Genomic DNA, 71,821 nt, shown 5'->3' on the forward strand with positions numbered 1-71,821 from the left:
CACCATGCAGCTAAGCCTTTGTGCTTTGTAACCCCTAAAAGATTTTGAGGTGATATAGGTATCACTAAATCAGAGTAAGAAAACTGAGTCCTGGAAGAGTCAGAGACTGTGTTCTGGGTGGAAAGCACATGCTGTGGGTGAGGCTGAGTTAATAGATCTCAATGTAGTAATTTAAAAACACATTCACTTCGTGCCATTTTTATTCTTATTACATCAGTGAGTTATTAAAATCTTAATTATATATAATTAGATTTTTTTTAGATTTTATGTGTATGAATGTTTTGCCTGCATGTCTGTATGTGCTCCACCTGTATGCCTGATGCCCTCAGAGGTTAGAAGAGGGCACTGGATCCCCTGGAACTGGAGTTGCAGATGGGTTTGAGCTGCCATGTGGGCTCTGGGAACTGAACCCAGGATATACTCTTAACCACTAAGCCATCTCTTCATCCCTTAGTTGTATAGGATTTAAAAGCACAGGCTCAGAGCAGAGACAAGGTTATTCTCTTATTTTCTGAAGTATTGAGGCTAGAACTTGGAGCCTTCTGTGCATGTACATTTTAGACAAGTATTCCATAACTGGGTCACATATCCAATCCTCTATTAAGTTATTTAAATTAAGAGCCTTTTCTAAAACTCAGCATTTCTGAGCCCTAACCTATTGTACTTCTGAAAGTGGGGTTTTGACATGTAATATTTGACAGCAAGAGAAAACATAGGGAGTAAGAATGCAGCTCTAAGATAGCTAATGCCCAACCCTACAGACCAGCTTGCAGCAAAACACCATGTCACCAAGGCAACTAGCAGTGACTCACAGACCTTAAGTGTCCAACAAGGAGGAGCTTGCTCCCACTGACTAGCTGGGGAATCCTTTGTATAATGAAATCAACAGCTGCCCAGTAAGGCTGACACTATTTCCTGGACCTTGAATCTAATAAAAGGAGTGATCTGACACATTTCCTGAAATCCTATCTTTGTCTTGCAGAAGAAAACCCTGGGCTTCCATATTAGGGCTTAACCTGTGGCCTACTAGCTGAACTGAAGTGCTCCTGTACTGTCTATAAGGGTTCAACTTAATCATTGCCAGGCATCGCCGGGCACCTGTGTTTTCTGACTATACTGGTCTTCTTGTGTGTATGTATTCCTATGGGTAGTCATCTCTAAACTAAATGAGCCCTGTCTCTCACTGTGTCATAAGAAGCTTTCTGTGCCCAGTTCAGTTCACAGAGCCAAGGCCCTCATGTTCATTGACATTCTGGGCTGTATATGGTGGCCACAGTTGGCAGAAAAATTTTCAGTCATTATTATATAAGAAATTATGATAATAATAATAATAGTTGTTGTTACAAAACAAACTATATAAACTCACAAGTAAATATGAAAACAAATGTTTTTGCATTTATGAATTCTTGATGGTTTTACTTGATTTTATAATACATGCTTCTGGGTTCTTTTATGTCTATGATATCTGTATGATGGAAATATTACAGGATGGCAGGTGATCCTATATGGTTTGGGTCCACACTCCAGAAGTATATAGTCCTGAACATCATAATTATAAGGTATCAGATGTCCCTGTCTTCTGTGCCACATGCAAATCTATGACTTCCTCCTCTCTTGTGTGTCCTCATGCCTGCCACAGGACAGATGGGCACAGTCTTAGTGGAGGACACCAGAAGTGTTTTTTAAGTGGTGTCTTACCCTACCAAGCACACAATCATCCAAGCAGCCAGTGGCTTCCCTGGCTTCTCCAGGTAGATGTGGCTTTAGTTCCTTAGATGCTCTTGTGATACCACCAGCTGCAAGAGACGCATCAGTGCAGAAAGCGATGCATTTCTGAATGGGAAATTGTGCTGTTTTCAGGACTCCCCCTCCATAGGACTTGAGGTTTGTTGAATTTCAGAATTTAGAATTTCAACATGTAGGATTCTAATGTTTTAGAACTACGGTTTTGGAGATGTCAGGGATTTTTTAAAATTCATTCATTCATTTATTTTTTTATTGTAGGGAATTTGCTCTGTGCTTAGTAATCAGCTATGTCCTTGCTAGGCCTTCAGATGCCAGGGACTTGGATAGGAGGCATTCCTCCAATAAGCTCCAATGAGTTGCTCCTCATCTTTTTCATTGCAGAAGAACTTGGGCACCAGAGTCAACTTTGCCAAGATGCCTGCTTGGAACCAAGCATTATGGGTACCATCTTGTCTTATTTCCCAGCCTCCGAACATCTGTCCTAAGGGGCTAGACTTTTTGCTTCAAGAGTCACACATTAAGCACTGGAGCAGAGTCAAGGGCTTGGATTTCAAATCACACCAGGCCATGACCTTGACCCAGGAAAGTTTGTACATACGTCAGCACCTCATTTTTGAGTAGGATTTATCTAACCACTGGGTCCCCCTCCCATGGTTGTTACGAATGTTTGAAAACAAGAGGTTGATAATGAAATTAGTCATTGCTAGGCTTACTGCTATTCTGGGTTGAATCTCTGATTTTCGTCATAAGTACTTCCTTACTCTTCTGAGTGGGTCTCACTAGTTTCCCAGGGAAAGAGAAACAATGTTGAAGGTGAGGACGCTGGGGCGGGGGTGGGTGTCTAGGCACAGGGTACAGGACCTTGGCAGGCCTGTTGAACACCAGAGGGGAAAACTGCAGCAGGTTCAGAAAACTGGAAGAAGTATCGGCCAAACTACCCCAGGGACATTGCTGATGTCCATCACCGGCCAACAAGGCCAGCCTTCTTCCCTCAGTGACTGTTGAGCAAACCCAATAGAGCTTCTTTATTCCTTCCCTGCCCAACCCAGGGAACCCGACTTTCCCTAACAGAAGCTCATCCCTGTCTCTGACAGTTTGTGCTCACTGGGAACTGACAAGCTATCAACATGATAACCAGCGCCAGTGCTAGGCTCGTATGGCCAAACAACTTTTCCAAAACACTTCTTTGCTTCAACGTAAACTCCCTCCATCCTGAAGTGAGATTTTACAAAGATGTGCTGGTGTTCCATGGGCTGCTGTGAAAGTCACAGGGCTGAGGGAAGAGGCCCCTGTCAGTCTGAGGAGGGTATGTTTTATGGCCATGGCCATAACTCTGTCACTCCTTATCTCATGTCATGAACGTGCCCCAGTCTATTTGGCTGCACAAGACTTTTCTCTCACAGCAAATTCGATTTTGCCACCAATGCCCGTTTACAGAAGTTTTCATGGGCTCTTAAAGGGCATTACTACTTAGAGTCTAGACAATTAGGACATGAGTTTGTCAGCTTTTACTTTTCTTTTCTTTTCAGTTGAAAAATTTATTGTGGATTTTTATTATAGTGATCTCTGTGTACCCATAGACATGTGTCAATTAGCTTATTATATAAACAACCTCATTTCACCTGTGTCCAAACAAGATAATAATTCATCTGCAAAAGTTTTAGAAAATTTCTGGGAAATAACAAATTTTTATTCTTAGTTTTCAATTTGAGTGTGTGTGTGTGTGTGTGTGTGTGTTTGCGTCCATGTGTGTACAAGTGCATGTGCACAATTATGAATTACAGAATTCAATGGCAGATAGTTTCCTCAATTGCTTTCTATCTTAGTTGTTACAACAAGATCTCTCACTTAACCTGGAACTTTCCAATTTGGCTAGATTCACTGGACAGCAAGCCCCAGTTAGTCTCTGCCTCCACAGGGCTAGATTACAGGTATTCCAACATGTGAAGATTGAAGTCAAGTCCTCATCTTTCCTTGATATTTTACTGACTGAGTCATCTCCTCAGCTTCAATAATTTAAAAAATATGTACAGTGCAACAAGCGTTAATATACCTGGAAAGTCTTTGCCATTGTAAAGATGCCAGAGCAGGTTTGAGGGAGAAGTCTCAGATTCTCCATGCTCCCCATTGAATGGGGCTGATAGGGGCAGACAGTATGACAAGAGCTAGTCCTGAACCTCCACTCATACCTGGTCTCCCTGTTCTTGCTACCTATTTTTGTCTTGCTCTTCCAGGGATTTCATTCACACAAATGAACATGCCAATTCTGTCTACCAGTACTCACAGAGGGCTGTCTCCTTTCTGGGTTCATAATACAACCTAATGGCTGTACTACCCATAGAAGAGTACCCCAACTAGAGAAGAACTCACCCAGTCTGCAAGTAGCCTGCTGAGCAGAGATTCAAGAACTTCAGATATTGCATAGAAATGGGCACATCTGTAGCTGCCTTGAGGGGGTGGGGATGCATAGAAAAAAATAGGGCATTTAAATTTGGAAGCAGGGCACTTAACAACTTTGATTCCAACAAGGGGATTTAGAAAACAGATTTCTACCCAGCTCTGTCATGAAACGTGGTTGTAACTGTTCGCCTTGCAGTTAGAAGAGACTCTTTCATCAAAGCTTCAACAGACCTCCAAGAGAACAGGGAAGTGGTCCTGGAGTTTCCTCTTTGCAGTGGTGATTCATTTTCAGGATCTTCCCACATCACTAAACTAGAGGAATCACATCCCTTTGTTATTCAGATTAAAAAAAAAAGAATGAAATCTGTGGCATATTTTGGTAAGTCTTGGTCTGTTTGGGACATTCAACTTTGTGACTTGGAATGTTCCCACCTGCAAGGGCTTTCTGGATAAGAGGACCCTCTTTGATTGAGGTGAATGTTCTGAGGGAGGTGGCTGCAAGCCATCAACTGTCCTACTCATTATAGCTGGCAGAGGGTAACTTGACATGGGACACTCTGATAACAGCAGCTATTATTAAGTCAAAGAGTAAGGTACACCATGGTTTTCACAGAGGTTAACAAAGCGTTTCATAAAACTGAACTCATTTCAAATTGAAAAATTCAGCTGAGTGCAGTGACCAGCATCTACGTCCCAGGACCTAGGGAAGCCAAGGCAGGAAAATACCTGGAGTTTGAGGACTGCCTCAAAAACAAACAAACAAACCAGAAGCAAACATGCAAGCCATTAGTTAAATTAGAAGAAATATATTTGCTTCCTCAATATGATACAACTATTTTATGTTTTTTTTAAAAAACAAAGACAAGCCTAACAGCAAGACCTGGAACAGTCTCACTATAGCCTGGAGCAAAGTTGCAAAGGAATGGCATGTCACACCATTCCAAAGTGGTGCAGAAATGTGAAGCTTAAGGATTTCAAAGCAGAGGAAGTGCTAGGGTTGGAATAGACTGAAAACACATAAGATGTTATGTACTACACAGCCAGGTCCTTGATTACAAGGCCAGTATGCAAAACTCCAATTAACTTTGGTCCATAAATGTCTGGAGACACGGACAAGTGGTTAAGAGTCTGTTTTTGTAGAGGGCTCGAGTTCGGTTCCCAGCGCCCATGTCAGGTGGCTCACAGCCTCCTGTATTTCTAGCTCCAGAGGATCTGCCGTCCTCTTCTGAAATCCTCAGGCCCCTGCACTCACGTGTGCACATCCACACACTCAAAGGAGCAGCTGAAAAGAAAAGCAAATCTTTAAAAGCCACAAAAACGTACACTTCTGGTCCACAAATTCTGAAACCAATCAGAAAATACAATAGAAAAAGGTCCTGCCAATGGCAGTAAGTTAAGGAAGAGTTTTAAAAAGTTGAAATAACAACAGCAAAGAAAGCATATGTGTTCTTTATGACAGAAATCTTAAAACACAATAGAACTATGTTGATTGGGGCTTGAAAATCCAGCACTGCAGCATTTGAATATCTTCACAAACAACACATATATTTATGGTTGTCTAAAACTGGGCTTTCAAGTTTTTGACTTTGCAGGGGTGTGAACGTAATGCACACTCAGTGGAAAACACCACCCACAGAGGCCTGACCTTGTCCCTTTCCCTGGGTTAGTCCTAGGCAATCTAATCAACACTCTCTTGGGATGTTGATCAATACAAGGAGTCCTGTCCCCAGTCAGCTGTGAGCTGCAGCACTCCATTGCTGAGCTATGAGGTTGGGTGCCTCGCACCTTGACCTATTTGCTACTTTTGGGGGAGATGTAACCCCCATTGAAAACTGAACATCTTTAGATATGTTAATTTTTATGTATGGAAATTTTTAATGGAGGAATCACAATGGAAAAACAAGGTTAAAAGATATTAGAAATTAGATAAAGAGGCTATTCAGATACATAGAGAAGTCTAACCAATTTGGTGCTTTGGTATATAAAAGTAAGACAGATTGATTAAAAAGTCCCAGCCTGGTGGTGGTGGCACACACCTTTAGTCCCAGCGCTCAGGAGGCAGAGGCAGGTTGATCTCTGTGAATTTGAGGTCAGCCTGGTCTACAAGAGCTAGTTCCAGGAGGACAGCCGCCAAAGCCACAGAGAAACTCTGTCACAAAAAACCAAAAAAAAAAAAAAAAAAAAAAAAAAAAAAAAGCCCAAACAACAGAGCTAACATACACTCATAATTTTATAAAGATAGTACTTTAAATCAATAGAGCAGGAGTCATTATTTCTTTGCTTAGGCAATTAAATAGTCATCAAGAATAAAATTAAGTTATCTGTAATCTACTCCCATCAATCAAAGTAGACTCTGACATAATAACGACAAAAACAATTTAAGAAAAATAATATTGTAGAAATACTAAAGGAAAAGATGGACCTTTCTCTATCCTCTTATTATTGTTATTTGTATGTGTGGCTGAGAAAGAAAATTCTTTTCTATGCAAAATACAAACATGAAGCCAAAAGGCACATGGATAATGCATTTAATTAGATAAAAATTAGAATGCTCTGGAAATAAAAACATACCATAAATGAAGTCAAAAGATAAATGACAAATTGAGAAAAAAAAAAAAAGAGTTCACAGTGGGGAGCATGCCGACACATTTCACAGACAGTTGCCTTTACAAACATGCATCACATTTCCACAAGAATAATACCAAATCCCAAAGGAAAATAAACACTTTACCCAACTCCTCTAAAGAAAGCAGTTCTAGGGAATAGCCAAAATATGCACAAAAAAGACGAGGTCACTGCATACAGGCTTAGAAAAAAAATTGCGCTGCTGTGGGGGCTGATAAGGGACACCCTCCAAGACATTTCCAAGTGACAAAGTAGGCCAGCGCAGGGCTGCACATATATGGACATGTTTGTGTTGGAAGAGAAACTTGTGGGAAGACTCAGCAGGAACTCTCCCCACAAGAAGTGAGCCTGAACTCGAGGAGAGGAGGCTGTTGTATTTGTATCTTCTAAGCCGCCTAGGTTTCCAGTCAAGTGTATGTCACTATCCACTGTGTAAAGCTAGGTAATCTTTTAGAGAATGTTTATAAAATAGCTGCTTCTTACCAGCTGCCACATCCAGAGGGCTTTTCTCTGTGATAATTATGGGCTGTGGGCCTGTAGGGAGGACCCCAGATGGAGCACAGTGCATGGAGGCAGTGGCTCTGAAGTCATCCCCTTCAGAGTTCTTTGTCCTCTAAGCCAAAAAAACCATTTCTGGGTTTCTCTGGAGGAACATTCCATGCTAGAAAAGCAGTGAGCTGTGCTGGGAGCTGGAGGCTGGCTAGAGTAGGACACAAAGTCACTATCCTTGTCTGTGTGGTTAGCATACCGGCCAAACACTCAATACATTCTTACCTGGGAGGCAAAGAGGCTTAGCATGCGAATGATAACAGAAATGAGTCTATGAGATTTTTACACTCCCCAGGTAGGAGTGAGACCTAGGACTGTATCTCTCACCCTGCCTGGTATATTTCCAGGAACACTGCTTTTAACTGTGTGACTCTACGAACCCATGTAAGTTATAGAAGCTCTTCTTCCAACACTTGTCCAAAACTGGTTTAATGGCTTTAAGCCATTCATCTACTACTTGAGAATATAGCTATTTTATCACAAATCTTTGTGGCTGAGAGTTGAAGGGAGAAGAGCAAGGAGGCCTCTGGGGGTATTTTAAAGACACAGTGACTCTGGATGCAGAGCTGGATTTGTGTAGGAGAACAGAGGAGCTGAATGCAGTGTTCCTTACCTTCCTGCCTGCTTTCTACTGGGGAAAAACATCTGTGATATACAGGGTGTCTAGGAGCTAACATCACATGTGTCTTCTCTGTAGGAGGTTCCTCCTGGCTGGAGGGAGCAGGAAGGGGTGTGATGCTCACTAATCAATACCCCCTGCTTCTTGCAATGCAGTTCAGGAAATTCAGTTGGGAGACTGAATTTAGGGGGCTGGAGGATTCTGTCTCACTAAACAGAATGCTTCAAAATCCACTGTCCAAACCTCATCACAGCAAAGTGGATTTTATTCACAGAGTGGAATATTCAGCAAGGAGAGGAGGTAGGCTACCTTTAACCATATCCAGCTGTGTGGCTGGATCTCACAGATGCAGTAGTACTCTAAAGATACCAGACACAAGAGTTAACTGTGACCCATTTGATGTGAACATCAAAGAGGCTGGCACAGACAACAGAGGAATACCATTTTCATTTGATAACAGGGATTGGGGACAGGACACCTGTTCTGGGAGTTAGTTACCTAAGTGAATTCAGTTAGTACAAATTTACCAGGCATGAAGGAGTCCATAAAGGCTTGGCCTTGTAGACAACTCCCATTTCAATAAAAGACACTACGGGTGGGCAAAGGGTAGTATTTAACCTATTTTATTACTTGTCCTCTGAGTGGGGGTTGGCATCACTAATAGGAAAATCCCTGGTGCTGATGTCACATGTCTTCCTGGCCATGTTAGTCTGCTTTTCATTAGTTTTTGTTCTTATTTTAAATGGGCTCCTTTCTTTTTCTTTCTTTCTTTTTTTTTTTAAGCTTCCTTCCTGGCATTTGAGTCATTTCCCATGTCTTTGTCTGCTGCAGCTAAGGAACTTGGTCCTGAATGTGTTCTTCAAGCCCTACTCTGGTCTCTCCAGGGGTTTTCTACCAGATATAGCCATGGGGCTGGGAGGGTGGGGGCAGAAGACTCAGGAAGGAATGAGGTTTGAAAAAAAATGGCTGGGTTTGACCTCGTGGCAAGACTCTCCCAATCACCTTGACTAAAATCCTTGAAGGTAGGCAAGCATTCTCTCCTGTGGAGCTGAAGTTAAGCTGCTTTGCAGAGGGCCCCTGAGGGACTGAGGGAGAGCTTTCACTAGCCCTCTGATCTTATGCTGTGGGGAGGCAAGAGCCATATTCTGTTGATTGTTTTCCTTTTAGATCCACACCTGGAACATCAAGAAGCAATTCAGATCTGATTACCCCAAGAGTATAAAGAAGGATAAAGACTCTGGCATCCTTCATATCAAGACCACATTCGCCTAAGCTTTTCTAAGGGGCCAGTGTAACCTGTCCAAGCTGGTTTCCAGATTCTGGGATTCTGTGTGGTCCTCACCTAAATAGGTGCTCCCCTTAACCTGCCAATAGTTATTACCCAGACCCTTGGGATATAGAGATATAGACATGATGTACAAACTGCAATAAAGAGAAGTCAGAGTTGCAAAGTATAGCCTATGGTGCAAATCTAGCTCAGTGCCTGAGTGTGTAAATAAAGTTTTATTGGAACCCAGCCATGAGTATTTCTTTACATATGATTTATGGCTACTTTTAAGTTGTTGGAAAAAAAACAGTTGCAATAGGGACCAAAAGGCCACAAAGCAGATGTTTACTGGTCAACTCTTACAGAAAATATTTCTATCCCTGATGCGATGGTGATAGTTGAGTCATATCTGCAGTGTGATCCTGTTTGAGCAGGATTTTTGGGAGGTGATGCCTGTTGAACAGCAGCCATTGTGCTGACAGGTAAGCATTTTCTCACAGTGGCAGAGATGACTTGGGCCTGTTTCCCCTCAGTGGTTCATGGAGCTACATATGATGAGCTACATATGCCCAAAGCTGGTCACCCATCTGTTTTCCTTACTTTTCCTATTGCTGTTATACAATCCTCTCCTGACAAAGGCAGCTAAAACTGATTTACAGTTCTGGAATACAGGATATCATAGTGGGGAAGTCAAGGTTGAAGCAGCTGGTCACATCACACCCACAATCAGGAAGCAGAGAGCAAATGAACATAGGCACACTCATGTTAAGTTTTCCTTCCCCTCTTTATACAGCCAGTATCTCCTACCTAGGAAATGGTCCTACCCACAGTTAAGATGGGTCTTCCCACACCAATTAGTGTTATCCATCTCCCCTCCAAGCATCTCCCAGTGATGTCATTGTTGCCATTTCAATCATACCAGGTTGCTTCCTTTCCTCGCACCCTTCTGACACCCCTTGGCAACCACTGATATGTTTCCCATTGCTATAATTTCATCATTGCAAGATAATTGTGTAAATGGACATAACCTTTGGGATTGTTTCACTCAGCATGGCTCCCTGTGTCAGTAGCTCATTCTACTGTATTAATGAATAGGATTTCATGATATGAGTGGGCTGTAGCTTATTTTATCATACATTTGTTGAAGTTTATTAGGTTGTTTCTAGTTTGGGCTATTAGGAATAAAGTAGCTAAGACGTGCAGGGTTTTACTTGAACATAGGATTAATACACAAGAATAGGACCCTAGGGAACAAAAGACTGGCTATAGATTTCCTTTCTTTGACAGGCTCCATGGCAAGTGATTCTTCAGGTTAAAAAATAATAATACATAGTAAGATGCCCTTGGTAAATTCTCATCCAGGTGCCATTCTATTTTCAGATTCCCAGGTCTAATTTACAAGCCCATCTTTCCTATTACTCCCAGCTATTCTATCTGTTATGACTGTACCACACATGGCTCCAATGCCACCATCCCTGGCTCCTCCTTTAGCCTGGCTCAGCTATCACTCGTGGCTTCATCTTTATCACTTGATCCCTTCAACATTCTTGTCTCCTCCATCACTCACGGCTCCATCTTCACTTCCTGGCTCCATAATCACTCACAGTTCTATCACCATCCTCAATTCTTTCATCCCCTGTGGCTCCCCTTTCACTTATGAGTCCATCATCACCTCTGGCACCTTAACAATGCCTGGCTCCTCCGCTATCACCTTTAGTTTCTTTGTAACTCCTGCCCCCCCCCCCGTTTCCATCAGCAGCAACCCTTTCAGGAAAGGTGTTGGAAAACCTGCCTAGCTAGAAAAGTCCTGCTTGTACTCACCTCAGCATACCAGTGTGGGAGTACCTACTGTGCAGGTTGGTAGAAAGAATGGGAAAGTGAGCTCCTGTAGGCTTGTGCTTTGCTCAGTGTAGGGAGTGAGTGAAGTCCTCAATGAATGTGTGTTGTTGACATGGTGATGGTCATGCCAAGGACCAATGCCTCAGACACACAGGTGTGACAAAGCCTACCCAAAGGTGAGGGTCAAAAGGATGATAAAGCCTTCCTCTGTCATAGTGAAACTGTTGACACTGTGTGTAGAAAACAGCCACTGTAGCTTTCTCCTCCTGGATGTTTATGGCTTAAAGCCTGCTCTCCTACAGAGCTGGTCCTATTGAGATTAGTTAAACCCACCTCCTTGTCCAGGCATATACCATAAATCCTGCTTCCTTGATTCAGCTGTCTGTAATAGCTCCACCTTCCTGTTCAACTGTATTTCAAACATGCTGCACTTTTAGGGTGCTGCAGTCTCTGCATCAGAGGGCTGAGACCACCCAAGTCCAGATGTTCTTTGTACATGTGTCTGTGTGTCCATCTTTTCTTCATTCCCTTGCCGCCCCAGTTAGGTCAGTCCTTGGAGCCATGCAGAGGATGGCAGCTCAAAGTACTAGTTACCTTTGTGCTGCTGTGATAAAAGTACCCAGCAGAAACAATTCAGGGAAGGCAAGGTTTATTCTGTCTCACAGTTTCAGGAATTTTAATCCCTCATAGTAGGGATAGGGCACGTTGGAGTAGTTCATGGCAGCCAGAGTGTGTCCAGAGCTGTTGACATCATTTCAGACCAAAGACACACACACACACACACACACACACACACACACACACACACACACACACACACGGTGGGGGGGTATAAAGGGAGGGAGAGAAAGAGTGAGTGAGGAAGGGAGGGAGGGAGGGAGAGAGAGAGAGAACCAGAGCTATCTCCTCCAAAAGCCTGCTCTTAGGGATTTACTTACCAGGCTCCACTAGGAGAGAAGATTCCACAGCCTCCCAAAACAGTGCCACAAGTCAAGGAGGAAGAACAATTCTTCAAAATCTTCAAAACATGAGTCTTGGACACTTCCAATGTAAAGCACAGCATCCAGGAAGTCCTGGCTTCAGCCCCAGGGCTCTGCCTCCCATAAGGTATACAGGCATCCAGAAGAACACACAGTAGGAATGTATTCTTTTCAGTGTCTGTGGGAGGCAACATCAGGTTTCGCTAAGGGAGCTGCTTGAATGTATACCGAGAAGTCAAAATGTTCCAGGAACTACGTTTGTGCTGGGGACATAATCGAGGGAGTGAGGTGAAAGTGTGGTGCAAAAGACTGTTCTGGTCTGCATGGTGGATAGAGCCTGGGAGGCTGGGGGAAGTGGGAGGACAGGGCATCTCCTACACTTAGTATGTCACTGGGAGGAGGGTGGGATTGGGAGAACACCAGTGTGGTTTTAGTCTCTGCTGCAGTAGCAACACCAGAGGGGGAGGAGCAGGCAGCTTGGAGTTCTGATTTGGAGCTGAAAAGAGTGTGGCACGAATATGAGAAGCCACTGGATATATGAGGTTTGGGGAGTGGGCGAAATTGTATAGAACAAATGTGTTATGAGGGAGACAGGCCCACCATCAGGAAAGGGAGAAGAAACCTAGGGCATGTCACTCACCAGGTACCCACAAATAAGAGAATTCAGAAGGCATGTATGAAGATCAAGTAGTAACTGTATATTGCAATGGTCTGTGGGAGTCAGGAGCCTTTACGAAAGTGACTTTAGGATCCTAAAGACCTAGAAGAGAGAGTGTGTATTTGGAAGAGAGCAAGAAGACCGTAGTGGTAAGCACACGATTGGAGAACAGGGCTGAGGTGGAGGAGGTGAAGCTTGGAAATTTTAGTCAAATGCTTCCTCCTCCTTCTTCATTGTTAAGAATCATAATATCTGCTTTACTGTGTTCATTGCTGCACTGCTCATAATAGGCAGGTTGTGGAATCATACTTGATGCCTCCCAGTGGGAGAATAGATAAAATGAGGTAAATATACACAATGAAGTTCTATTCAACTGTAACAAATGAATTACGTCATTTGTAGGAAAACAAGTGGAATCAGATATCATCAGAATGAGAAAAACCACAGTCAGGAAAACAAATAGCGTTTGCTTTCTCTCACATGGAGAATAGTTAGGGATGTAGAAGAGAAGAAAGCAGCTAAGAAAGGGTAAACAAGGGGTAAGTATGATGAATGTACATCTATGCATGTGTAGGAATGTCATTATGAAACTCCTTATTTGTACAATCAAATATACCTTACTTTGTACAAATATACATGCATATATAAAGTGTGTTTTCATCTATGTATATGTGTGTGTATGTATGTATGTATGTAGTATATGTAATCTTGGGCTGCATAATACAGAAAAAAGAATTCAACAGTAAGCCACAACCACAGCAGGACTATTCATATATATATATATATATATGTGTGTGTGTGTGTGTGTGTGTGTGTGTGTGTGTGTGTGTGTATGTATATATATGTATGTATGTATATGTGTATGTATAATTTTTTCTTATTTTACATATTGATTCCAGTCCCTCTCCCTCCCATGTCCCCTGACCCCACTCCCATTCCATCCCCACCCCACACTCCACAGTGAGGGATCATCAAAATCTGTCAAGTCATTTGGAGTAGGGTCTAGGCTCTACCAGCAGAACTATTCTTGAACTGCCACTTACATCCTTTAAATTTTTTTTTTATTTTTACACATTGAGTAATATTTTCTTAGCCTGACTGCATTTCCCCATGGGCATTTAGTTATCTCAGCCTCAACTTGAAACTTAGAGTTAAGTAGAAATACATTTGTTTTACTCAATAGGGTAGAACTGGCTGGTTTGGCAATGGGCAACCCCACTCCTATAAATTGGTCATCATTTAAGATTAGTTTAAGATTATAACATTTTCTTTGAATTCAGAGATGACTTATTAGCACACCCAAATCACCCTGCTTTAAAACAAAAGCTGTAAGAAACTCCTCACATTCTCACTGAATCATGGAGGTGCAGCATTGGGAGCCCCAGGTATTCTGGCTTTGCCCATCTTAGGGAACCTTGTGAAACGCCTTGGATGATGTGCCAATACTGTGTTTCATCCTGAGCAGGCAGAGGATGCAGGATGCTCTCAATAAGTTTACAACAGCTATGGCGTGTTGAGACCTGGAGAGGCTGAGTATCTCATTTGGCTGCCTACCGCCCTTGTCGTTCCCGTGGGAAAAAGGAAGATGATGGCTGCATATGAATGGATTATACACACCAGATCCAGATCAGCCACATCTGCCCACGATCTTGTTTGTGCTTTCCACTGTCATTACCCCAAGCTGTAGATCATGAACACACCAGCAAAAATCCAGACTTCTCGAGGTGTGCTTTTTATATTTCAAGGCATCACTTGTACTGACTGATTACATAAGTAGCTACTTCCCTCTTCTTGGTTTGTGCCTGGAAGGGAGATTACTCTTTTGCCAGAAGCAACTACCTGGAAGTCTTTATACTGCTGGCAATAGGGGATTGCAGGACAGTTTGACCCCCCCTAGAACTATGTGGATATTTGACTCTATAAACTGGCCACCTACCTATAGGCCTGGGAAGTTCTTCAAATGCCTCTGAGACACTTCTTATTCCACAAAATGGAATTTTTAGAATGTACAAGTCTAGAGATTGAGGGTATAAATAACAACCTAAGCATAAACTGCTTGAGCAGTAAAATTAGGCTCATTTCACCGAAGATGTCTCAGGAACACTGATTACACGTCTGGGTCATTCTACAGGTCCGGGAAGTCTTTGAAAACCCAGGTGCCTTCTCTCCTTTTGCACTGTATTTCCAGACAGCTCATCTAAACTCAACATCTTTACAAAGCAGCCTCCAGAAGACCTCCTTGGTGGACAAGCTGAACACCCCCCCCTGTCTAGTCTCAGGGCCAGGGAACCTTGTCAGAAGCACAGAGTGTTTCCTCTAACCATATGAACAGCCTGTGCAACACGTTCCTCCTGAATCGGGTTGGCCAGAGGATGAACATGCCATCATGAGCTGTCAAGGTTTTTCACCAGGATAGAAGAATCCACTAACAGCTGTTGAAACTCATTGGCAAGTGGTACAAACTGAGCTTCTCATACAAAGTGTAAAGAGGAAATTCATCCAAAAGACATAAAAATTCATAAGAGCTTGTATTTAGGATTCTCCAATACCCAGTTTACAGCCTGAGAAATTAATCCAGATCCTAGATGGACCCCAGGCAATTCTAGCTGTGTGTCTATCCTGGTGGGAATATGGGCTATTGGTTTGCTGTTTGGTGAGGTCAAGGGCTACATGGGGCCTTTGTTGCACCATTGACGCTGCTAGTTGTCGTGAGTACATGCTGACATGGCTAGATGATGATTTTTCCAAAAGATACAGAAATCTTGATTTTTATTTAAAAATTCACATTGAAATGTGAACAACTGGCTCAAACGTTAAAGAACACACTAAATGATAAAGAGCTGGACCAACTTGGAAAGCCAACAGTTGCTTCATCCAGAAGAAACAGGCCACGATCAGAAGTTACTATTAAAAGTGGGGACCATGGGTCTCATCTTGGAGGCATGGATTTGAGATGGTCATGTATAAAGGGGAGGCACCTGGGGTTGGACACTTGTGTTACAAGGGAGACCTCAGAGTATTGTTATGTTCTCCCAGGTCCAGGTAACTTTCCAACTTTCACTGGAAAGGAGAGTGAGATGTGTCAGGGTGTTCAAAAGAATACATTAATGCTGCTGTAGTGGGCAGGCACTCATGCCATGGCAGAGGAAGGTGGGGCATGACAGCATGATTCAAAGGTTCAGACTGAAACCAGTTATAATCTAGAGCCGTTATGGGAAGGGAAGCTGGATGATGAAATGTAGCCACTGATGAAATAATATTGAGGAAATGTGCCCAGCAATGAGACACGCACATGGCAGGTAAGTTAGCTGAGTCAGCTGGAGAGCAAGTGCTGTGACCATTTCACACCCCGGACCGTGTGTGCAAAGTTCCTCTGACACCTCAGCTTAGTCTTTGCACTGTATCTGGCAGAGTTTCCAGTCTTGGAGAGTCCCATCATGTTGCAGATATTTAATTTTGGTAAGGGCCGTTCTCCATCATTGCATGCAGGAGTAGACACTGTGCCACCTCTCCCCACTACCACATCCCAAGTCCCCACCATTAGTGTACATAGACCTCACCCTGGCTGCCAACATCTCAGGGATGTGTCACCTGTGGGCTTTCTCCATCTACTGGGGTGCAGAATAGCTATGTATCTGACCTTTCCATTTGTCCCTCCCCCTGAACCCTTTCCAGATTTCATTTTTTCCAAGAGACTGAAATACCAGAAAAATGAATCCATGGGCTATTTCAAGAAAAGAGGTATCAAAAAACCAGACTCATTTTGAAATGAACAGAACCAAGTTTAGTCAGCTTGTTCTTCAAGTCACATTTGTTCTTCATTGATTTGTATGGTAAGGACACAGTGGAGTCTATGCTCTAAAGCTGCCCTGCTTACCCTGCTCTAACTTCTCTCAGATGTGTAAATGAGGTTGGGGTCTCTCACCAGCCTATCAGAAAAAAATCTAAAGGCACAGGAGAGTCAACATACTCCCCTGAAGTCACAGAGCATGGGCAAGCCAGGAATAGAATTTACTGGTGTCTCTGTCTGTATCCCAGGGCTCTGTCCTTCACACTTCAGAAGTCCAGTTACTGGGAAATGGCCAGGGGAACTCAGCAAGACTGGACTCTTGGGAATGGGGTGTGACTGAGTCTTGCCACCAGGGTATACAGAGAGATCCATAAACAGCCTTTGCAAAACTCATTTGCCTTGCCAACAGCTCAGAGCACTTCCAGCTGGCTCTAGGGAGAAATCCAACTCTGACTTGGCCTGCATCCAAAGAATAGGTAGCACATTTGGGCTCCAAAGGCCAGAGAAAGTGCTTCCCAGTGGGCCTGAGAGTTACAAATGCAACATGCCTACAACTTCTTTCCACCCCAGCAAGAAAGGTCTGTGCCTTAAAGCTGTGAAGAACCTCCCTATAAAGAAAAGTGACAATCCATTGTGTGACTAAGACAAAATACCCGATTCTAGGTATTTATAAAGAAAGGAGGTCGGTCTATTTGGGCCGTGGTTTCAGTGCTTGAAAAGCGCAAACAGTGCATTTCTAGTGTCTGGTGAGGGACCATGGCTGTCTCACATTGCAGATAGTCACAGTGAAAGAAAGAGAGATACTGCATTGCCTAAGACTAATAGAACACTGAAGAGGTGCCAGGATCCTTCTACGATAACAAGCCATTGTCCTAAGACTAATCTACTCTGGCAATAATTCCCTCACAATGGTGATCATGACCTAATCACCACTTCTAAAAACATTACATGGATGACCAAGCTTCCAGGATGTGAATATTTGGAGACAAACCATATCTAAACTACAGCAGCACAATTCCTGAGTGACTTTTGACACGAGCAGAGCATCATATGGCTCCAGGAGCCCAACAATGTCATTATGGTACCTCTCTATAAAGACACCACATGGTATCAAAGCTGTCATATCACACCTGGCTCCTTGGGCATAGTCTAAGATCCCAGGCAGACTGGGTGTGAACATGTGTATGTGTGCGTGCCTGCACACACACACACACACACACACACACACACACACACACTCTTATGCTCTATACACACTCTCCAGGAACTTTTGCTGTGCACTGGGTCCTTTCAGACACATCTTGCCTACTCTCTGTGCACACAGGCTGTTATCTGGCATTGTTGTTTCATTCCTGGACCTGTGAGAGTGTATCATTACTTGGCAATGCTAGGCTTCTCTGCTTCCTCCTTTTCCTTTTCTGCCTCCATTTCCCCTTCTCTTTCATTTTCTTTCCTTTATCTGTTACTAATATTACACTTAGGGCCTCATGCATTTCATGTAAGTGCTATGCCACTGAACAACTTCACCTGCCCTTAACATTCTAAGACACAGTCATATTATGTAGCCCTGGTTGGCCTTGAATTTGTGATTCTTCCATCTTAGGCTCGTAAATGCTGTGGTTATGGGAAGGTACCACCACTCCCATCCATTTCCTTCTAGACTAGGGCAGAAATAGTCATGGTTGTTAGACTTATGAGTGGCAGGTTATATTTATATTTCTGGTCATGGCAACCATTAACTAAGTACTCCTTATGCCAAGAGTTTATGAAGCAATCTCATTAATCCTTGCACCTCTGTTTTTCTCTTGGGCAGGGCATCACTTCCAAATAAGGAAACCAAAGCACATAGAGGAAAGACTCTTGCCCAAGGGCACATGGCTATTAAGTGTCACATTTTGACTAGTGATCAGAATTACAGAAGACAGGAGTCACTCTTCCTACTTTGTACTGTTGCTGAGGCCAGGAAAGGCAAAGGCAGCATCCTGCCCATGGATACTTGGTTGAGCCCCATCTTACCTACAGACTCTGCAGCAGCCTGTGCAGTCCTAACCTCACTTCAAGGATTCCAGGGTGTAGACCTGGATGCTTCCTGCTTTTGGGTGCACCCACCTTCTGGGAGATTCCCTATGGATACTTGTCATGTCTGCCCATCTATAGCTAATGTACACTTCTCTGGGAATCTACAAGATTCCTGTCAGCTTTCTTTCCTCCAAAGGAAATAATATTTTCTCTGCAAAGCAGATCTGTCTGGTGAGCTCAACAGTTGCTTTTCAAATAATTGTTGCATCGTTCTTCTTTCCATGGAGAACTGAATCTTGAAATGTGGGGCTACATAGACTATAATCAGTTCAGTGACATTGTATTGTTCCAAAAGGGCTGAATTGTCAGGGTGGCCGACTGGAACCTGAATGTCATCCACACCAGCTACAAATGCAAGCCTAGAGCTGTTGTTCGAGGCTCTGTGTAAAAAGCTCTTGCCAAAGCTCTTTTCTCCTTCATGATATATCTCTTTCCAAGAGCTGATGATGGCCTTTGCTTATCAAAGCAGGTTGTCAGCAGAGAATACAAGTTAACCCTTGTATTCTCTGTAACGTTCAGCCCTACCAGGCTTTTCACAAATACTATGCATGAGAAAATTGGGTTAGGAGGCTATTTACTAATTGTGGAAATATCAATAATACTCCAAGAAGAATGCTTACTTAATCAAGGATCCAAACAAGGGTTCCCAACTAGAAGACTTTGAAAAACAGAACCTCTTAGGTTCATCAAAAGTAGTGTGGTTTTGTTCCTTGTGTGTGGGCAGGGGTGGTGATGAAGATGAGGCCTAGAGGTACAGTAGTCACCTCTCTGCTGCAGTCAGAGGTTCAGACCCAATTGTGCACCCAGTGGTGGCTTCCACGTGCTGTGCTGTAAGGAAGCAGTTGAGACTGATAGCTATCTTCATTTAATCCTTTCCACAGCAAAAAGCCATGCTGGCTTTTATTCTCCCCATTTGGTAAGCTGGGAGGCCAAGGTCTAGAAGAGGTTCATCTTAAGTTCAGGGCCAGCAGAAGAGGCCCAGGTTTGAAGAGGCAGAGCCTAGCAGGCTCTTGGTAGCAAGGTGATCTAAGTGTTTCCCAGGATGGACAAAGGCAGATCATCAACAGTCAGTGTGTCAAACTGAACCATAAGAGAAGGTGTGCAGTGGCTCAGTAGCTTGCCAAGGTCACAAAGCCAGGGACACAGTGACATTTGAACTAAATACAGATGTCTTTTATATCTTCAATGTAGAGCAAGGGTCAGTCCCTGACACTCAACTCTAATGTGAGAAACACATCCTTGAGTTTTTGGGATCTTTGTGCCCAAGCTTGGCTATTGCAGTAGTGAAACATCTCCATGTAACAGAATACTTTGGAAAATAATACTGCTGTAACTAATATGAATTCTTTAATTTATTCTTTATTTCTAAAGCAAAAGATAAAAGTGGAGAAGTTTCAATTTTAAGAAAACGTTATTCATGCCAAATTTTCACATCTGCAATTCCAGCACTTGTGGAGTTGATATGGGAGGGTTACAGTGAATTCAAGGCCAGCCTGGGTGGGCTATAGAGTAAGATCATGTCTCAAAACAAACAAATCCTATTCAGATTTAATCAAGTACTTCATGTAGTTGCACTTATACACAAAAATATTGGCTCTTACATCCTCTACTCTGAGTTCTTGTTTTAAATTGTGAACATGAAACTTTGAAGCCCAATATTTGCTATTGGCAATGAGAGACAAACACCCCCAGGATATGGCATTTTGAAACACTGGGCATTTTAAATAAAACTCCCCTGATTATGAGTGTGCTGTTGGAGGCTTTTCACCAGTCCCCTATCTGAATTACGCACACTCCAACAGCCTAAGCTTCTCCCAGATCCTCCCCCAAATTCTCCATCTATAGCAAGAGAAAGAAATGGCAACAGCTCTTGCTGTCTAACTTGGTATCTGTCCCTGGAGCTTGTTGAGATCCCAAAGGCAAGCTCACCTTTGCCACAGAGTCCATTCACCTCCCTCAGATCATTCTTTTTTTTTAAATTTATTATTTTACATGTTGATCCCAGTTCCCTCTCCCTCCCTCCGTCTCTTGCTTTTACCCTCTCTGCCCTCTCACATGCATCCTAACCTCCCTCCCCTCCCCCACCCCAATTCCATTTGTAGAGGAATGCCATCCAGTTGGGGTCATGTAGATCTGACAGGTCCTGTGAAGTAGGGACTAGGGCTTCTCTCCTGTCTCTAGACTAAGGCAGTTATCCCTCCATTGGGGATGTGTTCGCAAGGTCCTTTTGTGCACCAGGGATACATCCTTGCTCCACTGTCTGAGGTCCCTTAGACTGCTCAGTCCTTCTGGCTGAAACCCATATTCAGAGGGGCCTGAGACAGTCCCATGCTGGCTTCCCAGTCTGGGGGCCCGTTAGCTCCTCCTTGTTCAGGTAAGCTGTCTCTCTGTGTTTCTGCAGCCTGGTCTTGTCCTCTCCATCTGCATCTGGGTTCTAGTTCTACTCAGTGTTTATGTATGGGTGTTTGCTCCTATTTCCAACAGGTATTAGATGAGGGCTCCATAGATAAGTTAGTTGTTGATCTCACTATCTGGGAAGATCATTCTTTAGATTAGTGTTTCTCAATCTTCCTAATGCTGTGATCCTTAAATGCAGTTCCTCATGCTGTGGTGATCTGCCAACCATAAAACCGTTTTTGTTACTATTTCATAACTAATTTGGCTACTGTTGTGAATTGTAACATAACTGATTTGTGACCCCTGTGAAAATTTCACTCAACCCCCCAAAGAGGTTGCAACGCACAGGTTGAGAACTCTGCTGTAGAGTGTCTGTGCTCCATACCCATGGATAGGGCATTATGTTGAGAATGGTGGTATATGATTGTGATCTCAGCACTCCACAGATTAAAGCAGGAGGATAGAAAGTTAGGGGCAAGCTTGGGATATCGAGTGAGGTAAGTAAAGCAGCAAGAATTAAGTCTCACACAGCCTTTCTTCAAGTTCATTATTTTACCTGGCTGCTGAGCATGTGTGTGTGTAAATTCTATTGTGGCTTTTGTTCTATTAGTCTATTGTTAGTCTGTTTCCCCAGACTGGATTTATACTTGTAGATGGAAAGTATGAGCCTCCCTGAGTCACATGGAATGATAGAGTCTTTTTCTTTTCTATTAAAGTTATTTTTATTCATTAATTTTGTGATTTGACAAGTTCACGTATGTGGAATTTGACAATTCCATGTACGTGATACATTCTGCTTACTTTTTCCTCCGACTTTCCCTTATCTCCATCTCCTTCCCATTCCCCTCTATTCTGTCTCATCCCTTCTTTCACAGAATCACGACTTTGGGTTTTGTTTTGTGACTCATTTAGTTTAACCTGGGACATCTGTGTCATTGTATTGGCGCTATCACAGGAGCCTCCTGGGTTTCCTGAGTGCATCAATAGTAAATAGTTCAGCAGTGAAAAGTCTTCCTGAGCCCCTCCTGCATCCATACCTGCTGTAAAAGACATATTCTTATGCAGGTTTGGCATAGGTATTCTCAGCTGCTGTGAATTCTTCATTGCAAAGGTTGTATCTTACCCAAAAGATGACTCTCCTAGCCATGCTCAGAATCATGGAATCTTAAATGACTCAGTTCTGTTCAGTCTCTTACACTCTGCTATTACCATACCCTGTGAATCCACTATAGAATGGCAATCATATAGCTTGGCTACCTACCTGCTGAGTAACCCCCACCTACCTTCCAACTATGAGAGCTTACTCTCTGTGGACCAAGGATAGACCTCAGATAGTTTTGAAACTGGCTCCAAGACAGGAGACACCAAGACACAAATTCTTTATTTAACAAAGGCATCTAGAGCCCACTCAAGGACAGTTGGAACCAGCTTTTTAAGAAGGACACTCTCAGAAGAAGCCAGTGTGTCTAGCCTCTGACCTTTTGAGATCACAGGCTCAACATTCCTCTCCTAGAACAGGATGCTCTCCTGAAAAGAAACACTTAGTTTGGAGGACAGTGTGTATCCTGTCCTTTCCTTCTCCTGTCTAGCCAAATTCCCCACAACTGATTAGGGGGGTGACTGAAGTTTGTGACAACAGGGTTCCTTGCTGGTCCACTGCTGGATGGAGGTTTTATAAATTAATATTTATTTATATATTTATTTATTTAGTGTGTGTGTGTGTGTGTGTGTGTGTGTGTGTGTATTGTGTGTGAACCAGAGGACAACATAATGGGAGACAGTTTTTCCTTCTACCATATGACTCTTTGGCCTCAAACTCAGATTATCAGGCTTGTCAAAAAGTGCCTTTGCCCACTGAATTATATTGCTGGCCCTCCGTTACAGGAATTCTATCACCGGTCCAGTGCAGTTTGGTCCAAAGGATGGAATTTTGATTGGGAGGTATGTGACCCAAAAGATAAGGTGGAGCCAAGGGATGCACAGGCCCTTTTGGAACAAGGAAGGTAAGTGGAGGCTGTGGTGGAACACCTGGTGATCTGTTTCAGATTCATCATTCTTCCTTGTGATTACTGTGATTTTGCTTGATAATAAGTGGTAAAGTAATCCTTTGTCTTTCTTCATTTGGTAACCAATGTGGGGCACCAGGTGAAGTGATAACCTACTAAGTCTGCTCTGTAATTTTATTAAGGGATACAATGAAAAAACAGACTCATGAATACAGAACAAGACACCACTGTTGATCCAGCTGCCACTGTCCTGCCCAAGGGTGATGAGGATCTATCAGAAAGCTCCTGCTCAGACAGAGAGAGAGAGAGAGAGAGAGAGAGAGAGAGAGAGAGAAAGAGAGAGACCAAATTCATAGGGCTAGTCACCTCAAATGTCATTGGTTAAACAGATTGAGCTCACACAACAGCCCTCAATGAAGTTTTTGTATTTTTGCAAAATCCTGGTTCTATGTAGTACTGGTTTTTCTGCGTAGATTAGGGAGCTAAGCCCTCACTCATTAACAGTGTGGTTCACACAGGCAGACACCTGCTCTGTAACTGTGTATTCTCTAAATTAATCTCTGCTTATTAAAGAATAAGTAATGAAAAGGGACTCACACGTGGCTTACATGTGCATTGTTAACACAATGGTTGATCACAGCGTTAAAGATTAGGCCAGCCAAAGCTTTCCTGTGTGGGGAAGGGGTTTATCAAAGACCCTGCTTGGATTTAATGCTGAGATACAACAGAAATAAAAAGATAATTTTTAAAAACTACTGAGCATATTGGCACATGCCTGTAATCCTAGTCCTTGGGAGGTAGAGGCAGGAAGAATAGGAGTTTAAGGCCAGCCTTGGCTATAAGGTGAGTTCAAGACCTGACCTTGCTGCATGAGACCCTGTCTCTAAACACCAAAGAAAATCTGGGAGACAGATCAATTGGAAAGTACTTGCCATTCAAGCATAAGAACCTGAGTCACATGCCTGGAAGACAAACAAAGATAGACATGGCAATGTGCATCTGTAATCCTAGCTCTAAAGGCAGAGGGAGATGAATTCTTGGGACCTTCTAGTTAACCAGCTTGGCTTATCCAGCAAGTTCCAGTTCTCAGAGGAACAAGGTGAGGGCACCTCACCCCATGTGGAGATAATGTTGCCAAGGGCATTCATGTACGAACAAGTACGCTGAGGAGAGTGGACATGCATGGGGAGGCACGATGGGGGACTGGAGGGAACAACTGCTGACAGGAATGTAGGCTGTTTCTAAACCTTGCATAAAAAGAGAGAAGACAGATAGGTGCCTGAATGACCACCAACCAACTAATCTGCTACCAAATGAGATTGAACTATCCCCAGATTAGAGACCAGAACATTCCATTCCCAGCGTGATGTGAAAAAGCCTTTTAAAATCAATTCAGAAAGGAAGCTCAGAGCACTCAGCATGACTACAGAGTGGAAACAGATAACTTGAGACCAAAGCTCTGAGCACCCACCAGACTTGGGATAGTTCTAGGACAGTGGAAATGATTTTTATCTAAGGATCTGGCAAAGAAAGTTCTTTTGGACTTTGAGCTGTTGATTCCTGCCATTTAAGGATAAGGCCTTGGAGAAGTTTGATAAATGTGCATTGTGGCCAGTCAGTATCCATGGGGGAATTTAGCATGTGAGGTACCACACAGTTCCTCAAGGTTTTCGTTCAATCTATTATAAGCACTTGAGAAATGGCAGCGAGATCCCATCCAAAGACTGCAAACTGCTACTACATCCTCCTGAGCTCTCAGGCATAACCTGAGCAGGATCTCTGTGACTTCTGCTACCTCTGCAGTAGATCAGCCTAACGAAGCCAAGCAGGTTTCCTTGACCAAGGGGGTTGGCCATCTGTGCTAGTGCACACCTATAATCCCAGCACTTTGGAGGCAGAGGATTGGGAGTGCAGGGTCACCCTCTGCTACATGACTACTTAGAGGGAATCTGGGCTCCAGTAGACCCTGTCTTAAAAGGATGGGGGGGGAGGTGCTAGTAAAACTGAGATGTGAATAATCAGGAGAATTCCTTTCTACTTTGTGTGAACAAATTCATACGTGTACTTCAGAGAGGGGAGCTTTGTAAAGTATGTGGTCACACCTACTGTGTGAGCACTGGACTAGCCTATGCTATTCTTTCCTAGCTTTCTTCCTTATTTTAAAAGGGAGAACAAGGCCTATTTCTATCTCTAGTCACAAAAGAGAGATGTAAGAATTGAGGCCCAGTCAGCCAGATAACTGGGAAATCAGGAAGTGGTATCTTGGCCTTTTTCATAGCGCGTGTTACAGAAATATCTTTCCATGCTAACAGGTAAACAAGCAAATCATACTTCCTCCTAGATGAATGCCCTCTTTATGATATTGGCACATGGCAAAGTAAAGTTGGAAGTTCCTTTGTGGAAACCAGAAAATGTCACCTAAGAAATACAGGCACAAATCTGTGGGCCAGAATAGTTAACAAGCTGTCAGCTACTCATTCAGCCTGTCTCTTTATTTTTTATTCATCTATTTATTTTACAGCTTCCCCCTTCCAGTCCCTCTTCCCCATTCCTCCTCCCAGCCTCAATCCCCTCCTCTTCTGTCTCCATCAAGAAAAGAGCAGGTTTCCTATGAGTATCAATAAAACATGGCATAATAAGTTGCAGTAAGACTAAGCACCTCCCTGTGTAATAAGTCAGCCTGTGTCTTCAAGCAGCAACAATAGGACATGCTGGAAAACTCCTGTAGGGTGCTAAGTTAATGAAAGAACTGGTCTTGGACTGAACAGTCACAGATATAGACCAGAAGAAGGTTATGAATCAATGCTAGCCCATGTTGCTACCCAAACCCAAAGATGCTGAATCAAGGTTATAAATATTAAGAAGTGACCTGCTTTAGAAACCTAGATTCTCTGGGAGGTAGAAGGTGAGTACTGACCTCCATCAAACCCAAAACCATAGCCCTGGAGCCAAGGACACTGACTTCCTAGTTTCTCTCAAATCTGGGGGTAGCTTAAGAGTCCTAAGTAGGTCCTCATTAAGAAAGAGGACCTGGGAGAGGCTGACAATGAAGAAGTATGTCTCTACTGTTCTCTGTCCCAGACCTCATATCCTCATTTCCAAGGGACTCAGCTTCCTAGGACCCTAGCTGTTAATAAGAACCATAGAGGCAGCCTGCACACCACAGCACCAACAAAAGCTGGCTTTGTATTTTCAATATTTCTCAAATCCATTGCCCCAAGGGGTCATCACATTGGGAATATTGAAAACCATTGCTTAAGTCTAACTACATTGTATCCCCTTCCATAATGCCTACCTCCTACTACCAGGTTATTACCCTGATGATGGTCATTTCTGTCACCCTGACTTTGCCTTATGTTGCCTTCAGTGAAGTGGCTTAACTCTGAATTGTTCAAATCGGTCTATATTTGAAATCATGAAGGCAAGAATGCCTCTTGGAATTCAGTGTTTGTCCTAGCATACAATACGAAAAGTTGTTAGACTGATAGATGCATAAGTAGATAGATGGATAGATTGGTGGTAGGTAAGTAGAGGATTTGTTTGAATTAGGTGAATAGATTGATATGGTGGATGGAATTCTATGGACACCTGAAAAAAAAAGGTGTGAGTGAATCTTTGGGAATGATGCCTATTTGTTCTGAACCCCAGATGGCACTGTCTAAAAAAACCTGCCACGACAACATCCTGAGCCCCTCTAAAGGCTTTGACACTCCCTCCCTCTCTCCTCCTTCCCTCCTCCTCCTCTTCTCTCTATCCCTTCCCTCTCCCTTTCAGTGTCTCCTTAGCTCCCAACTTCCCCCTGGTTTTGGGATCTGTGGTAACACACATGTTATTTCATGTGTTTTGTTGGGTTGCTTCCTTACTATGTCGTTACTACACTCCCAGTCAGATAGTGGGAGGAAGAAACTTCATCTAAGGTCATGGAATAATCATCAGAACATTTATTTGCCTGTTCACCTTTGCCTGTGGAGGGGGCATGTGGTCTGGTAGTTCAAGTCTGGAATTTACAAAGAAACCTGAAGACCAAAGAAGATAACAGTGTAACCAGCCGCTGGCCCTAGAGGGGAGCTCAGGAACTGCCCAGTGTCCTGCCTGTGCTGGGAGGACTCTGATTGGCTTTTACCATGTCTTGGACTCATTAGATTACCTGACAGTGCTTCACTCAAAGTCTTCATCATTCCAAAGCTTGGTCTCTGAGTCTCGCTGGGGCAGGGTAGAGCACAGTGTGTGGGGGGAGTGAGGTGGGGTGCGGGAACAATTAGACATAGTTTCCACCATCTCGTGACTGGCTTGAGTAAAGAACCTTCGATTCAGGAGTGTTGGCCCAGGTGTTTGTGATGTGTATGGCCTGTCCTGGCACTGCTTTTGAACTCCCTGTAAGTTCTGGGGTCAGAGACATGTATCCCCTTCGACAAGGGAGGTCGGGTTCATTTTCCTGTCCTCTGATCTTTCTTGTGACCCCAGCACTTCACAATGCTCTAGGAAACCCTGGAAACAGCCTTTTTTTCACCCAATTTGGCTTAATGTTCTAAGGGAGCTTGGCATTGTTAAAAATCCAGAAATTCCCACGGCCCAAATCCTATTTAAAAACTGTCTATCTATTTAAAGTTCATGATTGGAAGAATACAAGAAGAAGGAAAAAAAAAAAGACCCACAAACAAGGGGGGGGCGGCACAAGATAGGAAAAAAGGCAGATCCAGTTTGCTTCTAAAAAAGGCTGAAAACTCTATCGTCCATGGCCTTGTGTCTCTAGCCTCACATATTTTTCTTTCTCTTTTGGTGGTTTGCAATCTGAAGTGGAATTTTATTATGGGTTACTTGGATGATCCTTTGTAGTCCCTGGCCCCCAAAGCCTCTGTTCACTAGATAGCATGCCACTGGGGCTCTTCATGCTATGGGAAAAGTGAACGGACCCAAAATAAAGCAGCCATATCTCCTGGCTCCTGTTCTCCCCATCGGGTTTCCACAGCTCTGAGCCAGAGACCGACAATGCTGTCCTGTGAACAACAAAACCGTGATGAAGGCAACAGGAGTCAGACCGCTATTCACGGCAGGAAGCCCCAGCATCCGGTGAGAAATAAGAAGTACTAGAGCACAGGATGCGCCCCGGGTCAGGGGGACGGGGATGTGAAAAGCCTGGAGTCTGTAACCTTCTCTGCGCCAGAGCTGCGGTGGCTTGGCAGCAGAGGCACAGTCCTCAGCTCCCCTCAGAGCACAGCCGGGTGCCAAACTCCAAGATCCAGTGGCAGCTGCTGTCTTTGTGGAGGAGTCTAGCCTCTCCCAGAAGACACAGCAAAATGCCCACCTCAACAGGTTTGCTGCTGCTGCTGCTTCTGCTCCTGGGCCAGTCCTGGGCAGGGGCTGCTGTTGATTCAGGGGCTGTCGTGTGCCAGGGGACTGCCTGTTATACTGCCCACTGGGGCAAGCTGAGCGCCGCTGAAGCCCAGAATTGCTGCCATAAGAATGGAGGCAATTTAGCCACAGTGAAGAGCGAGGAGGAAGCCCGGTATGTCCAGCAAGCTCTGGCTCAGCTCTTGAAGACCAAGGAACCCTTGGAAACCAAGATGGGTAAATTCTGGATCGGGCTCCAGCGAGAGAAGGGCAAGTGTACGTACAACGATTTGCCAATGAAAGGTTTCAGCTGGGTGGGTGGTGGAGAGGACACAGCTTATTCAAACTGGTACAAAGAGAGCAAGAGATCCTGTACCTCTAAGCGCTGTGTGTCCCTCATACTGGACATATCCTTGACACCTCACCCCAGCCAACTCCCCAAGTGGTATGAGAGCCCCTGTGGGACTCCTGATGCTCCAGGTAACAACATTGAAGGTTTCCTGTGCAAATTCAACTTCAAAGGCATGTGCAGTCCCCTTGCCCTGGGTGGTCCAGGGCAGGTGACCTATACCACCCCTTTTCAGACCACGACCTCCTCCCTGGACGCTGTGCCGTTTGCTTCTGCAGCCAATGTAGTCTGTGGGGAGGAGGCTGAGAGTAAGACCCACTATTTCCTATGCAAGGAAAAGACTCCAGGTGTATTCCATTGGGGCAGCTCAGGCCCTGTCTGTGTAAGTCCCAAGTTGGGCTGCAGTTTCAACAATGGGGGCTGCCAGCAGGACTGCTTCGAAGGTGGGGATGGCTCCTTCCGCTGTGGCTGCCGGCCTGGATTCCGGCTGCTGGATGACCTAGTAACTTGTGCTTCTCGGAACCCCTGTAGCTCCAACCCATGCACAGGAGGGGGCACATGCCATCCTGTACCCCTCAGCGAGAACTACACGTGCCAGTGTCCCAATGGCTACCAGCTGGACTCTAGCCAAGTACACTGTGTAGATATAGATGAGTGCCAGGACTCCCCCTGTGCCCAGGAATGTATCAACACCCCTGGGGGCTTCCAATGTGAATGTTGGCTGGGCTACCAATCCAGTGGCCCCAAAGAGGAGGCCTGTGAGGATGTGGATGAATGCTCTGCTGCCCACGCACCCTGTGCCCATCACTGCATCAATACTGATGGTTCTTTCTATTGCACCTGTAAAGAAGGCTATGCCTTGTCTGGGAAAGACAGTACCCAATGTGAGGATATAGATGAGTGTTTGGATTCCAGGGGCAGTCCATGTGACACCCTGTGTTTCAACTCAGAGGGTTCCTTTAGCTGTGGCTGCCAGCCAGGCTGGGAGCTGGCTCCCAATGGGGTCTCTTGTATCAAGGGCACCATGTCTTTAGAACCACCAACCAAGGCTCCCCAAAAGGAAGGCAAAGGTGACAGAAAGGGGAGTACTGTGCCTCCTACTGAAATGCCCAGTTCTTACAGCGGCTCTGAGAATGTTTCCAAGGGAGGACATCCCACAGGGCAACCCTCCCTGGGATCGGATACCCCCTCTGCCTCTGTTCCACCAGAAATACCAGTCCCTAGTGAGGCATCTGGTGTCTGGATGGAGTTGGATACACATCTCCCCATGACCACTGGCTACAGCAAGCCCACACATGAAGATTCTGTGGCAGCGCACAGTGACAGTGACACTGATGGGCAGAAGCTGCTTTTGTTCTATATCCTGGGCACTGTGGTGGCCATCTCACTCTTGCTGGCTCTGGCCTTGGGGCTTCTCATTTATCGTAAAAGGAGAGCCAAGAAGGAGGAGATAAAAGAGAAGAAGCCTCAGAATGCAGCTGACAGCTATTCCTGGGTTCCAGAGCGAGCCGAGAGCCGAGCCCTGGAGAACCAGTACAGGTAAAAAAGCTGTAGGTTACTTGGGTACCTGGGTGGGCAGATGTGGGGTGGGAGGCACAGACCACAATACTGGGAGGCAGACACAGCAGGAACAGTCAGCTGGCAATTTGATGTTAAGCCCAACCTCTGCAGTCCAGTCCAAAGGGAGCCTATCTGTCCTGGGAGTGCATGTAGAGTGGAGTCAAAGAACCCAAATGTGGATTCGAATGTGACAGAATTCCACGGCTTCCAACACTGGAATCTTTTGTTTCCCACAGCCCGACACCTGGGACGGACTGCTGAAGACAATGTGGCCATAGAGACACAGGCAGCTGCCACTACTTTCAGAGCTTCCAACTCCCGCATGAGGGGAGGTCCACATCATTTTGAAAGACTGGACTGGACTCTCAGCAAACAATATGCACCTTCCCCTTAAGAGCCTGGTTGGTGACTTAGGATGGGCAGGTATTTTCCAGCTGTATTTGATATGCCTGGGGGGGGGGAGTGAAAGCTGTATGTGGTTTGCCATTGTGGGGAGTTTTGTGGATAATGACAGGCCTCACATACCCTTTTCAAATCTGTAATCGACTGATTTAATGTGTTTCTCTGGTTCGTGATCAGGGCATGAGGAGTCACGGGGTGGGAGTAGGGGGTAATGGGGAGGGGGAGTGCTTCAAAGACTTTTCTTATCTCTTCATTCATCAGAGAAGAAAAGGAGCTACTGGTGCTAACTAGGATGGAAATGATCCCTTTCCTCATAGGCTGGAGGACAAATGCACTTAATTATTTAACTCTGTGAGAAGAAGGTTCTACCCTTCCTATGGGGAATTTTTCAGGATGGCTGCCTTTGTGTACATTTGACTTCTGGCATTTCCCCTCAATCCCCCTTAGTATTGTTGAAACCATCAGAATGGGAGGAAGTTCAACTAACTGCTTAGGGAGCAAGCAGGCAGGATGTTTAGACATCCTAGCCCCTCATTTTAACCTTCTGATAGTCTTGAGCCTATGGGCAAGTAAAGATGGGAACTGGAAAGTTACTTCAAGTGACTGAGAGGTCTTGGTAAAAGCATAAGCCAGAGGGAAGCAGCAGGGATTGAGTTAATAGATACTTGAACTAAATCGTCTGAATGGACTGATGTTAACACACACTTGGCTACTGAGAAACAATAACAAAACCCCAAGAACAATTTGTCTTTGAGGCAGCACAGGGCCCCAGCTACCCGCAGGGCACCCTGTCTCCCCTTAACACCACCCCTAACTGGGTAGCTGGAATAAGAGGCTTTCATTCTATTCTGACTACAAGGAAAAGATGTGTGAAACTTTGCTTTGAATGCTGTCACATGAATGTAGTTTAAGCCCAGTTCACAGCTGAGAGCACATCTGGAGCACTTCAGGTCTGTCTTGTGGGTGTGGCATGGCATGCATCAAATCAAGGACTAGTCACACAGAAGGTTCTCTCTGTTTGCTTAAGAAAGGAGAAAGAGAGAAAAGGGAAAGGGGAAGAGAGAACAGAAAGGCCGTTTTCCAACCGTTAAAACTGCTTAGAGCCATTTTATGATTGACAGGCTTATTTCAAAGTGTACAGTTGCAAAACTGTCCCTTAAGCTTGCTGTCGGTGATGGTGTTCCAGCTTCTCAATTCTGTCTGGGTACTAGAAGACAGCCCTGGTGAGTCAGTATCTCTAGGAGGCCTTCCATCTCATGGAAGGCTTTTACTGCCTCTGCATTTGGGAAGCGTCTTCATCACGGGATCCATAGTCTTTGTTCTCAGACCAGGGTGCCCTTTCATATCTGCCTTCAAATGCACTCATCCCTCAAGCTGACATCTGAGGAGTGAAGATGAATAACAACCAGATTCAAAGCCTGAGGAGTTAAGGAAGTATCTTAAAACAAAACAGGAACCTCCCTACCACAAGGAAAAAAAAAGTTGGAAGAGGATGGAGAAATATGGAGCTCAACAGGGTGCCTGAAATTTGTGCATTTAAAAATCAGTTCACCATCTGTCTTTCAGTTAGAATGTAGGTATTTGGAACATAAAGGAGACCAAAGCTGTGTCTAATTGGCAAGAAACTTCACTGGCCACAGAACCCCTGGCAATATTTGAGATTGGCAGCCAGTCTATCACAGAGACCAGCACCTACCAGATGATTTTAGATAGATGGCAGTATCTGTATGGACTGACATGAACCCATGTACAACACCATTACCTCCAGGCCTCCCACTGCTCATTCTTATGGCTTGAGGTGAGGAAGACAAACTGAGTCTAAGTTCCCCATAGCCTTACTTGGTCTATGCTCAGGCTGCTGTGTGGGACTTAAGACCACTTGGGGTGTAGACATAGAACCCCATCCCCAACACTCTCAGGGGCACTGGGTCCTCTCTGTAAGTCCCACCGCAAGGAAAGGATTGATGAACATATTTCCTCAAAGTGTGCTTTTAGCATCAGCCCCTCCCATGGAGGCAGAGCTCTTTCATCTCTGACCTGCCAAAGCCTGTGCAGAACCGTACATACCTCATGTGTCGAGGACAAGGAAGCCATTCAATGTTCCTAAACAGGTGCTTTACTCTCCCATCTGTTCTTGCTAGCCTAATGTTTGAGACGGGAAAATTTGGGGTTTGATAATCTAAGAGGCCAAGCAGTATATAAGTGAACTTCCATTGTCCAAAGGGGGCGAAGGTTGTTAGGTTATGCCCCCACCACCGAAGAAATCAGTGAGCAGAGACAGGACAATCCCTGCCTGTGAAAAGGAGAGAAAGTTCTGGTTGGCAACAGAATTTTCCTAAGTCCATACCTGGAAAAACTGTATTTAGAACCAACTCATCTCCTCCTACTCTTCATTTTCCAGAGAGTTTGGCGGGGGTAGGGGGTGGGGTTGGGGGGGGGATACCTTCAAGCCTTCAGCTCTCTCACTCTCATCCCTTAGTTTCAGGTGACCATAATTACTTTTTGTCTTTTATGTGGTGCTGGTGATGGGAGGCAGCATTGTAAGTATGCTAGACACATGCTTCCAGGAGCTATAACACTAGCCCCCTCCATTTTTTTTTTTTGTTGTTGTTGTTCATTATTGAAGATGGATGATGCAATACCTCCTCCTGCCCCACAGTAATTTGAAGAGTTTAGAAAATGAACTTCTCAAAAAGAAATGCCTTGGGAGGGACTCCTGAATGCTGTTGGTAAAGGAGATCTAGCCCTAATTTTCCCCGGTAGCTAGCTATTGTGGCATTGATGCAAGCCTAGATGTATCCATCTTCAGGCTTCGGTGTTCCACTCATCATTATCATCACTACCACTATCACCATCATCATGACCAGTTCATAGTACTGTGCATCCTCATGGCAGTTTCTCGGTGACAGTAACTGGGTGAATTCCACCTGGCTCTGACTGAGAGCACAAAGGCCAGTAAGAAAGGAGGCAGGGGGGCACTTAATGTTTTCTTTCAGCCTCTTACACAGGGACAAACTAGCTTTGGGAAGGTCTATCTTGATACTTTCCCCAGAGCAGTGGAAAATGTGGAATGAAATTCAAGTATTTCTGAATGTGCATTATGTTCACTGTTCAGGGCACACCACTTAAGAAATGAATTCATTTTCTCCTTATGAAGTTCTCAACCTCGTTGAGTTACTAACCATGAGCCCTTTTGTGAGCTGTTCTTACCAACCATACTTTCAATAGTTGGATGGGATCATTAGGTCTTTTTGTTCCAATCCTCTTTTCCCATAAATATTTCTGGCAAAACTAAAGGAACAGAGATGAGATTTGACCAAAAAAGGAGGGGGGGGGGTTACTCAATTCAAAATAACATAAATTTTTAAAGCAAATATAGAAAAGCCTTTTCCTATTATTTTTCTTCTTAGCTTCCCCCATTGTCTGAATCAGGAAAACAGGAAAGCATTGCTTTCTAGCACCTGCAAAATGGCTTAATGCCCCTGCATATTTCCATGTCCTTCAACAATAGATTTAGCATGGGAATCTGAGATAGGCTCCCTCAAAACATCTCTCCCTTCCCTGGCTCTCAAACCCAGGTCTTCACCGTGTGGTTTGTGAAACCTGTCAACCAAAACAGGGGGACATACACCCCTCAATCCTTCATGTATTCAACAACCAGACACTCTGATGACCCCCTCACTCAAGGGCTGGTTGAAAACAGCATCATGTGACCTGTTCCTGACAGTCCCCATCTGTTTCAGCTGGGAACTCTGGACTTCCAATCCTTCCCATCTTATCTGAAATGTGGCAAGTGGCTCCTCTCTGCAGTTTTAACCTGTTCTCCCCAAGTTGAAATTCCTTGACAGATCATGTTAAGCTTGAGGTATGTGGTGGACAGTCCTGTTCTCTGTTGTCAGTGGGCTATTGTAAATGTTAGTAATCACACCCTGATCTCTCAGTGAAAATGTAAATATTTTAAAGTACATGCATCAAATCAATTTCATGGATTCTGAAACTATTGGATGTTCAGATAGAAGGGACTTTAGTGCCTTAATGAGTGTTTCCCAGGCTGTGGGGAGGGAAGGTTCACAGGGTACAGCCCTTCTCAGAGCTATAACATGACATTCTGAAGTGGGGCTCAGGGTCCCCTTCACAAAGTTGTGGCTTTGTCAACCTTTGAGCTTTCTGTTATGCACCTGTCCTAATAAACTCTGAAAAAATATTTGTTTTGAATTTGTTTCATGTCATTTGTGGCAATTTAAAGAATGTGGCAGAACTTCCTTTGTGATTACTAAATCTGTTACCCTTTACTGAGAGTTACCTTGATGGCATGTCTCTCCCTGAAAGGAATGCTGCCAGGGGTCTCTGTTGGTGCTGTCTCTCAGGAAAGTGCCCTTGGTGGACATGGAATACAGAGAGAGACTACACTGCTGGGGGACAGAGTCCATGGCAGCTGAGAGCAAGTTCTACTCCTCCTTGCAGATTTAACATTCTCATCCTTGTCACCATGGCCACTTTAATTCTGAGTGACGTCTGGTAGAGGGTTAAATGCAGCCAATTGGTGTGATCTGAAAACACCCCCTACAATTATCTCAGAGCATTATCACCGCTTCGTCAGCTAAGCTTTGTCAGTGTATTTAACTAATTGGACAGAATCACATTGCCTATTTGGCTACAAAGATCTCACTGAAATTCTGGGTTGTTGGAAGCAGGTGATAACTGGTGATTTTCAGATGGTCTGCTTGGTAAAGAGAGAGCTTAAGTGAGATAAAGGGTTCCATTCTATAATGCTAATGGCATAGGACACTTCTAATAAACATCCATGAAAATTAAATAAATCTGACTCTCCAATTCTCCAACAGTTTAGGCACTAACAAATTACATTGGGAAATCTAACCTTATTCTGAGACTCTCTCTCTACCTCTCTCTCTCTCTCTCTCTCTCTCTCTCTCTCTCTTCATACACACACACAATTTATAAATGCAGATACATGCTGACAACACAACACACACAACATGCTTCAATAAACACACACCTATAGACATAGACACAGCATACAGAAACCCACAAACACACAAATCTAACACCTGTTTCATGCTGAATCACCTGGAGACAATCCCTGCCCCCCCCCCCCCCGGTTTAGGGAAAGTTCATGAACAAACATATCACATTTTAATAGTGGCATCTCTGGGTGACTATAAAGTACTCAGATGTCGGGTAAATCCGTCAGAAGTGATTCATTTACAAAAGCCCTCAGTTTACAGAGTTACTTGCATTCACTATCCATCTTCATTGTCATCAGGCCCCTAGGTTGAGATTGAAGAGTCATGAGTATATTGTGTACATTCTGTGGTGTTTGTTGTGAGTTGAGTGAACATGCCAAGCTCTCAGCCTATTCTTACATGTATTTGGTAAGAAGAGAAGGTAGTATCAGATGAAATGCACCCCCAGACCAAAGCAGTCTCAGCCTAGATTCCTTCTGAATTATATTTTAGTGTGACAAGGAAAGGCTTTAAAAGAGACTGTGAGCTTGTTCTCCACAACATCTTGATGTTCTCAAGGAGATCCTTTTCATAGGAAATAATGGGCAGGTCAACAGTGAAAAAGAGAAGAAAGAGCTAGGGCTGGTGGTGTGTGACTGAGCACTTGAGAGGGGGGAGTGTTTTTTGAAAATAGAAAAAAAAATGAAAGAAATATAGAAAGGCAAGAGAGAGATAGAGGGAGAGAGAGAGAGAGAGAGAGAGAGAGAGAGAGAGAGAGAGAGAGAGAGAGAGAGAGAAGAAAATGAAGGAACTGACCCTTTTCAGTCTGGTTATTATTCAAAGTAGGCTTTGGAAAAAGACTTTCACAGGGCTGCTTAGCCCAATGACAGCATTCTCCTCCCTCCAGGAAGCATGAAGCTAGAGCTGGCCACAGCCCCTTTCTCTTGATTAATTCTATTGGTTGGGTTTTATTGAAATGTATCCACATTCTCTTGGTGTTGATCTGATCGCCTATGTTTCATTCTGGTTCACGGGTTAAAATTAGTGGAAAGAAGCAGTAGAAGGAAGGAAGAAGAGAGGAGAAAAGAGGAGAGGGAAAGAGGAAAAAGGAGAAATGGAGGAGGATAGGAGGGAAGAAGAGAAGAAAAGAGAGAAGAGGAAAAAAAAAGAAGAAAGAGAGCACAAAGGGTCAGAGGTAGACTCTGCTGTGGTGGTGATCACTGGGCCCTATCCACAGCTCTCACTTCAGCTGATAAAGGTCTTTATTTCACAAAGCCACCTAGAGCATCTTGACTGTATCTGAAGAAAAGCAACGCTGTTTTGGTGGACCATCTTAGGTATTAGCACCCTCTGTCTGCTGATCACATCCCCTCCTACTGAAAAATACTGCTTCTCTCTTCCATATTGGGCCAAATACCTGTTCACATTTATGTGTAAGAAGCCTCAAGCTGAGCCTATGACTTCTGTTACACCGAATCCTTCTAAATTAATATACAACAGTACGATACTGAAAATGGTAAAATGGTAATAAAAATATGAATTGTAACTTTTACTGGTTTTTTTTTTCTCCAAGATTATGCCCTTCCCCTAAGATTGGGTACAGAAGCATTTCCTTCATTGCCAAAACAATCAATTCTCCTGTCACTCAAGCATTCCATGTGTGTGTAATTCCTGCACCCAGCTCTACTGCAGCTTTGCCCACTGTTGTTCAACATCCAGTCCTTGCCAGACAGTCTCTCTCCCATGTCAGGGTTTGTCAGAAACTCCCTGGGTTTTATCAGTGTTGTTTCTATAAAGAGCTGCGTCATTTAGGTGACTGAAACATGCTTGGTAAGCTGCTTCCTTTGCCAGTAAGAAAAATAAAACTGTTGGAACCATTTCATTCAAATGGCATGCTGTCTGACTTTAATATTTATTTATTTCATTTTATTTTTTTATATTTTGATTTTCTCTTTTTGGTGTCACTTCATCTCCTCACAAAACTAGTTTTCACTTCATGTGGGTTTTTCTTTCTTTCTTCTTCTTCTGCAATTTGAAATCTTTGTTTTGCATTGAAGAAGTCATCCTGCTCATAATGTGGGTACCTGGAAGCTTATTTTGTACATTCCCTTCATATTGATGTGATGCTAACAGTGTTCATATATTTAAAAAGTTAGCCCTGCTAGGCTGTTCCTACTTTTGCTTTCTAATATGTCCCAGCCGCCCAGACCAGGGAATGTCATGCAGTTTGATAAATCCATATCAAATGTGTGGCTGACTTAGAGAAGTCATACCATTGTAAGAGGCAGGATAAATCACTTCAAGGTCTTGGAGATCCTGTTGGATGCCTGCATGATGTAAAAGAGCCTCCCCTGGTCACCTACCTCCTGAGACCCTTCAGCTGCCTTTGCACTGGCTTTTTCTTTGCCTTGTGTCTACTTGTGGGAACTGCCCCCATTCAAGCCTGCCCTTCTGCTTACTCAGACAGTGGCCATAATGGCTACCTGGTCTCCAGTTCTTTCCTTCCCAGCAAATCTGGATGGCCAGCTCCTACAGATCAGCGATAGAAAGCTGTTCAGATGCTATGGGCAGGTTTAAGTCCCAGAATTTCCAGGTTGCCCAACACTAAACACAATGACTTTTCCCTTGGAGTAGTAGGCTCTCTGGCTGCAGATGAGATGTTGGTAGGTGGAATCTGACCTAAGTTCAGACAACTGGCTACAGGCTTCTATCGGATCACCACATACCCTGTTTTTCTTGTATTTGCTTTCTAATAGCCCTGAATAGTTACCCTTTCCAACTCCTCCCCTCAGAGATCCTTATTCCTTGAGGAAGAAATTATTGGCTTTCAGAATTTCTCTGATGGCCCTCACCACAATAAGTAAGTAGCTACGTTTCCTGGCCTCCTGAGAGACTGCAAGACACTTGAAAGGGCAAAGGTTGTGTCTGTATTGTACCTAACACATATACCGGTCCCAGCTACAATGGACAGTAAGCTAGCAGGATATATTATTTCATAATATATGTTACTAAAATTTTTAGCTTTTACAAGTTATTGAATATAAAAGTAGCATTCATTTATTGAGCAACAGGTAGCATTTTGTGCCCCCACCTCCCAAACAGGGACATTGGGGCAGAGAATTTCAGAATCTGTTCATAGATGACAGATGCCGATGTAGGGTATAAATCACTAGGTTTCACTGACATCTGCTCAATACAAATAGAAACAACATCTGGAAATGCTAATGTGAAAAAAATGCATCAACCTTTCAGTCAAGGAGCAAGTTGGTCTTTGGTCTTTTGGAACAGAAGAAGTGGAATGTTGAACATTTTGGCAGTGTTTTATGTTCAAACAGGCATACTTATGTCTACATACCCCACTCACCCAAAGGCATGGGTACTAAAGAGAGTCTCTGAAAGTCTGAGAGCCATTACACACCCAAAATGGGCTTTTCCTGATTTAATGCAGACCCCATTGATGCCCCCTGCTTATCCTAGTGTGGCCATCTTCTCTGCCTCTGTCAGATGATGTGTTTGTGTGCAGTAGTGGAGGGAGAGGGAGTATACCCAGGTTGCTCTATGGACATACCTGACCATTAGAAGCTCAGTTGGAAGTGGGATACACGCTGCCAGGGAAGTCAGTGGTATAGCCTCTTCAAAATCAGATCCTAGTTTTGGGTGTGGTAGGTGGGGATCTGCAATGATCTGAAGGCCTGACATAGGCATATACTCTACCAATGAGGCACATCAAATCCAGCTGTTCTGCTCTTAGATAATTATTTAATAGAAATGAAATCATGACCTATGTAGTCTTGGCTATACATCTTCATAGGAAGTTTATTTGTAGAGCTTTTACTTGAAAGCCATGCAGATATCCACCAGCAGGAAAATGGAAAAAGCCCATGGATTATCTATAGAGGAGAACCCTCCTCACTAGGAAATGTCTTGTAGTCAATGAGAAATTAAGGATGATTCAGAAGGACAAGGCAAGCTAGATGCTTAAGAGTTAATTTTTATGATTCTGGAACAACGAAAATTAATTTATGATTAGAAAAGGTAAGTAAGTGATTGTGTGAGGGGGACTAGAGGCTAACTGCAAAGAATCTAAGGATCTCCATGGATACATGGAGATGCCATGTCTTGATAAGGTGTTGGCTACATGGATGTTTGCATTCATCAGCACTCATTAAACTCTAAACATAAAAATAGGCACATCTTACTGAATATAAATTAGAGCATAATAGCATTGATTATGAAATAGTGTCCATCAGTGTCTGAGGAAGATAAAGGTTTACATGATACAGCCTGAATTTAATTTTCTAGAGAAGTGAGACATGGTTTCCCCAGGCATCATTATTCCAGAGGTAGTAAAAATGAATGAATCTCTTGTGGGTTTGAGTTGACTTATGCTATCTTATTTTTCTCTCTTGGTTGGTCCTTGCTCCAGCCCACTATTCAGCATTAGTGATTGTGGAGACCCCATCTTGTGACCCTGATATCATGAAAGTCTCCTACACAAAGTAGCCCAGTGATCAGGCAGCCCTTTGATTATACTAACCTCCATCAAACCATTCAAACTCATCCTGAAGTATCTTCTGTCTGCTCCATTGCCATCTTCTCCCCATACTGAGTATTAACTTCATAAATGTCAAGTGCTGGCCTCTTTCTTTTACATCCTTTTACATTTATTTCTTACATGCAGCCAATCAATCCAGCCATGCTCTTTAAAGAAAGATTGTTTCACTATGCAGACAATCTTTGCTATCATTAAACTTCATAAGCAAAAACAACCATGAAAAATCTTGTGCAGAATCTACAGGTGCCAAACTTGAAGTAGAACTGGAACGGTGATAAAGTCATGGCTTTTCATTAAGATGGATTTGGGGTTTGTTTGTTTCCACTGCACAAAGATCAGATGCCCAGTTTGGCTACTTTAATGCTCTCTGGGACTGGATTGGATGCTTAATGGATTTGTGGCTGGAATTAAGTGACGTCTATTAACTTTAATTACATGTTGAATGGTCTTCAGCTTGAGTTATTTATTCTTTTTGAGCAAAGGAAAAAATGACTCATTTGGGTCTCATTATTTCAAAATCTGGAGTCATGTTCAGTTGGAATCAACCCATGCATTAGCTTCACAAACAAGAAAACAATGCAAAAAAGCAGTTTCTAGAGTTTGTTAAAGGAAATTATGTTCATTAGTAGGCTAAGGTGCAGGCCTACTAGAAGTTCTTCTGGTAGGACATTTACCCATGTGTTTATAGTTATACAATATATGAAAGGATATATGTATAATATGCAAATATAGATAATTAATATGTCATGGATGTTTTCTGAATATGATTACATGTAAATATATTTGACAGTGAATTTGCTTGCAGACGATAAAGTCTAATGACAAAAATTCTTTTTTTTCTTGAAATGAGATGTTCAGAGTAGCCAAAGGATTGCTTCTGTACTGGCTATTCACTGTAGTTTGTTTCTGTGGTTTTCCATTACCAGTGTGTGGCTTTTGGCCTCATGCTTGCCATATAACTGATATATTTCTGGGTCTCATGCAAAAGGTCCACCAACTAAAGCATTCTTCTTAGAATTTCTGGGGGTGGTAGAGAGTGGGCTTAGCAGTGAGAACACTTACTGCTCTTGCACAAGATCTGGAGTTTGTTCCCAGCACTTACATATAGCTTACAACTATCTATAACCCCAGCTTCAGATAATCCAATGCCCCCTTCTCACCTCTAGGGTTTTTGCATGCACATGGTGCATGTAAATACATCCAGGCACACACAAAGGTATAAAATAAATAGATACATTTAAAATATTTTGATCACTGGCTAATATTTTATCTCCAGTTATCTACTCACCTACTGAAGAACATCACTTCTGCTTCTGAGCTTTGATAGTCATGAGTAAAACTACTAAAATATTCTCATACAGAAATCTTTGTGGATCTAAGTTTTCAACTCATTTGGATCAATGCCTGGAGGGGGGATTAATGGATGAAACAATAAGGAATGGCCAGCTTGCAGAGCATCCAAGTCATTCTGCACTCCTGATACTGAGAGGCACAGCTCTGGGTTCTACACTGTCCTCAACACAGGTGTCATCAATTATAAGTGTTGGATTTTAGTCATCCTAATAGGTGTGTATTGGTATTACACTGTTTTAATTGGAGTTCTCACCGAGATATGTTGCTTATATACATCTTTGTTATCTCTGCTCTTAATATTTTGGGGCCATAGGTTGTTTTCTTGTTGAGTTTCAGGAAATCTTTGTGTATTTTGGAGGACAGTTGCTTCTCAGACAGATAGGTAACAAATATGTCAAGATGGTGATGGTTTGTCTTTAAATTTACTCAGCAGTGGCATTAATGAAATATATGTCTTTGATTTTTAGTGTATTGTACTGTTTACTTTGGCTTCTCTTGGATGTCTGGAGTTCAGATGAACTGGAGAGAACACTGAGGTTTCAGGTGGTAGAGCAGTAAATACAGAAACTGCATGCCAAATAGAAGCAAATGCTTTAATTACAGTGTTGCCATGTGCAAAAGGCTAAACTCAGAGGAGAAGCTGAATCTGTTATTTGACTCCTAGTGAACATTAGACAACCAACTGTGTGTCAAGGTTGAACCTGGCATCGAGGGAATTGAAAGGAAAAGCAGCATTCCACAGACCTGAAGTTGGAAGGAAAGCTGTGGGAGGAAGGGCAAGAAGGGTCAGAGTAGTAAAACTCTGCACTATGACTAAGGATCTGTAAAAGACATTCCCAACCCAGGACATAGGCTTCATCCTCATTCTGAGAAAGAAGTTGAGCTCAGGGAGATTCACTATTCTAGAAAGACAGCCAAGACAGACAGATCCTATGGTCTGGATCTGTGTTAAGTGTAATGTTTGGAGAGTCATCCATGCTGTTGAACGTTCACTTCTTTAAGCAACCAAATAGAACTCAATATGCCACCATTTATTTATCCATTTTCCTGTTGATTAAAATCTGGTGCTATGGCTCATGTTCTGAAAGCTTGGCCCCCAGTGTGTGATACTGAGCAATTAGTGAACTCTTTAAGACCTAGAGTTTAAGCCACTGCTCTTAAAAGGGATTAGGAATCACAACAGGGAGTTAGGTCTCTCAATAATGAAGTGCTTCCATTGAAATCAAGTTTCTAATGGCAAAATTATCAAAATGTTTGGTCACTTCCCTGTGTGCCCTCCAGGCACTCTTGTCATGTGATACTATCTGTCAAGGCCTGGGAGCTGAATGATTCTTTTCTTTATAATGTTTCCAACTGTATCATTTTGTTATAGAAAAAGAAAAGCAACTAATGCATATAGGTGTTTCTACTTTGGGAATATTTTGAATACAGTGACTGTGCACCTTCATCTATCCAATGCCCCATTCACAAGACTGTCTGAATGAAGACTTTAAATATCTCAGAAGAGAACCCACACACTGTGTGTGAAAATAGACTGGCTCATATATTTGGATATTTTAATTGCTTAAGCCATTTCAAAGTAGACATATGCTTATACGCTAGATGTCAGTGTTTATGACTTGGAATTGAAACCTGGTTTCACAGATGCCCTATGCCTTTGGCCAGTGTAATCTGTTTAAATTTTGTTTCAACCTCTGTAAAATAGGAAAAATAAAAATAATGTGGACACTTGTCTGTTATGTGAGTTTAAGGAAATGTTTTTGACTTATACTTGATGTGACACCTGACACAAAGCGAGTTGTTAGAAAATGGAAGGAATGAAGGGAAATGATATATAATAAAGGTTAATAAATATTGACCCCAAACTGTAAACATTAGGCATGGCAGGGATTCTAGAACTTTCCATCATGAACATCTACAGAGTAATTGTTTTATAACATTTCTAAATAAAGGGATTCCATATATCTGAAAGTAAAGCTTTCTAAATTGCCCAATTGTCAGGCATGTGATCTGTTCATTTGTTATTTTAAAGGAAATTTTGCCATCTGTTCTTAAGTAAATTGTATAGTTACACAATTTTAGCTAGCATGGGTATCACCATTCCTGGAAAAGGAAATGCCATCATAGACTTTACTCCAAAGAGGAATCTGAGGAAGACAGAGTCCCATGACCACAACTACCAATGAACTCTGTACCCACCACATTGCATCAGATAGCTTACAATGTAGGACCCTTATTGTTGACACAGTCCAGAGATGAATGTGAACACTGCCCAGCATAGGCAACTCACAGGTTGAAAACTTGTCATAACCCACAGGTTGAGAACCACTGCTCTAGGCTTGATGATTCAGAGTACATTCACAGGGTCTGCAGAAGGTAGAACACAGAGGCATATGAATAAATCAGGGGAAGAGAAGCACAGAATGGGGGAGGGGGAGAAAGAGAATTAAAGATGCTCTCTATGCTGTTAGTTTTGAAGAAGGAAGAAGGTACTACACTGGTAGCCCTAACAAAAGTTGAAGGAAAAGGTTCTGCCTGGATCCTCCAGAAGATATTCAGCTCTGTGGAGACTGAGATTCTAGGCCTCTCACATGTAGAGCTGTATGATAATTTGTGATGTTATAAACCATTTGCTTGTGGTAACTGGCTATCACAACAACTGCAAATGTGTATGCCCTTCATAGAAAATGCTGTATTACTCACTGCTAACAACAAATAATTTTTAAGTTTTAAAAGTACAGCTTAGGTCTATTGTGTCAGGGTAGTCCAATACATTGAGGAGCGGTTAGAATGGGCATAGGGTGGGCACAAGTGTGATGTCTGAAGGGTCAGAAACTATAGTTCCTGTTGGCTGACTCTGCCTGATCTAATTAGAGGATTGAAGCTCCTTGGAAGCAAGAAAGACAGATCTTGTTAGCATGGGATGAATTGCCACGTGTTGGGGGTGGTGAATTCAGAGACTGGAGGACTCTGAGAAAAGTAGTCTCAGACTTTTAGTGAGCCGCACAGCGAGGTATCTTCAGTGTCCAGTAAAGATGAGGGATCTGTGGCTATTGAGATTGTGCTTTTGTTGGAGGGGTACAGGATGCTTTTCCTCCTCCTAAAGACACACAACAGCATTTCTTTCTCATCCTATACTACAAAGGTAGAGGCTCTGAACTTTTCAGTCTCCAGTGCATTTTGCCTTTTCTTTTCCTCCTTTTCCTCTACAGTCATTAATGCCTCTTGGACCCTCACGATTTGTTCAACATCCACAGTGGGTAAGGATTTTATTCTGTATCCTTTGAATGAAATGTTTCTTAGTTATCGGGTTTCCTCCTTCTATCTCTATCTCTTCTTTCAACAAGAAGAAACTTTCAAGCAAAGGCTGCATCTTCTGAGGTTCTTTTTTTAGTGTGTGCAAAGCAAGTTGAGAAATTGATGGCCTGAAGACCCAATCTGCCCAACTGCATGTTTTCCATGTGGCCTGGGAGCCAATAAAAATAGGTTTTTACATATTTTAATGTTTAGGAAAAATTAACAGAAGAAAAATATTTCATGGTACGTGAGAATTACAAAATTTCACAGTCCATAAACCAAGTTGCATTGGAAGGCAGCCACATGTATTCATTTACATATGGTCTGTGGTAGCTTTTCTGCTGCAACAGCAGAGACCAAATGGCCTGTTAAAGGCTAGTGTATTTATCATCTGGCCCTTAGCAGAAAAGGTTTGTTGACTTTGCCTTAAGGGGTGTGACCTAATAAACTTTGTTCCTCTCAGTGTTTAATAATGCTATTTGACTAATGATCGAGGCCAGGCCTTGAAGGGGAAAGGTCTGAGAACCAATAACATGTAGTCAGTGCACCACACTCAAACCATGTTCAAGTTTACACAGATGAGGCTAACGCTCCCTAGCACCATCAGTTTCCTCACTGTGGTGGAAGAATCTAATGGGAATTTTTTCCTTTCCCCTGACAAGAAACCCAGAACTTGTCAGGGTATGACTGCTCTGTGAACTCTAAATACCCCAGCTCTGGGGTCAGTCATTTCTCTTCCTTTCATCCTGCTATAACTTTTAGCTTCATGACATTGATGCTTCTTCTACTTTATGTCAAAATTCTAAAATTCCATTTATCTTGGTTTAAATGTAGGTTTCTACCACCACATCAGGGAAGGACTTGGGGTAGTTGTGCCCAGGGATAGAAACTATGATTACAAGGACCAAGAAAGGGTGAGCCAAGCTACAAGTGAAAAAGCCCAGGAGGGAGAGTTAGGGTTATTCAGATGGTATAGGAACCTTGCAAGGCACTCATTCATGCCTCTCATAGTGAAATTATAATCCTCAAGCCTGTGCCTCGGAATTATCTGAACACTGAGGCTGACACAGAGCTTTTAATCCAATATGTTGAGGCTAGAGTTCAGGTATCCTCTTTTCAGACATGTCTCCAGTGACTGAAGTAGAGAAGATAAAAACGTAATGTATTGATCCACTCTGAGAGAGGACCATCAATAGTCTGATGAGAGGCACAGAGAAGATCCAACTCATGTGCAGAATGCTCATTGAGGCCATGGGTTGACTAGTTGACTCCTTTTGTAACACAGCCCCTCTAGGGGAATATATGCAGCAAAAGCAAATCTCCCAAACAACCTCCCTTAGCAAGCACACTCTGACATAAAAAGCACAAAGACAAATATTCTGCATTTCTAACAGATATCTAGGTGAAACGGGAGGAGCTAACATGGGATCACATATTTATGAGCAAGGAATATATACTATACCTTCTTTTTAGACCCTTCTATTCCTAAGCCTGTGCCACAGCAGGGCATCCTTTTTCCAATATGAATTGCATTCCATTCTGTCAAGAGCCCTGATGCATCCAGCAATCTGGGAAGAATATCTGCATCTTTGTTACTGATGCAGGATGAGCCCTGGGGACTGATGAGTTTCAGTGAGTTTCTCAACTCTTTAGAAAGATATTGGATCAACAATGGAGTAACAGCAACAGAAAGGGAAATAGGAAGCCAAATATTTTGTTTACAATGACTGACTAATTCATAATGAAATACAAGTTTTAGACAGCAAGATGAAATAAGAAGAAATGATGTCTAGGCTTAAGACCACAAACAACAGGAAACATGAGATGATATGAAAGTTCTAGCATCTTTCGGGTGTTTCAAGTTCTGGGTTTACAAATTTTTTTCAGTTGTTTGTGTTTATCCTACTTGCAGTAGAACCAGATGGAGTTTGAAATTTGCATCATGGCTGGTGTTGCCAAAATTATCTTTTGCAGCTGTTGGCTCAATTGTTCTTCAGTGGCCAGCTGGTCATCAGGAACAAAAAAATGACTACTCATTCCGAGGAAAACCAGACAGATAAGTGCCTGTTCCATTACCCCACTTCTGAAAAAGCCTGGAAGGGACTATAAGAGGATACAATTTGATGAGTTTTCCAAAAATTCCTGCCAAGGAGGAAGAAACTTCACAAGAAGCTTAGGCCAGTACTTCTGTGGGATATGGCATCAAAATCACTCAGTTTAAGTATCTATAATGATTTGGGTGTGGAATGGATGCTTTCTACCCTTCACCTTGAAGCCCATGGTGGGTGGGCTGCCTCTTGGTGGAAGTGACTGGGTCTACACCTCCCCCAGTGAGGAGTATTCATCTTCTCTTTCAAAAGAGAGATAGAGATTCTCAGTCATCCCCAAGCCTGTAAGTGACAATGAGGTTCTTAAATGATGGAGTCAAGTGTTGACCATCTCTGACCCCAGAATAAAGCCCTCCCCCTCACCTCCTGTCCTTGAAGACTTCACTTCTAGAGGTGTCACACCAGTCATAGCCATAAAGGGTCTGAAGTTGCTAATTGCAGTCCCTAGTCCTGATTTTGCCAGATGTGCATGAAAATATGTTGTCAGCCTGTATTATCCTCAGCCAGCTGCAGAAACAGCTCAGTTCAAACCTACTAAATAACAACTTGGCTGGACAGAAAGCTCAAATACTGAGTGTTCCCAACAGAAAGCATTGGGGATTTTTGTTACAAGGCAGCAGACATTTAATTGTTATGGGATGCAGCTAATGTTTGCCTCTTTTGTGATACCAAAGTGGGGCTGTCTGGTTACAGCAGAGGTGGGAGGTTCCACACATAATGAAAGAGTGATTCCAACCATTTATGGAAAAACATGTCCATTTCTTACCTAGGATGTCCCCAGAATTCCTCCAGATCCATGGGTCCTACAGAGCTCTCTTCACTGTCTTCTCAGTGAGAAGACACAATGTTTTACAGCAGCTAAATAGTAAACTGGGACTGGTAAGGACTAGAATATTCTAGGCACCTTCTGAATATCCTAAACCCATGGGATAAAAAATAAATCTGTCCGTTGTAAAATGTGTGTTTGGGGAATCACGGTTGAGGATGCAGGATGAGCTCACAGATGCAGAACGCATATCTTAAGTCCCAATAACAGCTGCTATTTAGAGCTCATGATGGAGTAGAGTTAGAAATAAGTCAAATAGCTCCAGTTTACCTAAGACTGTAAAAATTAGACTATCAATAACCAAAGAACTTGGAAGTCACTAGTTTTCATTGCTCAGAAGTAATTTCACCTTCTTCATAAAATTGAAACCTTTATGAAATTTATGCTTGTATAACAAAAATCAGAAAACTGAAAACTGAAAAGTGGTTGTTCTGCTTTCACTCAGAGACAGTTTAACTGTTACACACAGTTTTTCTAAATTAGGCAAGGTTATTTCTAGAACTTTCCAGTGGATGTTTTAGTTACAATACTTTCAATACACTTCTCATGTTAACAAAATGTTCAGCTTTTTTTCCAAGACTAAAGGTGAGCATTAAGTATGTGCAATTAACTTTAGAATAGGTGTTCTACTGCTGAATTTCTCACCTTTAATATTTAAATCCATATTAAATTATTTTTGATCACAACATTGAAATAGATAGTACCCTTTCTATATTTTCTCTCCTGGCAAAATAAGTTATATTCTCTACATATGCTTGATTTTTAAGCCTTTTGTGCTGTGTACTCATGAGCTCTGAACTTACCCACAGGAAATGTTTGCAACAAGTCAAAGCACATTTGACATCTTTCAAATAACACTTCTGAATTTCTTGGCTCTTAGATAAGGGCTAGATTCCAGGATGGTGCTGCTGAGTATACAAATATATTCATTTCAAACATGCATTGTGTTTCCAATTAAAATAATATCTTGAGAAGTATGGTGTGTAAACTAACGGGAGAGCCTAACACGGCATAACATTCCTTGACAAAATACTAAAGAGGTTTTAATTTGACTGACAGAGAGAATTCTGTGTTCTCTCCATTTAGTAGTGCATAATTTGAAAGGAACAAGTTCACTTTCTATTTTCATTCATCTTTACATGAAACTTAGTATATCTTTTAATTCTGACATGAAACTTAGTATATCCTTTTTATTCCAAAAGAGGAGGAAAAAGGAAACTGAGGGGGAGGAACAAACAGGAGAGGAAGAGGAAAAGGGAAAGAAGAAAGAAGGGGGAGGAAGTAGGGACCAAAGGAGGCAAAAGGAGGAGAAAGAAGAAGGAGGAGGAAGAGAAGATGACAAAGGGAAAGAGGAGAAGGAACTAGCACTTACCACAACAGGGTTAACAGGACCTGGGCCACCATCAGTGGGAATCACAGATATCCACAGATAGCTATGTTGTTGCAGATCTCTGGAAATATTGTTACACAGACTACCAGTTTGGGATGATGCCAAATTGTGATTAAAAACACTCAAAAACATTGTTGAGAATGTCAAGGCAAAGATCTACAACAAATAAGGCATCCTCTCTTAGCAGCAAAGGATAATCTTTTCCACTAAGCAGCGGAAAGCTAGCTGCATCCTGTCTGACTACAACATCTAGACAGAGTCCACACTGTTCTGAGTGCTTTGCCTCAGGGGTGTTCTTTGTGGAGACCCTGACAGGTAAGACACCTTTGAAGTCGAGCTACTCCACTTGGGAAGCCAAACAACAGGAAGACGGGTATGCCTTTCTCACTACAATATCTAGAAAGAGCCTTCCTTGTGCTTGTTCCTGGACTTCAGGGGAGGTGTCTTAAGTTTCCCCCATGTTTTAAGCTTCTAACTAGTTTTGTTGAACTTTAACAAAGTTTTTGCATTTTTTTTAAAAAGCATTTGCTTTCTATCAGATATTTGCTATATTTGATCACATTTCAATATGAATGATTTCCTTTTGGTATTCTATATTTTAGTTGATGTATTTATTTTAAATATTTTGAAAATGGGTCCTTAGGTTTTATCCACTAATGGTAGATGGTTCATGGCACAATTGCTTCTTACCTCTGGTATATCCACTATTAGCCAATAATCATGCCCAGCAGGTTAAGTGTTTCAGAAAGGTGCTTTTCTCAGTAGGCTTCGATGATGTTGTCTCTTGCTGTTTTCCTCAAGGTTCCTGATTTCTTTGAAGACCTTTCCTAGGAGTGAAGCCAGAAGGACACCTAACTGAAATGTCCCTGAGTCTACCATACATAATTTCCTGTCTAGTCCCAACACAGATTACATAGGATAACAGATTCCAATGCATCCCTCCAGGCATCTCTGAGCCTCCTTTGACTTATGCAGAAGTCTGTGGAGCTGATCCTTGCTAAGGCACATTAATGTAGATGTGGTTGTAGGTTTTATTTTCTACCTCATATCATGAAGCTCCCAGCATCAGAAGAAAAGTTGAAGGCTGCTCTTGGCAGGATTCATGTTCTGTTATTCCAGTTCTAACTCTTAGTAATTAGTAAATATATGTTCTTTCTAAAAGCAGCTTTACTGATATGTGCTCCATATTCTATACCATTCATCCATTTGCAATATACAAGCCAATGGCTTTCAATGGGTAACTGTTACTACAATCAATGTTAAGACATTATCATCATCCCCTAAATAAACTGTATGTTCATTAGCAGTCATTATACTTCCTGACCCCCTAATTTGTGGTCATCCTTACGTAGTGTCTTTCTTTCTTTTTCTTTTCTTTCTTTTTTTTTTTTTTTTTTTTTTTTTTTTTTGCACAACACTTTCAAAGTTTATCCCTCATCATGGCACAAGTCAGCCCTTCATGTCTTCCTATTGCCAAGAACTCTCTAAGACTCTCCAAGATATTCACATCCCACTTTGTATCTACCCCCATTCATCAGTCTGTGGACATTTGAGTTCTTTGTATTGAGTTCTTAGATATTAATAATGATGCAGTTATTAACATGGGTGTACAAGTTTTATGTGGAAATATATTCACTTCTCTAGGTAACTGTTTAACAACTTGATGGACTGCCACTACTTCCCAAAGCAGCTGTGCCATTGGCTTTCTCCACTCCAACTTACAGGAAGGTTCTCATCTCTCAACATTTTTCTCAACATTTATTATCTGTGTTTTTTACTGTAGCCGTCTTTATGCATTGTGAAGAGATATCTACTTGTAGTTTTGATTTGCATTTATCTGTTGGATGGTGCTGGGAGCATCTTTTCAAGTCCTTATGGACCATTTGTTTTAGATAATTGCCTTGTCACAACTTTGGAGCATCTTTTCAAGTCCTTATTCAGATAATTTGTCACATCTTCTCCATATTGTAGTTGAGTTAGCTGTGTTATTATTGACTTTCAGTGGTTCCCTACATTGCCTGGTTCCCTATATTATCAGTTTTGACTCGTAAATATTTTCTTCCAATATGTGGGTGTCTGTTTTCTGTGAAATTTAAGTGTTTTACCTTCAATGATGTCCAGTTAGCATTTTCTTTTGTTGCTTGTGCTTTTGGTGTCATGCCCAACAAATTACCCCCTAGTCACAAACTTTACAATGGTTTACACAGGTAATTTCATCTGTAGGTTTTATAGTTTTAGTGTTCTCATTTATGTTTCTAAAAACTATTTTTCATTAACTTTTAGATAAAATGTGAGGTAGAATTCTAGTCCTACCTCGTGTGGCTTTCTGGTTTACCCAACATCATTTGTTGAAAAGCTTGGTCTTGAAAATTATTTATTACTTTTATTTGTATGTGTATTTTGTCCGTATGTATGTCTGTACATCACATTTATGACTGGTGCCTACAGAGGCTGGAAGAGGGAGGGCATTTAATCCTCTGAAAGTGAAGTTGCAGCTAGTTTTGAGCTGCCACGTGGGTGCTAGGAATTAAACTTGGAAGAGTTCTCTGGAAGAGCAGCCAGTACTCTTAACTGTTGAGCATCTCTCCAGCCCCAAAGAGATTATTCTTATCCCACATAATAATTTTGATACCTTTGTGGGAATCAACTAACCATAAATATGGTAAGATTCTTCATTCCACCTCACTGATTTAGCTGCCTATATCCAAATTTTGATTGTTATGGTTTTGAAAGGAGTAGGTATGAATCTTCCTTTATTGATTTTATTTTTCCCAGGATTTTTTGGATTTTTAATTCACAACTTTGTGACTTTCAGGTTACATGTTAAAAATAATGAGCTGAAATTTTGATAGGTAATGCAGATCTTTAGATTAATGTGGAGAACATTTTCACCTTTACTATATTAAGGCCTCTGACCTATAGGTATAGGGTTTGTTTACATCTTTTAAATTTTATTTTAATATTGCCCTACTGTTTTAGAGTATATAGTTTATATTCTTTTGTTACAGTTATTCCTAGTATTTCATTCATTTTGACAGTATTATAGTGAAATTGTTCTATGAACTTAAGTTTCAGTTTGTGCATTGTTACTATACAGAAATTGAATATCTTATATCCTATAGCATGTGAAGTCATCTGTTACTTCAGTACAGTATATAGTGGAAATATCAAGCTGAAACATCATTGTTTGCTCATGATCATAAAGGGAAATATTTTTAGTGTTGACTATTAAGTGTGGTATTAGTTGTAAGTATTTTACAGATGCAACATATATTCACTTACAATAGATCAATAAGAATTGCTCACATTCTCCTTGTTTCCTTACTCCAGAAAGCTGGGGTAAGATCCTGGACTTAGTAAAAGGTTTGCTTTGTTATAAACATACTGCTGATCACTGAATATTTACTAAACTCTCATTTCTTTTTCCCGCCTATGGGTAGTCACAGACACTTGTTTTTTATGTCTGTGTCCCAGTAGTTATGACTTCTAAGATGTGATGAAGGTATAGATGAGGTAGGCCCATGCCCTTGAAAGCCTCTTCTGTGTCTGGACTTCTCTTGGTGACTCTTTCAACTATGTCTTAGTATAGATGTATAAATTCTATTCACTGGCAGGTAGTTTGCCATGTCTCCTTTATAGAAACTAAACAAAATCTCCCAACTAAAAAGCTAGACTTCTGGGAGAATACAGGTGACTACAGGAGCCTTTGGTAAAGCTATCACCAGTAATGAGCACTGTGAACAGAGAAACTATTTCCCAAGAAAATTAATGATCATTATAAGTGCACTGTCTCCTGTGCATTGGATAGTGAACCTCTGTGGGTATGTCCAAAAATTAAATATTTAAAAACCTGAGCCAAAATCATTGACATGTTACTAATTAGGGCTGGGATGTGACTGCCATTATACATCTTTTATCCAAACAAGTTCTGGTAACTTATTTCACCATGCATTAATTACATGACTTTGGGGAGGTCACCTATTCTTTCTGGGTTTTGGTTTCCACATCTGGAAAATGAGATTAACAGTGGATGCCTCTCATGTGGACTGGAACCAGAGACCCTCTGTGGTGATATATTATTTATGATTTAATAAAGCTTGCCTGAGGGTTCAGAATGCAAAGTTAGTCACAAGCCATAAAGGTCAGGCAGTGGTGACACACATCTTTAATCCTAGCAGCCTTACTAGTTAGTCATAGAATTAGGTGGTGGTGGCACACACCTTTAATCCCAGGACTCAAAAGACAGACATATGGGTCTCTGTTAGTTCAAGGACACACTGAGCTACAGGAAATTGATCCATTCCTAAAGAGAAGCAGCTCACACAAAGATGATCTCAGCACTTGGGATCACACGTCTTTAATCCTAGCACTAGGGAGGCAGAGTCAGAGGTGTTATGGCTGGGCAAAGAGACATATAAAAGAAAGAAGCAAAGAGTCTCATATTGGTAGTTTCCAGACAGGGAGAGCAATTTTCTCTGAGGATTCATGGATCTAACCACACTCTTTCAGTCTGAGGTAGAGGTAAGTAGCTAGTGTCTGGCTGCATTGCTTCTCTGATCTTCAGCTTGATGCCTGAACCCTCATATCTGTCTCTGGGTCTTTATTATTTGCGTTACAGCTCAATAATACTGGGCATCTTCAGTTGCTTCCCTATGCCTCCTTTGTTCCTCCTCAATTGCTTATTATTATAATTGGCAAAAATGCTTGGCTGCATTAAATTTAATCCAGTACATAGTGACTTTCTAGTGAGAACCTAGAACCATGCTGAGCACTGGAAGCAATTAGTGGCTGAACTCAAATTCCAGGGAAATGTGCGATTGTTTTTTAGCTAAAATTTGAGAGTTCATTATAGTTCAGTTTCACAAAATGCTTCCCACACATAACCTATCAAGTTCTCATAATGCTTTTACTATTATGATTCTCATCACCCAGTTGAGGAAACTGGGCCACAGAGAAGCCAGAGAAATGTGAGGTTTATTTTCAAAAATCTTAAAATTAAAAAAAGAAAAATTTTGTAAATGGTAGGGGTAAGACTCAAGCCCAACCAAGTTAAATCCTGTACTATAAATTACCCCAGAAGTCTCTGAGGTCCTCCATCCTTGGTTTTGCAGGTTACTTTGAATAAATCACCCAGAGGGACACAGAGAAGTGAACATCATTACTAAGTGTGCAGATGCTCAGTCACTCCTGGGTGCCGACTCTGCACAAACCTTGATATTAGGTGTGAGGGATACAAAGAGGTAGGAGAGCCATGACTCATCCCAGGAAGCCAGAATGAAAGTGCAGCAAAGGTGGATCCACAGGTGAGCTGGGAAGGAGCAAAAAGCAGAAAGATGCATAGGGAGTTCACAGAGAGATCAGCTTTGCTTTAGTTACTCAGAAACACTTGATGAGGCAGCTTGCCAACAGGGACTTAGAAGGGAAGGTTTACAGAGGGCAGAGATGGAGAGGTGGATTTTCCTAGAAGAGATGGGAGTCAGAGACTGGAAGAGAGATGGATGCCGCATTTCTCTGACATTGATTAGAAACTTCTCCTGCCAGGACTTTTAACATCCATTGATCACTAAAGCTGTGTAAAGAGGTGGAGTGCAGGTTCTGGCTCCAAATCTCATGCCAGCATTCTTAAATGCAAACCCCCTTATTTGTGGCCTTGGAATAGAGGCCCAGCAATGAGACCCTTCAGTGAGGAAGGGAACAGCAAGGAGCTCAGGGTTCTCTAAATCTATGGTGAGTAACACTGAGCGATGCTTGAGAATGGAAGGGACAAGAAAGAAAGTGATGAAGTCTAAGACTATGAAAAAGGGTTCCAAACTGGGTAGCTCAAATAGTGACACACAACAAAACTGAGTTAGAGGACTCTTTTGGGATATTCCCTCTGCAGTCTCCTGATGGGAGAATGGGTAAGTTCACCAGAGAATGAGAAATTCAGAGATAGATGATGACTCCAAGAAGAACCTTATGAAGTGGTAACCTTGGTGGGCCCAGCCAGAAGATCAGAGAAGTTACTCATAGGAGCGTAGAATCACACATATTGAACATCATTGAAGAAGCCTTGAAAATGGGGAAAGGGTCAAGAGTGCAAATGGCTCAGGGTTATCTGGAAGGGAAAAGACTGAAACCTGGTTCTTGAGTCAGTATGTGGGACATGATGGCCTTTGAGGGGACTGTCTCCGCAGTAAGATATCTTAGTTGGTGTATCATTGGAGTTGGAAAAGTGAGTAACAGGCCAAGGAGAGGGAGGTGGATGTGTCATACACGAGATGAGAAGGAAATACAGATAGGAAACTAGGGACCACCAAGAACAGAGGACTGGAGACCTTAATTCAATGGGAGGCAGTTTAAAACACGCAGAAGACCTTTCAGCATTGCAGTGGCTGAGGGGAAACCTTGGAAGGCACTGGAGTGTGTGCTTAGGGCTTAGGTAGAGTGATGATGGGTAGGAGAGCTCAATACCATATCCAGCAAGCTCTGCTACTCACTGACTCCCAGTGCTTGAGTCATTGGTGCTGCATCTTCTCACCCCCTCCCCCAAGGGGTGTCCAAGCAGGGTAACTAGCAACAATTGGTGCCACTTGCAGGAATATGGGTGAGGGGTTATTTAGAAGTGACTCAAAGGCAATGGCACTCAAAGGCAAAAGCCCACCTCAGAATATGTGAGGTGTGAACCTGGAGCACATTGCACAGCCTGCAGACTGCTCATTGGTGTCCCTGGGTCAGGTGTGTCTCTATCAGCAGTCTCTGAGCATAGAGGCAGGCTTGGCTCAGGGAGGAAGTGACTGTCATGCATACTCATGAAGGCTGGCCTGGGTACCAGGGCCACAGTTTCTCCTACACATTGGCTGACCAAGTGGGACTTTGTTGGTATCGGTCCCTTGGTTTGTCATGGGTTCTCTACCTAGGATAAGTAGACACATGTGTTGCACCTTCCCAGGAAAAGTTTAGTCATACAGCATCCCCCAAAGATGGCAGTGAATCAGCTAAAATCCCTAAGACTCTAACCAGCTTTTGATCATATTCAGGCCTGCTGTGTTGGCTAGTTCTGTGCCAATGTGGCACAAGCTGGAGTCGTTTGGGAGGAGAGAGTCTCTCCCTCCACTAGGTAGGCCTTGACTGATGACTGATGTGGGAGGGTCCATCTCTTTGTGGGCAGTGCCATCCTTGGGCTGGTGCTCCTGGGTGATATAAGAAGCAAACTGAGCAAGCCACGAGGAGCAAGCCAGTAAGCAGCTTTCATCTATGGCCTCTATATCAATTCTTGCTCTTAGGTTCCTGCCCTAACTCCTCTGAATTATAATAGACTGTAAACTGTAAGATAAAATAAACCCTTTCCTCCCCAAGGTGCTTTTGGTCATGGTGACTTATCACAGCAATAAAAGCCTTAATTAAGACAGCTGGCATGTTCAGAAGTCCCTGTTCAGGATGGTAACCACCTTAATGCTGTGTTGTCACAGCTGAAATACTAGTGCTCAAATGAGGTCCCCAGTTCACACTCTTTAGACAGAGCAGATAGTCTATCCCCTAGTGTCTTCTACCTAGAGAATGTCTTTACATTGGGATAATGCTCCTAGAGGTCCCATCTCACACCAGAAGTTCACCTCCTTCTCCAGAGGCCATCTTCATTGTCCAATCCCTGGCTGATCTTTTCTTTCCCAGAACCCATGTAGCTGTAGTGATTCCCAGAGCTTAAAAGTTTGGCATCTATTCTCAGCTCTAAAGTTTTCATGACTGATAGTTGAGGAAGCTTTGACCCAATAAAGAAAAGTTAAGCATACGGGATGGGATGATGGATTCTGCAGGTCCCAGCTCTGGCTTGGCAGAGGTCCATGTGGGTAAGTAGATGGAGGATGTCCCACCAGCTTCCTTTCTTTCACAGTCTTGGTGCTCTCACCCTATCCTCTTGGTCACGTGTCCATCTGTGCATGTTTTTTTTGTCCCACATGAGATGAGCACACCACAATCTACTGGACCAGCAAAGCTAGATTCATACATGTAAGCAGAGGAGACTATGCAGGGCTTCCCACAGCCTAACTTCCTACCCTCAGGCGATTGGATTAATCTAGAGTTCAACAGCGCCGCCTCCTGGCAGTGGGGTGGAAGTGTCGGCCGTAGAAGGTAGGAGTGTGTGTGTGTGTGTGTGTGTGCGCGCGCGCGCGCGCGTGCTTTCTTAAGCGGATAAAAGTTCTAAGTTATAGACTCCCATCCGCCCCTCCCAGTGACCGGCATCCTGCTCACAGGACCCCTCCTCTTGAATGCCTTTTGTGAGTAAATGGAATGTGAGCGGACCTCTATCTTTTGAGCCTCTTGAGAAAATCATCACCTCAAAAGAAACCAAGTGAGCCCCATTGTAACTCACACCGCCTCCTTGTGGCGGATCCCAGCTAGTTTCGTTGAGGGGAGCGGGAAGGGCTTGGAGTAAACAAAATAAAACACTAGAGCAAAGGAACGCTACATACTCCGGGTCCCCCTCACCTCCGCCCACCCCGACGGTAGGAATAATACTGGGGAAGAAGCCCAGGATCTCTGAGCCTATACAGCACTCCCAAGACTTTCTCATGCGACCAGATAGGGCCTGGACTCGGAGATACCTCCCCAGAAACTGGTGATCGCCGGCTAGTCGTCAGAGTGGAGAGGAGGAGTCTGGGGTTATTAGGCCAGTTCTCTTGCTGCTGGAATTGTTTCCCTAACCCCGGCTAAAGTTCTCTGGGACCCCGCCTTCCGTTTGTCACCACAGCCAGGCTTCCTGGCCTCTGGTCTTGGGTCTAGCTAGTCCTCCAGGGGACCAATCTTGATGTTTGCTAATCCCTCCCAGTGCCCTACAGGTTTCAGACACACTCTCTACCCAACTCTTAAGTTTCTTCTTTCTAGAGCCTACCAACGAAACCACCCTTCAAAGTCTGGTAGCATCTATGTAGAAGGTGTGTGTTGGGGTGGTGGGGGTGGTGTGTGTGTGTGTGTGTGTGTGTGTAGGAGTTTAAAGATAGGCTACACCAGAGTGTCCGGGGCGGGAACTGTCGCCTTGCTGACATGGTTTTGTTCTTTGGTGGCGCCTTCGGGCCCCGCCCGAGGACCTCCGTGCGCCCTGGCCGAGTTTTACTCATCATGCAGAGGTGATCCCAGGCTGGAGGGCGGGCGCAAGGCGTCCGGAGAACCCAGTAATCCGAGAATGCAGCATCAGCCCTTCCCACCAAAGCACTTCCTTCCTTTTCCCGAACGTCCAGAGAGGGAGGGCCGCGCAGTTATAAACTGGAGCCGCAGCTGAGTGGCATGTCAGAGGCTGACTCGCTGGGGCCACGAGCCTGGGCTGGAAACGTCTAGGCGGCCACAGAGGCTAGCTGCTGTGTCCCAAGGCGTCTGAACCCTCTCTCCGGGCGCTGGGTGCCTGCACCATCTCACAACTAGCATTTTTCCGGGAACTTGTACGCGAACCCCTGGACAGCATGCTTGGGGTTCTTCTTCTGGGTGTGCTGGCTCCAGCTGGCCTGGGGATCTCCGCACTAACCGAGTTGCAATCCAGAGGTAGTCAATGCGTGGAATACGAGTGTTTTGCGCTTTTCCAGGGCCCCATGAACTTCCTCGCTGCCAGTCGTGCCTGTGAGAGCCTGCAAGGACATCTAATGACAGTGCGCTCCTCAGTGGCTGCCGATGTCATCTCCCTTTTGCTGAGCGACGACAGTAGCGTGAACTCACGCCCCTGGATCGGTTTACAGCTCCCGCAGGGCTGTGGCGACCCGGGTAATTTCGGGCCCCTGCGCGGCTTCCAATGGGTTACTGGCGACAACAACACTAGTTACAGCAGGTGGGCGCGCCCCAGCGACCAGGCGGCTCCTCTCTGCGGCCCGCTGTGCGTCATGGTCTCCACCGCAATAGCTACTGCACCCGGCGAGCCGGCCTGGGAGGAGCAGAAGTGCGAGACCGAAGCCGACAGTTTCCTCTGTGAATTCCACTTCACAACGTCCTGCAGGCCTTTGGCGATGGATCCCCGAGATCCGGAGGCTGCCCACATCTCCAGCATCTACAGCACGCCGTTCGGAGTCCGTGGTGCGGACTTTCAGACTCTGCCAGTAGGCAGCTCCGCTATTGTGGAGTCCCTCGGTTTGGAGCTAGTGTGTAGGGCCCAGCCTGGAACTTTAGGTGGACACTGGTCTCGGGAAGCAATAGGAGCCTGGGACTGCAGGGTGGAGAATGGTGGCTGCGAGTACTTGTGCAACAAGAGCATGGGAGAGCCCAGATGCCTCTGCCCCAGCGACACCGACCTGCAGGCAGATGGTCGCTCATGCACAAAACCCGTGGCGCTGTCGTGCAATGACCTCTGCGAGCATTTTTGCATCAGCAACCCCGACGTGCCAGGCTCATACTCCTGTATGTGCGAGACAGGCTACCAGCTGGCGGCTGACCAACACAGGTGTGAGGATGTGGATGACTGTACGCAGGGGCCAAATCCATGCCCACAGCTCTGTGTCAACACCAAGGGCGGCTTTGAATGTCTCTGCTATGATGGCTTTGAGTTGGTGGATGGAGAGTGTGTGGAGCTCCTGGATCCGTGCTTCGGATCTGACTGTGAATATCAGTGCCAGCCAGTGAGCTCCACTGAGTACCTTTGCATCTGCGCTGAGGGCTTTGCACCTAAACCCAAGGAACCGCATAGGTGCGAATTGTTCTGCAATGCAAGTTCATGCCCAGCTGACTGTGACCCTAACACTCCTACCGTTTGCCATTGCCCTGGTGGCTTCATCCTAGACGAAGGTTCCATATGTGAGGACATCGACGAATGCAGTCAAGGCGAATGCGCCAGCAATGAGTGTCGAAATCTTCCTGGCTCCTTTGAGTGCATATGTGGGCCTGACACAGCCCTTGCTGGCCAGATTAGCAAGGACTGTGACCCCATCCCTGTTATTGAATACAACCAGGACCATGGCTCTGGAGAGCCCCCAGTTAGTCCCACGCCAAGCTCTCCCACAGGTCCGCCCTCAGCAAAGCCAGTGCATTCTGGCATTCTCATTGGCACCTCCATCGCCAGCCTGTCCCTGGTGGTGGCGCTTTTGGCACTTCTCTGTCATCTGCGCAAGAAGCAGACAGCTGCACGAGCAGAGCTAGAGTACAAGTGCGCATCACCAGCCAAGGAGGTCATACTGCAGGACGTGAGGACTGATGGAATGCTGCAGAAGTTCTGAAGGACTTTGCTCCAGAGACCCAGGTTGCCTTTATTCTCTTGGTTCAGTACATCTTTTCTCTGTCTCTAGCCTCCCAGCTGTGCTCTCTGGCAACTTAAAGACCTCCTGGCTAACAAAGTAACTGATAACCAGAGAGGACCCTGCTCCATCCTCATGAGAAGCAGGGGTGAGGAGAATTTGAAGCAGGAGAGCCCAGCTTCTTCCAAGTCGATACTGGACAACTGGGCGGAGGTGACAAATACACAGTGAAGACCAGACTGCATAGTGTCCCAGGCCCTCACCTCAGGGTGCAGGATGTATAGTCGCTGCTATCTCTACCCTTTAAGCGAACCTTGACCACACAGGCTAGAGATAAACCAGATATTTATTTTTTTTTAAAGTATTTAGCATTTGCTTCCTTTGGTTTTTCTTTGCCTCTACATCTCCAGTCTGTGTCCCTGCCCTTTCTCTGTATACCTCCATTTCTCTCCCTCCCCTTTCTCACTATTCTCCTTCCCAAACCTCATCTTACTTTGCTTTTACCCTTCTCTCCTGACAAAACTCTTATGTGAAACAGAAAAGAAACACTAAAAGTAAAAGTTATCTTTTTCACTGGCTTTGGCAATTTAGTTGGAAATTTCAGGTTTCCAGAGCAAAATAATTTTAATGAAAGTTAAAATGCTACCGCTGAACACTAGTTAATAATGCTGGAATGTCACAGAAATTAAACTCAAGGAGGTTGGGTTTTTTGTTGTTGTTTTGTTTTGTTTTCATCTTTATTGTTGAAAAGGTGAGCCTCTGTATGTTTTTCATTGTTGCTGTTGTTTTGATTTAGAATAACAAAATGGTAATTATTTTTAAGCTCTTTTTTTTATACAGGCTCCTATAGTTACTAATTTTTGGCAGTGTTGAAAATGTTCAGATGAGCCTTAGTCCTAACATTTTGTTGTTGCAATAGAACATTGCCATCTTCAGATGTATTGGGCCACCTTTATAACTATCCTGGGATGTATGTGGTCCTTAAGCTGGACATATCTGAGACTGACAGATGGAAGCATTTTCCAGCAAAGTTTTGAGTTGCATGCTTTGTGCCTAGCTGACTTTGAAGTGCACTTGGCCTCTTACAGACCCAACTAAAAGCAGTGTGCTGCTTAGGGAGTTGTGAGAACTTGGGGATGGAGCCTAAAGGGTGCCTGGTTAGGGTCTTATCTTAATGAGGCTCTTGGACAATATATTCTACTTCAGAGTAGCCCTGGCCGCTGGTCTGTGCACAAGAATTGGGACCTCCCTTGGGATCTGGCTAAAACTGCAAAATCCTAAGTGCACCACCCCATCCCCTTCACAAGAAGCTGCATTTTAACAAGTTTCTGTGTTTCTGGAGGACATGAAATGTTGGTTAATAATAAGCAGCAGGCTATGTTAGGCCAATTATTATCAACAAACTGAGGAATTTTTCACTGCTTAGCTTTGCTTTCTGACTGGAAAAAAGAAAATGACTAGGTACACATCTCTAGCTATTGCCACACAGGGTCCGGAAGGGTTTTGGTTTAACTGTGCTAGGAGTGAACTCATATGTCAGTGTAAGAAATAAATGTATCATGTGTGTATCTTTTGTAAGGAAAGGTTTTTCTTTACTGTTTTGTAAGCTCAGCATATTTGTACATAGTTATTTATTTATTGGGGTTTAGCTAGAACACAGGCAAAGCCTTTGCTTATGATGTCACATGTACAAAATAAACAGAGTATAATGAACTATTGGGTGTATCTTGCCTTCCTTTCTCTCCCCCTCTTCCCTCATTTTTATGCCTTATTTTATGCATACAAAGCACCCTGGGAGATGCATTAAAGGCTGGCTTGCAACCTATCACCTGTTCATAGCACAATCTCTGACTTTAAATATCTTCCAAAAGGAAGTTATTTTATATGTAGAAAGAGTTTATTTTATCTATGTACATTCAGATATGTATCTTTTATTTGTGTAACTATAACAACTTTGTACAGGATGCCTCATGTCTATGTTTTCAGACACTATAAGATCTGAGGCATCTTAAGCTTCCTAGCTGAGTGTTTTTCTGTGTGTGCTTCCTTCAACATTGCCTGTTCTGTTCTCTGAGATCTAAAACAAAATGATCATGATGTGGGCTATGGCTCGAATTCATGTGTTGTTTCTGAGTGCCAAGGTCATTTCTTTGGTATACAACAATCCTCATTGATGTTGGTAGCAATAGGCACTACTGCCTTTGTGGCAGTGATCACTAGGGCCATTTTGGTGGAAAGGTGTAGCTTTCTGAATTTTACATGTAGGAATAGGAAAATTTACATGAGGCAAACATGAAAGAAAACAGTTAATTTTAGATATCAGATAATTTTAGACATTTGGGTAGGGCAGAGACTCTTGGTATCAACCTGGGCTGTTACTGTGGGACATCAGTGTGTGTGTGTGTGTGTGTGTGTGTGTGTGTGTGTGTGTGTGTGTGTATTTGGGGGTATGGCTGGGTGCATATGTATTTAACCCTGTAGGTACTTGTGGAGGTCAGAAGTTAACATTGAGATGTCTTCCTAAATTACTTCTCCACCTTAATTAATTAATTAATTAATTAATTGAGATGGCCTGTCATTGAATCTGGATCTCACTGTCTTCAGGATCTCTTACTCTGTATGACTGGGTTGCAGGTGAATACCACCATGTCAGGCTTTTTTTATGTGGGTCTGGGGATCTTAACTCAGGTCTTTGCACTTGTGCAACAAAGCATTTTACTGTGAATCCACTGGTGGAGATTTCATCATGAATCCCAATGATCTGTGAGAACCTAAGTGAGCCCAACCAGGAGCAGATGGAAGATGCCAGGAGTCCAGAGGAAGGGGAACACCCTTACTGTTGCAGGCCACCCTGGGATGCTTTCCCAGGAACATGCTGAGATTGGAAATTGTTCAGAAAAAGAATAGAAGCTTCTAGACTGTATGTCCCTAAAAAGAGAAGCATGCAGTTTGTCCTGCAAGCAGCCAGCAGAGCTAATATGGGATGGGGCTATCTCAGACATGTTGATTTGACCTGATATCTGGGTTTACATTACCACAGGCACCCTTCAGTATTTGAAAATGGGATAGAGAAGTGCTACCTCGATATGGTTAAATGAGGTATAAAAAGATGATCAAGCAGTGTCTGGCCCATAGTACATGCTTATTCACTATAAGGCTGTGAGCCATTGGGTTAATAGATATATGAATAAAGAAAAATTTACATTGGAATGAGAACACTATGGTGGCAAATGCAAGGCAGAGAAAGAGTGATCTTTAAGGATATATGTACAGTCACTTTGCAAGGGCACTGTCAGACCTGGGGGACTGTGGTGGTGGATTGGGGTACTGGTTATAGTTTAAGGAGGGAGATGCTTGCCAGGCAAGAGTGATTGTATAGTAGCTAGGAAATCCAAGCTTTCTACTTCTAAAACTCATCAACGTGGAGGGGCACAGAGACCTCTGCCACTCTTGTGACATCACAGAGAGGAGAGAAAATTCTCTCAGATGACTGAAGGAGAAACTGGCTCCAGTCTAGTTCAGTCCAGTTCAGGAGGTTCTGGCCTCCTATGTGGGTGACACTGGGAGCAATGGTGGCTATGCTGTGGACAAGGCCAGGATTTCTAATGCTACTTGTGTTCATGGGCTAACCAGTAGAGACACTGCAATAGCAGGAAAACCGAATTTACAAAGAACACAAAACACATCATGGTGGTTAGGCTCTGAGAGGGTGGTACCCAGCACCATCTCCTGACCTTTGCTTGATTTTCATAGAATGGCACAGGCCACACCCAGATCTGCCTTTTTTTCTCCTTTTCCAGAGTGAATGCTTGGCTCAACACCACCTCTTTTGCTTCAAGTGGGCTCTTCCTCCTTTTTCTCTTAGTCAGCAGGTCCGAATATAAGCAAACAGTTGATTTCTTCACTCACAAAAAAACCAAATATTGTTTTAACATCATATTCTAACAGAATTCAACTGCTTTTCGCCCTGTTTTGAAAATGTGATTGCAAAACACAGAAGAGCCCATGGAATGTGTTCCTTCAAGTCAGGCCTACTGGGGTGGGGGCGGGGTGGGGGGAGGTGGTTCCAGCAGAGAGCTGCTGGGATCCAAGGGGAAGCACCAGAATTCAAAGCTGGCCTTGTAACAGTTGTGCCACTCAGATTATGGGCTGGAGTGTCTCTCTTCAAACTTCTGCCTGAAAGAAATCTGTTTTGATACAGGACCTTACAGGATGGTGGCAGAACCCTGCTACTTGTCTATACCTCCTTTGGAGGCCTCATCTCACTGGCATGGCCTTGGCATCTGCCTCTGGGGCCTCAATTGCAAAAATTGGCTGGTGTAGCAGGATGAGCTTGTTCAGAGGTGGGAGGGGAGGGGAAGAGGGAGGGAGGGAGAGGAGGGAGGGAGAGGAGGAAGGAAGGGAGGTGAGGGAAGGAGGGAGGGAGGGAGATGAGGGAGGGAGGGAAGGAGGGAAGGAGAGAAGCTTTTCTTTGGCCACCTTCATTCTTCTACCTCTGTTGCTCTGCTTGGGTTTTAGTTACCTTGAGAAAAGACTTCACCTTCCACAGACCCAGGCACTATTACTCTCCTAACAGCAGTCCCTGTCTTTCCATTTAAAGACATTTGTTGATGCTATTAGAAGATACAGAAACCCAGTGAACATTCACTGAAGCTTTCAGGTTCTTGTGTCTCACAATGAGAAAGTTGACAGGGACACACAAACAGTGGTAGAAGCAAACAAGTTTATTAAGGAAGAAAGCACTTCCAGGGGAGGAAGTGAGCCAGGGCTGGGAGAAAGGTCGTAGCTCAATGATACCCATGTCTGGTCTCAGAGATTGGAAGGAACCTTTATAGAATGCCCCCCCCCCCTTTTTGCACAGGCTCTATTTGTTACACCTTGGCCTTGGTGGGAAGGGGTTAACAGTCTTCCCTTCAGTCAACTAGCTTCTTTCACATGCTAATTTGACCTTATTCTTTGCTCTGTTCTCCCGAAGCAAGTTTAATTGGTGGTGGGCAGGTAGACCCTCACAAACACAAACACTCAGGATTCTTTGCAGACTTTTAACTGCCATCTGTGTTTTCACCATCCCTCTTAAAAGTGGTTCTGCAGAAATCTAACCCAGCAGCAAAAGAAACTGAAGTCTGGTCAGATGGGCTAGAGTGAGACTCTGCATTCCTGGCCTTTGAAAGCACGAGAAGCCAACTTAAATAAGAAGCTATAACCTAGTGATATAAACCTAGCAAGGTTGTCTTCAGGTGAGCAGTTAGAAGGCAGTGGCAGACTGTAGCATAGGCAGAGTCTAGAGGAATACCTTCACTGTTCTTCCAGGAAGGGAGCATGGATTCCTGGCCTGGAAGGAAGCCACATTCCTCCTCCAGTGTTTCAAAGGTTACAAGGTCCATAGGGAATTTGCAACTTATTCCAAGTCCCCATTTGTTAAAGAGGCTTCTGAAGTACAGGATACTCCTCCCAGGTTGAGGACTGAAGGGCAGGCTGCAGCTGCTTAGGTCTCTCCCTGGTAGTAGGAGGAACCCAGGGCTGGCATAATGGGGGCAGCACCCAAAGATTTTGGGAGCGCCTCATTGTGATTTTGCATGCTTCTTGTTTTCCCTGTGGTCCACCTCAGTAGGTTACAGATTACAGAGAGAGCCATGAGAATGGAAACCATGATGCTCTTGATTGGTGTGTCAACTTCAGAACTGTCATGGGACAGCACTGGTGGAAGGGGTGGATTTCACCTTATGCAAATAATGCTTTCATCAAAATAGAAGAGAAATCACTGCCTGCACAAAATGACTAAAGGAAGGCTAATTTGAATAACAACACACAGAGAAGCCTCCACACCACCTCCTCCTCCTCAGTGTCCCAGGAATACCTGGAACAGGGTGACTCTATTGTATTAGCTCCTGGGATCCAAATTCCTCTTTTGAATAGTGTGTGTGTGTGTGTGTGTGTGTGTGTGTGTGTGTGTGTGTGTGTGTGTGTTCTGCTGCTGCTGGGAATTAAAGCCAGAGCCTGGCACATGCTAAGCAAACACTTTAACCATTGAGCTGTATCTCCAGCTATGACATGATTCTTATTTTAGCTCAGAATTGAGTTATACTTTTATTTATATGGTTATCTGATTAATGCCCATCTTTACCAATCATTTCCAAGTTCCACACTATGCAGATTCACCATGTTGTCTGGAAGCTGGTTGCATCACTGAGAGACACCCTCAGCAACCATCACTGAATACATCTCCCAGCACATAGACCCACAGAGCAGAGTTTTGGGGCATAGTGATGATTAACACAGTAGAGTTGTTTCAGCAAACACAGCCACAGAATCCTGACATCTGTGCTCACAGAATTTTAAGACTGTACTGTCATGTTCTCAGGCTAAGAGGGTGAGAAATGGAGGTGATTCACCACGTACAATCTATCAGGCAAGTGTTACAAGGTTCAGATTTGTTGGGATTCATGTCCAGATTCTGTGGTAACACAGAGAATAGAGAAAGCTTGGAACTCAAACTTTCTTTTTGTGCATCTATTAAGAGTGGGAAACTGAGACTGGAGAGCTGAAAGTCTTGCTAATGAGCTAGCTAAAGCTGATGCTTTCTGTTGCCATTGGTGACTCTCCAGCTTGAAGGTATTGGCCCCTCAGCCACCATTCACCCTCATTACAAGGTTTTATTTAAAAAAATGGAATTAGTTTTTTCCTCCAGGAAAACAAGCATGTTTTAGGGCCAGTGTGGGTCATTAGAAGGCTGAAAAGAGGAACTCCAGACCCCTTCAAACTAGGCAAAGGCCTACTACATTTGTCCACTGCAACCATTGCTAAGGCCAAAAGTTCCCATGAGGAGATCCTGTCAGTGAAGTTTAAGCATATTTATCAGGTTGTCAATTCTGCCAGGCATCAGGGACAGAGAAAGAAACAATTTAATTTTAATGGCTTGCAAGAAGTTGCTATTATTTACATAAGGCCCATAGATCTGGGACTGCCTGACTTGTTCTGGATGCCCAGGGGTAGTCTGGGAAGTGATGACCAGTTAGAAATGGTATGTGCATGTGTGTGAACATGTAGGTATTCATGCTGGTAAACCAAAGTGGTCAGTGCTCTATTTAGGGATTTCCAATCCACAGCCATGGACTTGGATACAGAAGAGGTCTGGTAATGCAGTTCTCTCAGGGGTAAGTGAACTTAAGTGATTAGCAGACCCTGGTGACTTCCACATCCTCCTACATAACCCTATGATACACCCACAATCAACATTAATTGTTATTCATAGGCCATCTAGCTAGCTGCATTTGGAGAAGGTAAGAATCCTACAGTTATACACCCAGACACTCAACATAGGGTTTTATCTTTTCTATTGTTAGTGAAGAAGCTGGAATTTCCAGTAAAAAAAAAAATGCATAAATTTAGCCCTGTAAGTCACCACGTGGGGCTGGAGATGTAGCTCAGTTGGTAGAGTGCCTGCCTAGCCAACATGAGGCTCCGAGTTCTATTCCTTACACTGCATATAAAATGGGCATGGTATTGCACACTGTAATCCCAACACTCAGGAGTTAGAAGTAGAAGGATCAGAAGTTCACGGCCATCCTTAGCTACTACAAAGTGAATTCATGTCTGTCTGGTGTTACATGAGATCATGTCTCAAACAACAGCAGCAATAGCAAAACAGCAAAGCAACAAAAACACAGGAACAACAAAAGAGTCACCGCACTACAAGCAAGGACCTGTTGATTTTTCCAGGCAAGAATCCTGAAGACCTGGCCTGAATGTCCTGCTTGGGCTCTAAGACATTTGTGCCTGGAGCCAGAATTCAGCTCTCTTGTCCATTTCCCACATACCAGGCACTGCTACTGTCACACAAGTCATGACTCTGGGCAAGCAGCCCAGAAAGGGTCACCTCCTGCTTCTCCCAGGCTCTCAGAGATGCACTTGTAACCCATGTGGTGGCAGGACGTTTCTTTTGGCCTTACCCTGCCTCTTGGGCCAGTCTGGATTTTTATTAGCCTCTCAATAGTCAGAACTTAGGCTGACTGTCCTAGGACACACAGAGGTATGGTCTTCAGGATAATAGAATCCAGGTGTTTTCTTTTAAAGACCACCCTTCCCTGCCAGGCAGCCCTGGGAACTGCCCAGCTGACTATCTCCTGCACTGTTCCAGTAGGGTCAGGGAACTCAGCAGATCTTCTAATGTATAGATCTGCAATCAGCCACTCCTTACTCAGATGCAGTATTTTCCCCCAACCCTATTTTAGCAGAAGTAAAGCTCTCACAGGCTGTGAATCTTTCTCAGGGGAAAGACCACTGGAGCTGTGGTTAGCTTACCACAGGGATGGCCTTTCACTGTGGTCAGCATCTGGTGTCAAAACACAGTCTGTTTCCCCTCCACCCTAGTTCTCTGGTCTTTTCCTGACACCCGCCCAGCATAGCATAACATGGGCTTTAATGAAGCTTCCTATTGCTGTAGCCAGGGAAAGAGGTGGGAAAAAAAAAATTGCAGCCGATGAGATTTTTATCCTTTTTGCCTTTCAATTCCTGACCAGAAGTTTTATGCTTTGCAACAACCCCCACATCATATTTCTATAAACCTTTTCATTCACAGGAAGTCTGCTACTGGTCTCTTGACAACTGAGAGACACTTGTAGGGTGGCAAAGCAAGTGCACTCAGATTTGTACAGACCTCTCACTCAGCAAGGAGAGTTTCAACGAGACACAGAGGGAAAGCACTTGGAGGTATGCTACATTCTCCTGTCTCACCATGTACAACTACCCTACTACCATAAGGTAAAGAGCCTGCAGGGAGAAGGGGCTCTGCCTACCTCCCAGGGCTCTTCCAAGCGATCACTGTCACACAAGGGTAGGCATTCCTTTCTGACCACCTCCTGTTTCTCACCCCATGAAAAGTTGCCAGAGGTTCAGGAATGGCTGGTACTCTAACCCAGTTCCCAGAGGAGTCCTACCCCCATAGAGGTGTCTTGAAACCAGTCTTAAGAGAGGGGCTCTAGGAGTCCTGAGGCTCCTGGTGACAGAACAGAAAGGGGCTGGCTTAGTGAAACAAGATGTTCTTGAAGTTGCTGAGCCGAGAAGGTGGTGTGACCTGCTTGCAGGTGAGCTGAGGGAGGGTGAGATGGTTTTCAGAAAGTAGTAGTCTTGGTGAAAGGGACTTGCTTGCAGCCAGGCTCTGCTTGCATGGGCTCCTGCTGGCAGGGCAGTGGAGGGCATATACATCCTGGGCCCCCTCTGCTTTTGAGAGCAGTGGCATAATAGTCCAGGGGCTCTTCCTCGGCACCTCCAGTCGTTTCCAGGAGACAGCAGCGCAGGCACAGAACCCGCTGGAAAGAGCGCCGGAAGTTGTCAGAGAGGAAGCCATAGAGAATGGGGTTGGCACAGCTGTTGGCATAGCTGAGGATGAGGGACACATGGTTGACCGTGGCATCAAGACTGGTGACAAACAGATTCAGAAGCTGCACCACATAAAAGGGCATCCAGCACAGCACAAAGACGGTCACCACCATCAGCACAAGCCTCGTGATCTTTTTCTCTGAGCGTCTCCGTTGTTGCCAACCAGCCCGCAGGGCCACTGCACGCATTTTGCCCACAATAAGCAGGTAGCATAGACCAATGGCCAGAACTGGGAGTAGGAAACCCAACAAAAAAGTATAGATAACGAAGACCGCAGACCAGGCTGGGTGAGGCCAGTGCAGGTTACAAGCCACTGCCTCGCCCCCACGAGCTGGCCTGGTATCAGCAAAGACTGCAATGGGCAGTGTGACCAGCAAGGATGCTAGCCATACTCCCAGGTTGATTAACTTGGCCACGCTGGGCCGCCGGTAGGTGGCGGCGCGCAAAGGGTGCACTACAGCCACATAGCGGTCCACGCTGAGCACGGTGAGGCAGAAGACACTGGTGAACATGTTAAGGCCGTCCACGCTAAGCACTGCGCGGCACAGCACCGCACCGAAGGGCCAGTGGCGCAGGGCAGCCGCTGAGGCTACGAATGGCACGCTCAGCATGAAGAGTTCATCAGCGACCGCAAGGTTGAGCAGGTAGATGTTGGTGGCTGTCTTCATCTTGGCATAGCGCAGGATCACGAAGATGACCAGGGCGTTGCCCACCAGGCCCACCAGGCACACCAGAGCATATATGCACTGGATGGTGACCATACCCGCTTTCCCCGTGCCGTCGGACCGCACCGCATCCTCCTCGTCGTCCGGAGAGCTGCTGGCGTTGGTTCCGGGGGTCCAGGTGGTGTCCTCGCCCCCGGGGGGCAGTGTTGAGGGCACGCTCATGCTTTGGGGTGCTCACCCCAGGCGGCGGAACGCGGTGGAGCAGCTGAGCGCTCTGCTGAGGACCAAGCGAAGGGCTGGGGTCGTGCGCACAAGCTCTGCTCCACCGCTCCGCCTAAGAAGCGCGCGGGACCCGCGAGCGCCCTCCAATCCCCGCGCTGCCGCGCGCCCCCCGGCCGCGGGAGCTCCGTTCGCCCTGCGCAGCCCCTCCCTCCACGAGCCAGTCTTCAGGTGCAGTCTGCTCTGCCTGCAGAACTCTGGGCTTCTGGCAGGCTTTCTCTGCTCGCACCATCCCTGCCATTCTGCCAGCGTCGCCTTCACTCCCAAAGAAATTCTCCTTGACTCCCAGTCCTGCTTTGCCCCTAAATCACATCTCCATCACAGTCCTTCAAATCCACTTCCCTTGGGATCTTGGTTCTCCACGACCTGCTAGCTACCTGGAGTTTTCTGGGTACTGAAGTATCCTAGTCGTCCCAGATTACTTCAAGCTTGCAGAGCCATCATCCTAGCACCCAATATCCCTCCCTGGTCCCTTTAAAGCCTTTATCATCCTTTAACTCACTCCAGGGATGAAGGAAACTGAAGCTCCCTATGGAAATCTTGGTGATTCCCAGGTCCATCAGAGGTGGAGGTGTGGCTCTGGGCTGTGTGTATGGGTTGCATTGTCTCTCTCTCTCTCTCTCTCTCTCTCTCTCTCTCTCTCTCTCTCTCTCTCTCTCTCTGTGTGTGTGTGTGTGTGTGTGTGTGCTACAAAACTGGCCCCACTGAATTTTTAAGTTGAATCTGCGTGGAATTAAGGTCCTCAGGAAATGGAGAGGTATTTGGAGAACTAAAGATGACTCCCAAAGAAAACTAACCTTGGGCAGGTGAGATGGCTCAAGGATAAAAATGCTTGTGCCAGAGTCTGAATGCCTGAATCCCATCCCTGGGACATGCAAGAAGAGAAATTTGACCTTCACTTCCTACTGTGGAATGCATACACCTGCCTCACATAAATACATACTATTTTTTTTAACTTTTAGAAAAACAAAGTAACCTCCATCTCTCAGGTACTTAGAGAGTAGGTAGAATTCACTGGTGAAGAGGCCTGATAACTCTCCACTTGCACTCACCCATGGCGGTGTCCTGCCACAATGAGGAGGTGGCCAGGAAAGATGGCTTCCCATCCCAGCCTGGGTTTTCCCCTGCTTCTAAACTCTAGAGCAATCTCACTGCTAGACTGTCAGCAGGCAGCCCTCCTCTTCAGCCCTGGTCAAACTGCTAATACAGGGTCTCAGAGA

At 43.9% G+C, this 71,821-nt stretch overlaps 3 protein-coding genes across 3 annotated transcripts; 2 read left to right on the plus strand and 1 right to left on the minus strand.

Moving 5' to 3' along the window:
• Positions 1-27,781: 27,781 nt before the first annotated feature.
• On the plus strand, positions 27,782-30,737 carry Cd93 (CD93 molecule). Its single transcript, XM_051183218.1, has 2 exons — positions 27,782-30,174; positions 30,432-30,737. Exons 1-2 carry the CDS (start codon positions 28,055-28,057, stop codon positions 30,454-30,456), a joined length of 2,145 nt encoding a protein of 714 aa, XP_051039175.1. The 5' UTR covers positions 27,782-28,054; the 3' UTR covers positions 30,457-30,737.
• A 27,343-nt stretch (positions 30,738-58,080) lies between these two features.
• Thbd (thrombomodulin) lies at positions 58,081-61,992 on the plus strand. Its single transcript, XM_051183219.1, has one exon. The coding sequence runs from the start codon at positions 58,528-58,530 to the stop codon at positions 60,259-60,261; it is 1,734 nt and encodes a 577-aa protein (XP_051039176.1). The 5' UTR covers positions 58,081-58,527; the 3' UTR covers positions 60,262-61,992.
• A 6,948-nt stretch (positions 61,993-68,940) lies between these two features.
• Sstr4 (somatostatin receptor 4) lies at positions 68,941-70,835 on the minus strand. Its single transcript, XM_051183222.1, has one exon. It carries the CDS (start codon positions 70,542-70,544, stop codon positions 69,390-69,392), a length of 1,155 nt encoding a protein of 384 aa, XP_051039179.1. The 5' UTR covers positions 70,545-70,835; the 3' UTR covers positions 68,941-69,389.
• Positions 70,836-71,821: the final 986 nt, after the last annotated feature.

This window comes from Phodopus roborovskii, unplaced genomic scaffold (genome assembly GCF_943737965.1).
Source record: "Phodopus roborovskii unplaced genomic scaffold, PHOROB, whole genome shotgun sequence".
In the NCBI taxonomy this organism is placed as follows: domain Eukaryota; kingdom Metazoa; phylum Chordata; class Mammalia; order Rodentia; family Cricetidae; genus Phodopus; species Phodopus roborovskii.

Bases quoted from the DNA above. Each gene is read 5' to 3' on its own strand.
- Sstr4 (XM_051183222.1), bottom strand. From the start codon at position 70,544: ATGAGCGTGCCCTCAACACTGCCCCCCGGGGGCGAGGACACCACCTGG.
- Thbd (XM_051183219.1), top strand. From the start codon at position 58,528: ATGCTTGGGGTTCTTCTTCTGGGTGTGCTGGCTCCAGCTGGCCTGGGG.
- Cd93 (XM_051183218.1), top strand. From the start codon at position 28,055: ATGCGCCCCGGGTCAGGGGGACGGGGATGTGAAAAGCCTGGAGTCTGT. The intron at 30,175-30,431 runs GTAAAAAAGCTG...TGTTTCCCACAG, and splicing joins GCCCTGGAGAACCAGTACAG to CCCGACACCTGGGACGGACT.